This window comes from Ruditapes philippinarum, unplaced genomic scaffold (assembly GCF_026571515.1).
Source record: "Ruditapes philippinarum isolate M1 unplaced genomic scaffold, ASM2657151v2 ctg2122_1_1_1_1, whole genome shotgun sequence".
Taxonomy (NCBI): Eukaryota; Metazoa; Mollusca; class Bivalvia; order Venerida; family Veneridae; genus Ruditapes; species Ruditapes philippinarum.
In genome coordinates this window covers 128,190-183,340 of record NW_026859915.1, presented here as the reverse complement: position 1 = coordinate 183,340, position 55,151 = coordinate 128,190, and the positions used below count along the sequence as shown (strand labels likewise).

At 31.5% G+C, this 55,151-nt stretch overlaps 3 protein-coding genes across 3 annotated transcripts in view; 2 read left to right on the top strand and 1 right to left on the bottom strand.

The window, feature by feature from the left end:
• Nucleotides 1-521: 521 nt before the first annotated feature.
• LOC132758278 (uncharacterized) lies at nucleotides 522-7,988 on the bottom strand. Its single transcript, XM_060749840.1, has 7 exons — nucleotides 7,830-7,988; nucleotides 3,678-3,792; nucleotides 3,151-3,227; nucleotides 2,468-2,559; nucleotides 1,873-1,972; nucleotides 1,099-1,287; nucleotides 522-752 (listed from the first exon to the last, which is right to left on the bottom strand). Exons 1-7 carry the CDS (start codon nucleotides 7,893-7,895, stop codon nucleotides 642-644), a joined length of 750 nt encoding a protein of 249 aa, XP_060605823.1. The 5' UTR covers nucleotides 7,896-7,988; the 3' UTR covers nucleotides 522-641.
• Nucleotides 7,938-37,427, top strand: LOC132758277 (SH2 domain-containing protein 4B-like). The gene is made up of 11 exons (XM_060749839.1): nucleotides 7,938-8,066; nucleotides 16,843-16,963; nucleotides 21,499-21,580; nucleotides 23,040-23,196; nucleotides 23,656-23,736; nucleotides 24,238-24,358; nucleotides 25,107-25,269; nucleotides 28,135-28,282; nucleotides 34,893-35,062; nucleotides 35,476-35,696; nucleotides 36,316-37,427. Exons 2-11 carry the CDS (start codon nucleotides 16,865-16,867, stop codon nucleotides 36,433-36,435), a joined length of 1,362 nt encoding a protein of 453 aa, XP_060605822.1. The 5' UTR covers nucleotides 7,938-8,066; nucleotides 16,843-16,864; the 3' UTR covers nucleotides 36,436-37,427.
• A 12,656-nt stretch (nucleotides 37,428-50,083) lies between these two features.
• LOC132758273 (transmembrane protein 94-like) overlaps nucleotides 50,084-55,151 on the top strand; it is a 47,960-nt gene continuing 42,892 nt past the window's right edge. Inside the window, exons 1-8 of the mRNA XM_060749834.1 lie at nucleotides 50,084-50,176; nucleotides 50,790-51,022; nucleotides 51,445-51,593; nucleotides 52,066-52,259; nucleotides 52,726-52,880; nucleotides 53,487-53,589; nucleotides 53,770-53,856; nucleotides 54,116-54,229. Coding sequence (XP_060605817.1) covers nucleotides 50,174-50,176; nucleotides 50,790-51,022; nucleotides 51,445-51,593; nucleotides 52,066-52,259; nucleotides 52,726-52,880; nucleotides 53,487-53,589; nucleotides 53,770-53,856; nucleotides 54,116-54,229 — 1,038 coding nt within the window. The 5' untranslated portion in view covers nucleotides 50,084-50,173. The remainder of the gene's footprint in view (nucleotides 50,177-50,789; nucleotides 51,023-51,444; nucleotides 51,594-52,065; nucleotides 52,260-52,725; nucleotides 52,881-53,486; nucleotides 53,590-53,769; nucleotides 53,857-54,115; nucleotides 54,230-55,151) is intronic.

The following is a 55,151-nucleotide window of genomic DNA, read 5'->3' as shown; positions in this document are numbered from 1 at the left end:
TAATCAAACAAATAAAACCCCCAAAGTTTGACTGGAGATGAAAACAAAGCAAGGGTCCTGCCTTAAAACAATTGTCAACCCAATCATAATGTCTGCAGTAATAATGAATAGAAAATATCAAATACACATGATAAACAAATCCTGAATCATGGGGTATTCAGCAAAATTGGCATAACAAAAGTATATTAGGTATTTAAACACCTTATTTTTACAGCCTTAATTGAGAAACTAATTGGATAAATGGGTTGAAAAAAAGTTAAGGCAAGAAATATCACAATTTTAGAGTTTATCATAACAATTTTATTTGTTTACAAAGTTTATTTCCTTTGATAGAATTAAGATGAATTTTTTAATTAATTTTAAGTAGGGAAACTAAACTAGCATTACTTTAACAATGTCATAGTAATTTATTTCAAGGTCAACTGAAATTTACTTAGGTATAAGTAATGATATAGAATTTATAAAATTCTAAAATAAGTTCAAAGTGTCTGGATTTCTTTGTATGTCAAACTGACACAAACATAGTCATGTGATAATGTAATAATTCAAAATAAAAATCTTCAAATAAAATTATCATACCTATAATTTATTGTCAAGCTATGATGTAATAATTTAAAAATGTATCCTAAAATTCATTATTGTTAAAGTGCATTTAGAATAGTTTCTGTCACTTGTTTTATTGTGTCAGCCGGGGATGTCACTGTGTGTCCAATCGTCCGTTCATCTGCAAAGATTTCATGATCGTTTCCTCCCTGAAATAAAGGCAATCATGGTCACAGTTATGTTAGATCAATAATTCATAAAATAAGTTCCAAAAAGATTTTGTATCATGCCTAACTTTTGAACTTTAACTAAGTTTTGGACATTTATTCAATATTTAAGCACCTCTTCTTACAACAATTTTAAGACTCAAGAACTTAAAAATTATCATAATAATAATTTAATTTATTATCATAAACCATGCTTAATCATTTAGATGCTAGTATTTTTAAACAACAAGCCTTTCAATATGAAATAATACATGAATACTTCTAAATCAAGGTATGTCAATTCATAAACACTGTAAGAACCTTTGGGTAGTATAAATCAATCAAATACCTCAGCAGTTTTATCTCCGAAGAAATGCATAGTATCAAATTCGTTTTCTAGAAATTGGAGACAGAAAGTTTTGTTCCAGCCTACTGGGAATATATCAAGACTAATTTGTCCTCCGATAGCAAACTGTAGCCCTGCATTCGCGAACTCTTTCTCTAGCGCTGCTTTAAACTTCTCACGTATTTTATGTTCCTGAAAGATTTATTTGTAAAATTTGTAATTTACTTCTACTCTTCCTAGCATTTATTCATAAAATAATTTACATTCATATGGCACTGTCTGTAATATTTTAGTATTGAAAATAAACAATTGTTTTACATTATAACTAATTAAAAATTATCAGAACAAATTTTGGTTTCAGGGCCGGCAAAATCTGATTTTGACTTACTTGTCCATTTTTATCAGAACTATTTCTTAACTTGTCTGTATGGTATTTATATAGTAAATTCATAAAAAAATTTCCATACTGACTGTGGGATAACCTGGGCAATAGGGACAACTGATTTTGCCGCCCCTGGGTTTAAAGCAAACCAAGTGCTAAAGTAAGTTAACAATAAAACAATTTTGCAATTATACATGTCACAATGTGATTCTTATTACCGACAAAGTAAATACACTTAATTAAAATAGTCACTTCATTATATCTTTTTTATATTACTTTATCTAATTATACAAAATTAAGTTCCAATTCAAATCTTTATCAAATTCAATAATTCAATTACAAACACGTTGTGAACTTTATTTTATTTGTGTTATGAAAAGGTTTATCTGAATTACCTTATCATAAGCTGAAAACTCGTCTCTCTCTGCCTGTGAACAACTTCTACCAACGGGACATATATTTAACATACTGCTTCGAAACTCTACAAACGTTCCCCTGTAACAAATGAAATTAATAAACTTCATAGATACAACTTTTTTTCAATACTTGAAATTCAGTCTTTTATTTATATTTCAGACTTTTGGCCTATATAAAAATTCATGCTTAAAAAAATGTTGGAGCACCACACTACATTCAAGTTCTGTATTCCGGTATGTGCTGGACATGGCGCTTGAATGTTTATATGCTAAAATCTCGACTTTTAGCTTGCTGAAGATGTTTAATTCATCTGTTCACACCAATTTATGTACGGTATTTAATGAAAATTGTAACAATCGGCAAAAAAGAAAATTCTACTTTCTGTAAGTGCCTAGAGGTACTGCTCTAACACAGTAGCGACTTAGATTCATGCTTTAATGGTGGACAATAAATTATCTTAGGTACAATAATACATACAGTTATCACGATAGAACCAATATATTTTTGTGAACTTATTATTGCCTGATAGTTTTAAATATGAATACATACTTATCATAATCTATGAAAACTTACCTTTTAGCTGGAAGATTTAGCTGTGACATATACTGTAGACAAAAATTTATAACTTTTTGAAGAATTTCCTCTCCCATATGTTTTAGCAGATTCTGTAAATAAATTAGGATACATAAATGTCTTATTTAATTAGATACAGTAAAACCTCTGCAGAGCAACACCCTTTGGGAGACTAAAGATTTTGGTCTTGGTTGTTGCAGGGAGATATAACTAGAGATGATAATTTTATGGCAAAAGACCTGAAACTGTTGTTGTAAAGATGTAAATGGTCTACCTGTAGCAACTTTGGGAAGGTTACACTGTACATATTTTTTTACAATACATTTGTATATACATATAGACTAGAGAGGCAATGGTCTTACGTTGAAGATGTCTCGAGTTGTTTTGTTGGTTTTTTATCAGTTAGGGGAAGCAACCCTGCCTTTAATTTTTTTTTTATTTTAAACATTTTCTTTCATTTTAACAACAAAAAGGAAGAAAAAACTTTATTTAAAATCTTTTCCTTTTTTTTTTTTTGGGGGGGGGGGGGGGGGTAAACTGCGGGATTAAAAAAAAATTTCATTCAGTAAAAATACAAGGCACATAAAGTGATTAATAAAACAAATTCAACAGGTTAAAGGTCAAGACAACTTTTTATATTGGGACAGTCTAGTCAACTAAAAACAAAAATCAAAGTGACTAACCTGTTGTCCTATTTGTTTACCATCTTTGAAAGCAACTAAACCGTTCTCAGCAAATACGTAATCAAACTTGTGTATCACTGAAATCACAAAATAAGTGACAATTACATAACAGCATTAAATATGAATACCATCAAAGATATCCAATTCCATCATGATTTTAACACTGCAGTTGTGTGACCTTAAAGTAGGTTGGTTACAATTTGTGCCTTAAATATTGATTAGAGAGGGGCATCTGGTGTTGTTAACCAAAGGCAAAGTTTGGAAGCCATTATATGATAACAACCATAGCAATATTAGTTAAAATTTAAACCATGCTGATTCAAATCAAACTTACATTACTATAAAGTCCATGATTCAACTCAATATACATATCAAAGATATACAAGTAGATTAGAACATACATAAAATAAGTGTCCCGACAAATTTAAAAAAAAACAAAATTCTATATGCCTTAGTATAGACATAAGGCTGTTCTGTTAAGAATTCTTGCACACTTTCAAACCAAATGTTGAACAATGAACACCTACCATCATCTCCTCCCATTTGTTCAGCTATTTTAACCAAGTCAGACCCTCCAACCAATGCGACCTTCACCTTTGACCTCAGCTTCTTCAGGAACTCCTCCATGTCTGCCTCCACCATCTGAAACGAAATTTTATATATACATTTTTCCTGATCTTGTTTTATTATCATAATAATTTTTTAAAAAAAGTCAGTTTTTATTTCAGGACAGGGCAGAACAAAAGCATGTTATCCTCGTCTGTTATCAACTACCAATTTTTGTAAATATTATAACTTTCTAAGTATTGCTTTAAGGATAATGCCCCTAGTCTTACAATTGTGCCTAGACATGTTCATCTTCATCTCAATTATAAAAAGCAATTTCGGCAAAAAATTTAAGTTAAAGTGGGGCATTACTCTAAAAATATAGCTTACAGAATTATGCCCCTTGTCTTACAACTGCTTCTTGTTTGGATATTAAGATTAGTATTGATACCTTTATAATTGTTTAAAGTTTTTGATGATAAGGACAACGAAACTGCAGAACTGAAACCGGTAGAAAATAAATAACCTTAACCTGCACTGGTGTTGGCGTGTTGTATAAATTTTCTTCATATTTTGATTTCATCTTACTTGTTAGTAAATTTAAGTTGAAGAAGTGGGGGATTGAACTTTCGATCACTCAATTTGTTACACATTAGTGATTAATATTTCAAACCTTTCTATGAGGAGTCAATGTTGTGTCAACATCAAACATAAATATCACATTTTTTGGTCTTAATTCCATTCTTAAATGTATTCCAATAATAGTTTAACATTAATCCAGTATGTAACTGTTTATATATACATATAAATATATGTTAAATTCAAATTTTACTATTCATGAGACTATAAAAAATTTACATATTTGACCTATATTCTCACCTTTACAATGTAAATATTAATACTGGGTCACTATCTGTGTGATAACATGATGTCAGATGTTCAGACAATCTTTCACTAGTAGTTTCAGTGCCTGAAATTTTAACTAGCCTGACAGCATTAAGCTTGTAGATTTTTCTGTGGAGCTAGTAAAAATTTCAAAAAAAATTATTCAGTATATATAATATGGTGGGTGAGATCATTTTAGTTACTGTTTATACCAGCATAAATTTGCTCTAACGTAAACAGACATATCTTGGATTCGGAGCTTAAACCATTGGACAAACATTTCTAAACAGTGACATCTTATCACTTCAAATACTTAGCAAATAAGAATCCACCTTTCCTTTCTTAAAACAGTTAAACCTGATCTACCAGTAACTAATTACAGAAGTTACCAATTTAAATACAGTCAAATCTGACCAACAAGTAACCAACAGCTTTTCTAAATCTAATATCCACCATTAGCCACTTACTTTTCTAAATACAGAAAAACTGATATAAATCATCTACAAGCCTCCGCTAATGAAGATACAGTGACCTGACCCTGCCTGAACAACTTTCTAGTTGTTGTAACTTAAAAAAATATCCTTTTTTGGGCTAGAATATCTGACACTTGCTGGTCAGGTCACTGCACGTATCCTATGATGATCAGAGGAGACTTTTCAAGTACATGTAGAATCTTCATGTAGCACTTAAGCTCTTTCTTGTTTTCAATACTGCAAGACAGACTGATATTACAAACTGATATTTCATAGATGTCAGTCTTAATGAAGGGTGAGCATCGTCTATATATTAAATAAAAAGCCCTGGCGCACAATTTGTCGGGCTATCCTCCCAACTGAGTTACAAAATTAATATCTGCTTAGTTTTCAGTCTTTGTTTTCTCCGCATACGCCGGGATGAAATAGTTGAAGAGCAATACGGGGAAGTCAAAGCCCGGGGCCGTGAAGTGGCTCCGGGCTTTGGCATACCAAGATATAGTATACATGTGTATAATTCTATACCTATCAACAGAATTTTCAGTATCATTTCTTGTTGGGCGCCATAACGCAATGATAAACAGCGGTGTACGTATTTCGATAATTATATTAATAGCAAACAAGAAAAGCATTGATGCAAAGCATCAAAGGGCGTCCAAGCAAGAAATGCAGAAAGTGAAGATGAACTAGTAGACATATGATGTCAAGATATTCTTATAAACTTTTCAATGGTTAATTGGTTTTTACCAGAATGAACGGACGGAAGACATTGTTCATTATGAACTTTGATTGGCATGCTAGAGATTAGAATATTACTTGTTATTTCTTTATGATCGTGATTATTAATAGCAACGGATATACATGTATACAATCATTTATAATCCATATGTGTAATGCATGATCAACACCACACTTGTGGAATTGTCCCTTATTATGTAATTGCTATTAGCGAAGACCCCCTCTTAAGGTATCTGTTCACACTTAGTAAAGATATGACACTGGTTATATTACCATGTCATGTTGAGCATTATTGTTTATTATACAATAATTGTAATATCTATTTTAATAACAAAAACACAGATTTTATGAATATTGTTTTCCTCTCTTATTTGTGTTTTTATGTGCTATTTTAATACTGAGTTTTTTACATTTACTACTCTTTTTTTATTAAAATTGTAAAATAAATTTTAAGAATTCAATTGTCATATTGACCGACGATTATAAGTCAAAACTTAACTGTAAATAGTCAGTAAATTATGGTTAATCTTTCAATATATAATATTGTTTATTCTTAAACCATGTACATGTACATTTGTATTTTTCTTTATCATTTTTTAAATTATCAATCAATTAAATAATTAATAAAATCTAATTTGTAACTTTGAATAATTCCTCGGCATCTTTACTAAACACGAATAACAAATTAAATAAAATGTTTCAAAGTTGATAGTGTCATATTAAAACCATAAAAATGTACCTTTTTCACAATTATTGTACATATTTATTGTTTTTATCTCATATAGATAAAATGAAACATGCTATTGTTGTTGTTGGGTTTTTTTTCGAATTGTATGTTCATGTATAATAATAATCAATAAATTTGAGAGTTGATCTATGTTTATTAATTATTGTAACCAAACTAAGTGACAAACATTCATTTTGGAAAAAAGTTTATTTATCTGTAATATATTTGTTCTGTTCTGTAACGATATCAAACATCTACTCCAAAACCGAGAGAGACCGGACAATAAACATGTGGTCACTATTATCCCGGTCAAAATAGACCGGGAGAGACCGGAATTACCGATAGGAGTACATCCCTCTATAAATAGATTTTCGGAATATTTAGGTCATCAACTCATCATTCTATTTTAACATACCATGATAACCCACTGTGTACTACAAAATGATAAATAAAAAAACCGAAGAGACGGGAAAGGTTATTGCATTTGAAAATATTTGCATTGCGCAATCCTCCAGTTCGCTATTCATTGTACATATCACGACATTTCATTTTTGTATTTTCTGATCACAGATCAGATAATACATAGCCAACATCCACGGTCTAACACAAAATTTCCTAACAGTCCTAACAACGCAAAATAGTTCTCACTCAAAACTGCTTAAAAACCAGCAATTTAAAAGAAAGAACAATTTTTTATTACAAGTGTCCAACAAATTACTACACCTTCAAACTTTTAATTAATTAATAATAATCAAGCACCCTCATTCCGATCGGAATGATCGGCTTTTATTATGACCGACTAAAAGGCTCGAGAAGTTGCTGTCGCCCTTTCACAAAATCTGATTTCATTCCATAAAGGGGCGCCGCGCTTTGGCGCGGACGCCAATCACAACTTTTCGAGTTAAAAGATAACAATAAAAGCCGAGGAATTCTGATTGAAAACGGATGCGTAGATTGTCCCCTGTGCACTTCCATTGGGACCATAATATGACAGGGAACCAGAAATTAACGGACGCAGTGTATAAAATAGCGAATGTCACTTTTATTTTAAAACCGAAAATGTAAAATAAAAAAGAACTATTATTTTAACCGACTTCCCCGTTCATAGGCTTTGCCTTATTTCCTATTCATATCACATAGTAACATCATATTCAAATGATATTCAGATATTTGTAAGACTTAGAACCCCAAAACTGTTTTGTTTCTTGCTGATGCAACTTCCATAAATTTTTCCAAGTTTGAGAATAAAAATTTAATTTAATTTGAAAAATTAAAAAAACAGTTTTATTTGAATGAAATATTGTTATTACCTTCCGGGGAGCAGTAAGAGTCCCATCAACATCAAAAATTGCAATTGTTTGTGTGTCACGTTGCATTTTGTAAACAAACAGTCTGAATCACACTAAACGCTTGAAGGACCATTTACAAAAGGAGCATTGTATATAATCACCGTTTATTTTTATCATTCACTTCCGGGTAAAACTGAAGTTTTAAAAGTTTTTGTTGACAATGTTTTATACCAAGATCAAATAATTGATATAGTAAAGGTAAGTCAGATTTGAAATAATTTTTTTGAATTTTTGAATTACAGGTTTGGAATTTAGGTTTATTTCAAACTGACACTGCGGTTCCGGTTAAGATGGAGGGAAAAATCTAGAGAGAGAAAACATAAATTTTTATCTTGTATAATCCTTTCTTGTAGTGAATTTGGCATAAAATATCAATGTGTTTTTGACTGATATAAAGTTTATTTATCATATTAAGAGACTGATATAACGTTTATTATCATATTAAGAAGGTTCTAGAAATGGCATCCCAAGCGCCGAACAATAAAAGTTGCGCGCAGTGTGAAATAGTATTTAAAAAGTCGCACAAGTCTATGAATTGTCACATATGTAATTTTTGGTTTTGTTTGGAGTGTAGCCATATATCAGCTAAACTATATGAGGCGCTTAAACATGAACCTGTAAAGAATTTGCCCTTTAATTGTGACGGCTGCACAAGGGTCTTACCAAGGCTGAATGAATTTGGATCAACCCTCAGCAAACAAAATATCAGATTACTTGATTGTGAGAAGAAGGTTAATGCTTTGAAAGAGGATATTGAGAAAGTTGTTGAGTTAAAGGTTGAAAATGCTATAGTTGAATTTAGGGAAAGGGAACAAAGGAAATGCAACATTATAGTTCATAATGTGCCGGAATCTGGAAAGAAGGAAACAGATGCACAAAGTCTTAGGGATATATTTCAAGTTGTCAAATGTTCGGATGTGAAACTTGATAGCTTTGTAAGATTAGGCAAACCTGGTGTTAAGGCCAGGCTTATTAAAGTGCACCTTGAATCTGTTGATGATAAGCACAAAATTCTAAGTGGGACAAAATATTTAAGGGAGAAGAGGGATCATGAATATGCACATGGGTGGAGTAAGGTGTTTTTAACGCCAGATCAAACAAAGGAAGAAAGATTGAAAAGTATTAAACTGAAAAAGGAACTTGAAAGAAGGAGGGATGAGGAGAATAATCTGGACTTGATCATCTTTCGGGGTAAAATTATAGAAAGGAGGTCAAAGTCACAAGTCGGGGCACTAAATGTATCGGATAGTAGAGGGGGGGGGCCCTGTATTAGAAACAGTGCCAGCACCTTTTCGTCTGTAAAAGTAGCCGAAATGAACATGTAAATAATGTTAAAGTTATACAAGTTACTCCTGTTCAAGTTAATGTTAATGTTAATTCTGATCTCATAGATTCTATTCATTGTGATAATTGTATCTTTAAGGGACATGATTATGAATCAGTTTCTAAGAAGAAAGGTTTTGTTGATCTCAAAAACACAGACAGTGTTTATGAAACTGTAAATTATACCGATGACTGTTTATTTGAAAATGTTTCTGAAAGCATTGATGATAATAGAAATGTACAGATTTCAGAACCTGATGACGCTACCTCTTGTTCGACATCTGTATGTAGTGAAAACACAAGTGACTTTACGGTAAGGACAAATGGTGATGTAATTTCGGAAAACAATGATGATATTATTTCTGAAAATAACAATAACAATATTATTGAAACCCAAATCAAGAAGTGCAAATGTATTTATACAAATGCTGACCAATTGCAAAATAAATTGAATGAGCTTCAAATACTTGTGACCAGTATTAAACCGGACTTTATATTTGTGACTGAAGTACTACCGAAATATAACGTGGACAATTTAACATGTTCTTCATTATTATATAAACTTGAAGGTTATACATTGTTTCCTAGCTCAGACCATGGTAGAGGGGTGAATATATATGCGAGGAATGATTCTGCTAATGAACAACTTAATTCTATGTATAATGATGCATCTTGGTGTGACTGGTCTATTGAAGAAAAAACTGTACTTGTTGGCTGTATTTATAGAAGCCCTTCTAATATAGATGCGTGTGATATTATAAATAACATGTTAAAGGAAGCAACTAGAATAAGTTCTAACCTACTTGTAACTGGAGATTTCAACATGAAAGATATTGATTGGGAAACATATAGTACCCCCATAGTGAAGGTCATCATGAATATAAATTTATTGAGTGTATACGTGATAACTACTTATTTCAGCATGTAACACAGTTTACGAGATGTAGAAATGACCAGATAAGTAATGTGTTGGACTTAATTCTTACCTTGTGTGAATCCAATATTAACAATATTGAATACTTACCTTCTTTGGGCTGTAGTGATCACGTAATATTACTTTTTGATTTTCTTTGTGAGTTCAAAGAGCTTTATACTGGAAATGGTTTTTATATGTATCAAAAAATGTGACTTACTAGGATTCTCTAATGAATGGCAGCAATTAGATTGGATTTTGCTTTTTGAAAATTGTAATATCCATGAAATGTGGGAAATATTTTCAAATAAGTTCTATGAATGTGTTAATAAATATGTACCAATGTCTAAACCTAAGAAAGGATTTAAACCGAAACCACTTTGGATGACTGGGGAAACCCTCAAACATATTAAAAAGAAAAGACATGCATGGGATAAGTACCTTGCAACAAGACGCCATGAGGACTATGATGAATACAAAAGTATAAGAAATGCTGTAAATGACATTATTAAAAATGCTAAAAGAAGTTATGAGAAAGATATATCACGCAAAGCTAAGACAGAACCAAAACATTTTTGGAAATATGTTAAGAACAAGACTAAATCAAGAGATGGTGTTTTCAATTTGAAAGACGAGAATGGTAATTTTACAACCTCAAACCAGCAAAAGGCTGAATTGTTAAATGAGTTCTTTACAACAGTATTTACAAAAGAAAATTTGGATTGTGTACCTAACATGAAAGATAAGACTGTGTTAAAAGACCTTGATGATATACATATCTCGGAGAGTGAGGTGTTGAATTTATTAAAGGAACTTGATCCAAATAAATCAATGGGTCCAGATGATATACACCCATACATAATAAAGAGTCTGGCTGATGTTTTTGTTGGGCCGTTAACCGCTATATTTAGAAAGTCACTTGAAAACGGATTACTTCCAAATGCATGGAAAGATGCAAGAGTATCGCCAATTTTTAAAAAAGGAAGCAAAACAAATCCTAGTAACTATCGACCAGTTAGTCTAACATCAATATTGTGTAAAACATTGGAAAAAATTATTCGAAAGCACATTATGAAACATATTGAAGAAAATAAATTATTATCTGACAATCAGTATGGTTTTCGGACAAGAAGGTCTTGTGCTTTACAACTTCTAAATGTATTAGAAGAATGGAATATTTATATGGAAAATTATCAAAGCTGGGACACCATATATCTTGATCTAGCAAAGGCTTTCGATAAAGTCCCACATGTACGTTTATTAAATAAAGTGTCATCTTTTGGAATCAAGGGAAATGTATTGATGTGGATAAAAAGTTTTCTATGCAATAGAAGACAGTGTGTATCAATTAAAGGTAGTACGTCATTGTGGAAAACAGTGGATAGTGGAGTGCCGCAAGGTAGTGTGTTGGGGCCGGTACTTTTTATTTATGTATGTGAATGATATCACAGATAATGTCAAATCAAGCATTAAAATATTTGCTGATGATACAAAATTGTATACACCAACTAGCAAGTCGGATGTCCTCCAAAATGATATTGACTCAATTATGAACTGGGCAGTAAAATGGGAAATGAACTTTAATGTTGATAAATGTAAGGTGATGCATTATGGTCATGCAAATCCTCAAAAACAGTATGTTATGAATAACAAGGACTTTATCGGATACTCAAGAAGAATGTGATCTAGGAGTTATTTTTGAAAAAGATCTTAAATTTAGCAAACATATTTTCTACAAAGATTAATAAGGCGAATAGTATTTTAGGCCTTATTAACCGGTCTTTTGAATTTTTAGATGAATACACCTTTGTGAAATTGTATACAGCTTTGATTCGTCCTCATGTTGAATTTGCAAATGTTGTGTGGAATCCATATTTAATAAAAGATATATCAAGTCTAGAAAAACTTCAACAAAGAGCAACAAAACTAGTTTCATCATTAAAAGATCTGACATATATTGACCGTCTTAAAAAGCTTAAACTGCCAAGTCTAATACATCGCAGATTAAGAGGGGACATGATTCAGACTTTCAAAATAGTAAAAGGCTTAGATGACTGTGTTTTTGAAAAATTTTTTTTAGTTATTCGGCATCAACAAGGGGACATAATTTAAAACTAGAAATGCCTCGTAGTAGAACAACTCATTGCCTACATCAGTTTTCGAGACGTGTAATTAAAACATGGAATAATTTGCCAAAAAATGTAGTAGACTCAAAAAGTGTTCATGAATTTAAAAATAAAGCTAGACCAACACTGGACAGGAGACACATCCATATAAAGTTTAAAATGTTTATTGAAAAATTATGCTGTTATAATTGTATAGCAGAGTGAACAGAAGTAGATAAAAGTATATATAATTAAACATAGAAGTGGTGAGAGCAATAAGAAGAAGTACTGAAAGATTGTCAAAAGAAGAGGGGCTTAAAAAGGGCTTGGCCCTTCCATCAGAGCCCAAAATCATCCTACAGGTATCCTACAGGTATTTGTTCATCACAACCCCTCCCTTTTTTTGCATGTATGTTACATGTATCATTGTATAAATTGTGGATAAATTGTGTCAAAATATAGAAAAATAATTTATTTTTTTTAAATATAAAAATTTATATTTTTATGGATGTTTTTTTGGTTTTTTTTTTTTTTATTTTTTGTTTTTTGTTTTTTTCATGTAGATTATCAGGTCTAGGATTTCATGATATTTATGGACTGTCAGTAAATTTATGGATAGTCTATAAATTTAAAGATTTTTCAGTCCATAAATTTACAAATCCTCACTGTTAAATTTGCTGTTTTTAGTTTTATACTAAAATCTGCAGCTTAAAACAAGTTGTTATATTGATTGTTTCTATTAACAAAGGAAATGAGATAAGTTTCATCTTTGTATGATGACTTTGAAATTTTTGTTAAAAGTGAAAATTGAAAGTCATCAAATTGTTCTGAATCTTATCCTACTGTTACATTTAATCATATAATCAGTAAATTTATTCTTATTAACCTGCGGTTTTTAATTTTAATACAACTTATACTATTTTCACATTTAATGTCTATAAATTTACAGATAGAAAAATCTGTAAAATTATAGATGGTCCATAAATTTACAGACTGTCCATAAATATCATGAAATCCTAGACCTGATTATTATGAAATTTAATGTGCTTGATTCTTGCATATTATTTTTTAATTACCATGGGCAGGTGTTTACCTTGTTCTAAGCTGGCCTATTTTTTAGACATCCTATTTTTCACCATGATACTTACAATACGTACGGCGATCTTGGAGTAGATGAAGGCAAGTTTACTTCAGCCTAAAAACTCCTTCTTTCCATGAAGAATTGGTTTTATCTGTAATCTGATGGTTTAATCCGGTAACAATTTACCTCACAAAGTTCATACCTGTCTTGGTTCCACTTTTTGTCCAATTTATTTAAAATATAATGACGGATTCACTAATAACAATATCCTCAGAAAACTTATTGCATTTATCAATACACCTATGTGGAAAGCAGCTAAGCTATTTAAATACAAGGTCCTACATCTGACTTTTATTATCTGGTAGATATGTCCTTATTTGAGGTTATCATTTATAAATGTATAAAATTTGTCAAAATCTACTTCTTCATATCCATGGAAAAATTTGAAGTGTTGTATCACATCAAAACATTTTCTACAGTAATAAATAAGTGGAAATCAACTACGGACAGATAATGCTTAAGTTTCACTTTGGGTCCTTTTTGCTGCCAGTAGTCTGACAACTGTGTTTAAATCTTATAATGATACCATTGTTTAAAAAAGATTATTTTTCAAAACATCATGTTAAGGGAAAAAGACTTAAAAATCCTATGCCATTTGCCTTATATTTCTTGTATTTACATCATTTGTACAAAAAAAAAATAATCACAAGACAAAATGGCATAGGTGCACCTTATTGAACTAATGGATAATGCAGCAGTAATCACCAGTTGCTTGTTCCATTATATTATTTCCCAGGTAAAATTGAACTTCATTTTACTCATTTCCCCAAAAAATGACACAATACATGTAGTCCTTTAAAATTTGTGTCCGTCTGAAAATGTTGTCATTTTCTGATTGTTCTTGTTTGTAGACATTGATTTTCCTCGCAGTTTTGTGGCTTTTTCAAGTGGAAAATATAGCATGATAAATCAGAAAAGGAGAAAAACTTCCAACAACTGAGAATGGAATTATACCCGCATAAATTTTTATAAAATTTTCAATTTATTTAAGTTTTAACAAAATTACATGGTACATAGCAGTGGGTCTTTTTTCTGTCTTTCAGTCAAATGAATTTAATAGCTAGCTGATATAAGTGACTTGAAGTCAGCTGCTGTTAAGTCATGGATCTGGTGAAGAACATGCACAGGGCATTTTATTTCCACGGGAAAATAATACATGTAGCATTTTTAGGGGAAAATAAACCTATAATGGGCTAGGGGAAACAGCCCTTATTTGACTTTAAAATACAGTGGTAGAAAAAAGTAAGTTTGTTTTGTAAAGGTTAATGTAACTAAATATTTAGCTAGAGATACAAATGTGATTTTAATCAAAACATGGAAAAAAAATGATTGTGTAACACCATTTTGTGCTAGATTAATGATGACATACCATTTTTAAACTGGCTGACACATGGTCAATGTTTGGCCCATTTAATTTGCTTTTGCTTGAATATGATGTGTATCATGTAGCACAAGCAGAAAATAAGTGATAGGTATAGGTAGTTACAATTATTAATTTATTTGTATGGTCAGTTCATTCTTTGTTTCCATTATTTGTTGAAAGTCTTAATACCACAAGCAATGAGGTAACCAGATAATAAATATTCCCCTTATTCTTTGAGGTTTCCCATATCCTTGCAGTGGTTTTTCTCACTTAATTGGGAAGAGGCTGTAGCCTCTTCATTTTAGGAAAAATTATCTCTAAAATTGCTAATTTTGGAAGTAAGAAATCTGGTTCAGATTTTTGGGAAAGTTGCATAATTTTAACGAAAAAATTCAATTGGGAAGAGGTCTTTTATAGGCCTCTGTTATATAAGGAGGAAAGTCACTGGCTTTGGGCATATGGAAATGAATTTGCCACTTGCAACTTACACACCGTTAAACTTAGACATCTTAAAACATGTCTGCTTTAAAACACTGATACATGTGTGTCAATGTTCAGAAGAAAATGTGTCAAAAGAAAATAAAAATCTAAACAATTTTTTAAATAGATTTCAGTAAATCCTGAAAAAAAATCTAAACTTATATTGGTGACTTCAGATCTTAAAGCTTAGTGTTTTTTAAGAGCTGATTTTTATTTTATAGAATCTGTTTGATATGTTTGCAATCCTGACTTGCATTATACCAGTAGATAATTAGATTTATAACTTGTCATAAAAGGAATCTGATTTGTAAAAGAATGCATTGAATTGGAGTAATACCAGAAAGAGCTTTCCTAGACTTTGTCATCATAGATTTTCATAGAACAATGTTTTTATTTTATTTAATGAATACAACGTAACTTGATCTAATGTTCCGAGAATAATTTTGCACTGAACTCTTAAATGTCTAAAAGAAAAATTTCCGTTATTACACATAAAAACAATTTGTCTGAACCTTTTAATCTCATGACCCTTTAATCATAAAGCATGAACACAGTGTTTTACCTTTTTAAAAATGTATGATTTTGAATATAGATGCCACAGGCCAAATTGAATTTCCTATTGAATTTGTCATAAAGGACTTGTTACTGATTATCTTGCCAAAATTCAACTTCAAACAAGCTCCTTTTATTGATAAAGTCACATACAATTGTGTGTTCAATCATGTATATCAAAATGATTGTTAAAAAAAAGATGATAAATTTACATCAAATGCAGTCATTTTAGAAAGTTTTATTTTAAAGGAGGAAACAAAAAGATTATATGGTTACATGTAATTAAGGAAGCCTGTGATGTTAATGTGTTTGTAACTTTATAGCTGAGTATATACTATGATATTTGCAGTTGTTTAGATAAAATAAACACTGAATTGTAATAGCTCTTTCATCTGGTATCATAAATTGTGAATGTAATTAGTACCAAAATTTATCTATTTGATGCTTTATAATAAGGTGTTTTTCTCATAGTATAAAATGTAAGTCTACAGCTGAGGGCATGATTTCCTGTTAAGGTACCAGTTGTACTGGTAGATCTATTGCAATTCTGCAAAATAATTTAGTAATGATCTAGAATCCTGAAACACTTCATGAATGCTACAAGTACATGTAAAACACTACAGCCCAGTTGTTTTTTTTCCTAAGAATTGGAAAGAGGCCTTACTCCTTAGCCTTCAGCCTATTGATTTTGTGAAAAAAATATTGCTACAATTTTTAATTTGGGTAAGAGTAAGTTAGGATTTTTGGAAATTGTTTATCATTTTAAGGAAAACAGAAATTTCTATAGGGAAGAGGCCTTTTATAGGCATCTGTATTGTAATACAAAAAAGCCCTGGACTACCTTATGGCAAGGAAATGCAAGTTTTCTCTGTATGGTCAGTGTTTTTACGTTCACGATTTTTTTCTTTACAAATTACAATAGTCTCCTAATAAAATAAAGGCATTCTCAATGTCAAACAAGTATTTTCCCCCCAAATAAATGACAGTTTGCCACTTTAAATGAAAGGCCAGGTGAATAACTAGATTTCATAATGTACACTCCTTATTTTATAATTTTCAGTAATCTATGAATGTTATATGTGTAGTATACCTTTCAGAGGTTTGTAGACAACTGTCAGGATGTTACAGCAGATCATCAAGGACATGTATATAGAGCCGGAGCTGCTCCTCGAGCTCTCCGACGAACAGAAACAAATTCTCTTCCTTAAAATGAGAGAGGTATGTACATTTTAGTTTTTAGGCCGCACAACTTTTGTGTAAATGTTGCTAAATCGCATATAAATTTTAATGATTCTTTTTTTTTTATATAATGGATCAAAATTTAATATAAAATTTGCTAATTCTCTGTCAGATTATCTGCTTTAGGTGTGTACATACTTGCGTAGTTCTAGGTAAGGCTATCACTTTGTTATTGAATGTACAATTAAACTTAATTTGAAAGTTTGAATTTTATTTGTCCATGTGTTTTTATTGACCTATACAGTGACATTCTTTTGGCTGATTTGTATAATAATATTATAGTCTGTATTAATGGCTCTGAATTAATTATTAAACTTTTGTTCTATTGTTCATGCAGAAAATCTAGATCATGACCTGGTCAGACACAATGTCATAACAACCCTGCTTATATTAAGAAAAAAAAAGTCAAAAGGTCATATACATGAAAATGTCCTTCAATTAATAATTGCAAAGTATTTAGGATGAAATTAATTTCCTAAGATCAAATGACAATTTGTTTTGTAAGTTAAAATTTCACTGTGTCCATTTTTGGCTATATCAATTGACATAGGCTACTAATATACTTTATAGCTACTGGCATAATATTGGAAGATATTAATTCCTGATTAATGTACATGAATGCCCTTGTACTTATGTATATTTACATCACTGAAATACTGTTTGATAGTAACCTAAATTATAAAATTTGTAATAGTTGGTATAACCTCTGTTGGTTGTGTATTCAATATTTGTTTTGAATAAGCACACCTCCAGATTATAATCATTATTTGATGGTCTTTGTTAAGTGCTTTAATTTAATGAAATATTTTGAATGGAACAAATGAAGTAAGGCAAGCTAACATTGGGCTCTAAAAGTAGATTAATTAAAATGTGGTAGAATATGTAAAAATAATGTTTAATTACATAATATATAAATGTTTACCCCCGGGCCCTTCCCCAAAAAATTACATTACCGGTACTTTAAACTAAATTTATATTTTACATAAATAATGATTTACCCACTTTGTTAACCTCTTACAAGGTTGAAAGATTTGGACATTTGGGACTAGAAAACAATAAGTTTCCAAATAAAATGATGTCCATGTCTACAAATCATGAAACTACATTAAGTTATACATTATATTTTCTCAGTATTATACATTAATTTTGTGAACTTTCTCCTGTATATATTTTGATTAAGATTTTAGTATAAACATGCTTATTTTAGAATAATTGTTATAAAAGTTAGAAGTTTATTTGAGCCTATCTCTGTTTTGCTTTCTGGAACTAGCTAGTACTGGAGCCATTTAAAGAAACATGGTTGTATGGCCAATGGAGCTTAATTAAAACCCAATCCTTTTGGCTTAAAGTCTGACACTTATGTTGAGGCCCTGTATTGTTTGGAATTTTGAAGTTTCTTGATAATTTTTACAAAATTTTGATCTTTGATGAAAATGTATAACTGTTGTCATTTGTTCCACATCTGTTATGATTTTAAGAATTAGAAGTGTTAACTGTATAAATTATTTTATTTCTAGCATAATTCAGTCTCTAAAATTTGTTTTGACTTAACATATATGAGATTATATTATATAAATAAGTATCAATAATACAGATCTTTAAACTTGTATTCATTTTATCTATTTAACATATTGTTTTAAAAGGTATGTAAAATTTGAATGTCTTTCTTTTCAAGTCTGAATAGAAAGTTCACTTAGGTACATCAGTTTGAACAAATCTATATTCTTCAATTTCCTTTTCTTTTATCAAAAGCAGAAATCAGATGAGTACTGTATTTAATCAGCTGGTTTATTTTACATCAATATAAGGAAGGTTCACATTCCCTTGTTAATCAATGTTTAATTTTCTAATTTTGTACTGTAAATGTAAATAATGCATCAGAGTCTGCATTAGATACGTAGAAACACAAAAATGAAAAGGTAAAACTGAATCATTAGGCCCACCTGATAAAGGCCAAATGAAATGAAATTTTATTTTCTAAGGGCTATTATTTAAACTAGTGCTGTAACCAAAGATTGCTTTGCTGTAGTGTTATGGAATCAAATCACTTCTAACAGCCTACATAGACCACTTTTGGACTTTTGGGAGTCTTGCCTTTGAGAGTTTTAACTTGTGTATACTGTCATTTTAAAGCTTTGATGGTTTTGATCTCGAACATGTATGTTTTAGCATCTTAAAAGATTTTACATTTATTTTTTTTGTGGGGCTTGGACTATACTGACACTAATAAAGTCATATGTTTATTGGTAGATTAATATTACAACCTTGTCTTTTAAGGCAGGAGAAGGAATATTGTGACATATTCCTGAGAAAGTTAATATAATTATAGTAAAATATATCTAAGTATTTAACAAAAACAATGAGTTGTTTTTCTATGGCATTTTTTCCTTCTCTCTGAATACTTAATAAACTTATTGTTAAATGTCTTTCAATAATATATTATATCTTTAATTCCCATCCTTTAACAAATTTGATTCAATACAATGAAATTTTCTTTATCCTCTTCACAACAGTGGTTTCCTTGGCCAAGTGGTATATACATTGTACTTCAAATCACATGCCCCATACATCTTAAGAGTTTGAAGCCCAGCAGAGACATCTTTCATTTGTTGTTGGTATCTAGGTAACTTACAGAAGGTTAAAGGTCAGGGTTGTTCTACTCTGGTGTATCTAATGTGCTGAATTAATGAATAGATTAACATGTCAGTTCTTCCTTCACTAGTAATTAGTAAAACCGGAAGTCGCCATGTTATCTTGAAAGTTCAATAGTAACTAAAAAAAATATTTCCTTCTTTAGTTTCCTTCTTCACTAGCAGGGTTGTTCTACTCTGGTGTATCTAATGTGCTGAATTAATGAATAGATTAACATGTCAGTTCTTCCTTCACTAGTAATTAGTAAAACCGGAAGTCGCCATGTTATCTTGAAAGTTCAATAGTAACTAAAAAAAAATTATTTACTTCTTTAGTTTCCTTCTTCACTAGCAGTGATTGTTTTATATTTTTATATGAAAAGGGGAAACTATTTCACAAGGAGAAGATAACTGTCAGTCTCTGGAAAGTACAAGTTCCTACTTATACGTTAAGTGTAACCCATATTCCCGTCCCAGTAAACCTGCTGTGTCAACATAATAATCTCTATAACAGTGTCAGTGTCACTTCAAACTTCACAAAAGAGATATAAAACTAGGTGCACAAAATGCATATCAATAAGTTATCAGGTATTAATCTTATGTTAGATTGCTGTAAAATAGAAAAATAGTGAATAATCCAGGAAGTTTGTTCACAGCAAGATGTGTGTTTATAAAGTTAGTTTAAAATGTATGGTTTATGACAAAAAATGGTGTACTATATACACTGTACATATCCATATTGGTACCCTGTGAAATCTACTAAAACAGTACCCTCTTTTCACTTGCCACTTGCACAGGTCACTCTGCTGAAAATAAATCAGCGATGGACACCAAATTCAACTGCTAAAAGTACTTATGTAGTGTCATCGCTTTGTTTTAATTAAGCAGACAATGACCCATGAATGTGCAAAGAGGGTAGAGATTAAGTAGCTTTTGGATATACTTGTGCTGATAATGGCATGACCATACCACCACTGTTCTAGGTCCTAATGGCAAACCTGCTAGTGTAAATAATCTGACCAGACTCTACACAGTGTTTGCATGTTGGTTTGAGCATTTTGATATTGAAAAAGTTTTAAAATAAAGTTGTAAAATTAAAGAAATGCAGTTTCTTCTTCAAGAAATACAATTTCTTATTCAAAAAATGCAATTTTGTCGCATATATTTCACAAGGTAAAGGATAACGAAAAAAAAATATCTGTCTTATTCTAGTCATTAGACTTAATTATCATTAAGGACATTTCTGTTCAACCTGTACTTGGGTTCAAGCCAGTATGACTTCAGAAAAGTCTTTCAACTCTGTACAATTGCCTGTCCAATATATTATTCTGATCCCTGAAACATATAATGGACAGTTCCAATTTCAAAACAGGACAAGTCCATTGAATACTATCATAGGATAATGGATTAAATAGTTTGCTTATGTTCATTAACCATTAGCCAGCTGGATGCAACTGAATGTACCCATGTGACCAGTGCAGTCCAAGATCATCCATACCATATACTGTTAAGGAAAGTTTTTTCTTGTAATTTACATGGATAGAAAATGCTGTTTGCAATGTGCATTTGACAATATTCTTCTTTTAAATACATATGAAAATTAGCATGTACACCTGGTGGCATGCTGCTTTAAGAGGTGTGATTTCATTTTGGCTCTTTAGGTTTGAGTATAGAAAATGAAATATGGTAAGATTTGCTTACTGGTAACTCATTGAAATTTTCCCTTAGCTTGGTAAAGGTTAAAAGACAGTTGATAATATACAAGGAATACCTGCAGAATCCTCTTCGGTACCAGATGCATCTGGTCCTAAATTCAGTTTTAGACCTGCTTTACCATTCATATTTATTAGAAAAAAAATTACAATTTCAATTTTCTATATTTAGGAACAAGTAAGGAGATGGAAAGAAAAAGATGAAGAGTATGAAAGAGAAGAGAAAAGAAAACCAAAGAAGCCTAGAAAACCTGGTAAATTCATATAAACTTTTTAACCTTTAGGTTTTCACTATGTACATATAGTAAAAACTTAAAATACCTTCTTGTAAAAACCCAAAAGGCCTAGAGCTTAGATATTTTGCATAAGGCATCATCTGGTAGACCCTTACCAAGGTTGTTCAAATTATAGCCCTTGGTCAAAATCGGCCCCGCCCCGGGGTCATTGATTTTCGCTATATGTACATATAGTAAAAACTTAAAACACCTTCTTGTAAAGACCCAAAAGGCTTAGAGCTTAGATATTTTGCATAAGGCATTGTCTGGTAGACCTCTAACCAGATTGTTCAAATTATAGCCCTGGGGTCAAAATTGCCCCCGCCCCAGGGGTCATTGGTTTTCCTTATATGTATATAGTAAAAACTTTAAAAAAAATCTTCTAGCAATTGACAAATGCTAAAGGTTAGATATTTTGCATGATTGTTCAAATTATAGCCCTGGGGTCAAAATTGCCCCCGCCCTGGGGGTCATTGATTTCAATATATACATATAGTAAAAAATAAAAAAATCTTATTGTCTGAAGGTACAAGGCTTAGAGCTTTAATATTTGTTAAATAATATCATCTAAATGTACTCTACCAAAGTTGTTACCAAAGTTGTTCAAATTTTGCCTCTTGTGTCAAAATTAGCCCCGCCCCTGGGAGCCATAGGTTTATCCTATATGTATATAGTTAAAACTTAAAAAATCATCTTCTCTATATTTACAAAGGATAAAGTTAAGATATTTTGCATGAAACATTGTGTAGTGAACCTCTAGCAAGATTGTTCAAATTATAGCCCTGGGGTCAAAATTGGTTCCGCCCCGGGGGTCATTGATTTTCATTATGTACATATAGTGAAAAAAAAAATTTTTGTCTGAAGGTTCAAGGCATAGAGCTTTGATGTTTGATATATAATATCATCTATAGGTCCTCTACCAAAGTTGTTCAAATGTCAAAAATTGGCCCTGCCCGGGAGCAGTGATTCTCATTATGTACACGTAGTAAAAACAGAAAATAAAACAAATGTTTTCTGAATGGGAGAAAGCTATAGCTTAGATATTTGACTTGAAATGTTGTTTGGTGGACCTGTATCAAGATTGTTATTAAACCCTTGGGTCAAAATTATGCCTCGCCCAAGGGGATAGTGACCTACTTTCTTGTCCTTTGATGTACAGCAATGACATTTTGACCATGTGCACAGTTTTAGTTGTAAAATTGAACTTTGACCTAGATTTTGATGATGTGACCTACTTTCTTGTCCTTTGATGTACAGCTATGAAATTTGAACCATGCGGTGGCATAGCATTTTTCTCAAATGCAATCTTGTTTAAATTTAACTTCTTGGTATTGATTTTGCATTGTTATCATACAAACATTATAATACAAAAAAATTTACTCAGCATTTAACACACTGACACAAACATTGATTTTGATTTGAAATTCTATTATTTTAGGTAGTAAAAAGGTGGAATTTTTAAGAGGTGATGATGGTAATGAGTGGGTTTGGGTAATGGGAGACCATGCTAATGATAAGACTATAGAACAGATAATGGAGGAGGAAGCTCAAAGGAAAGCTATTGAACAGGCAGAAAAAGAGGCTGAGGAACTTAGGTGAGAAAAATAGATTAATAAGTTGAAAAATATGTTTATTAGAAAACTTACAGCTTTCATTGTATTTGAATCATCTCTCTTGAATCTGCTTACTGGAAACATGGTTATGGCACTAGTAGGGCTTGACTTACAAGTCTTGCCATGATATGAGAAAACGTAGTAATGGTACCAGTAGGGCTGGACATACAAGTTCTGCTATCATATTATTAAATGATTATTGGGAAACATATCTTTGATGACATTCTGACTAAAAGTTTGTATGCTTGTAGCCGCTATTATCAAAGTAAAAAAATACATTGTAACAGCAAACTGCCCATAAAACACTTGAGAATATTATTTTTATATTTCCATTGGTATTTTGTTATTTCTATTGATATTTTGTTTAAACTTCAAAGCAAATCAAATGTTAAACAACAATATGAATTGTCTTTGTAAAATGTCTAGTATCTTATGTTGCAGGAAAAGAGAAGAAGAAGAAATAAAAAGAAAAATAGAAGAAGAAAAGAGAAGATTAGAAGAAGAGAGGGAAAAAGAAAGAAAGTGAGAGAAAGGGCTATTCTATTCAAATTCCAATTATTCTCTCAATATTTAATAATGTCATATTCAGTCTATATGTTTAGGTATTTTACATAGAAAGAACTTTCCACTGAACTTTCCATTTGACACATTAAAATACAATATACAACAATGGTAATGACCTTTACCTCTTAGGTCAAATTTTCTAAATTTAAAACATTTCCCATTATGTATTATAACCTTTTGATTTAAATGTAAGAAGAGACCAATTGTAATTCTTATAAAGCTTGGGTTCCAGTCTGCCCATTTTGTTTTATGTGCTTCTGTTTGGCAAATTCGGCAAATCTACACTATCAAAAACACGAACGAATAGGAAATAGCCAATATGTGATGTATAAGCAAAAACTATGTTATAATATCAATGCCTGAATCCCAGGCTAATTCTTGTTTATGTGTACATTAAATTGTCAACAGAATTGTAACTGTATAATTTCTATGGCACTTTTTTTATGTTACTATTTATAGACGTTTGGAAGAAGAGGCACTCTACCAGTCTATCAAAGAGGCACGTCTGTTGGCTCAGAAAGCTGAGGAAGAGAGAAAGAAAAGAGAGGAAGAAGAACAGAAGAGACTTAAAGAGCTCCAGGTATGAGATATATACATGTATACTATATATTCTGAAGTGCCAAACTGAATGTATTTGATGCACTGGCCCAGCTTTTAATGGAATTGTTCAGTTTGAGTTTTATGGATTTGAATAACAACACAATAAACATGGTAACAACCTCTGTAGGCTTGAATCACATCAGGGCAAGTCAATTTTTTTCATGTGAGGAAGCTATCCAGCTTGCTTTGTTTGATGGTTGTACACAACTGCCTGCTCCAGAAATAATGGTAATTTTGTAACATTAAATCTTTCTCCTCCATTTAACCTTTTCATTGCAGTTTTAAACAAGTAGAAAAAAGTAAATGTCCATAATATTTTATGTTTCTATGAAGTTATTCATGCTAGGGCTATGTACATGTAATAATCATAACAACCTAGGCATCTGTGGCTGAGTGTTAAAAAATACTAGCTTAAATTTCTTTATCACTTATTTCTGTTGGTAGAAATCCTGTGATCAACTTGAATGTATTTAATGTGATAAGACGATTCAGCTGACAAGTGGAAAGGTTTTGATTATACACATTGCTTTAACTTGCATGAAATTATGCAAAGAGATGTAATCAAGGTCTTTTCCCAGGCAGACAGGTGGAAAGTTTGTATATGATCTAAACAGTATGGCCTGAAACATTTCCAGAAATAAAAACTACAATATTTATTACATAAAAAAAACCTTACATATAATGTAAATTAATTGAATTGAAAGTTTTTCATTATCATTTGTTTGAAGGAGGAAGCTGCAGTTGAAAGAAGAAGATCGTATACAAAAATAAATGAGAAACAGAAACGACGTAGTAATGAAATATATATCAAATGGAAGGAAATGAGGAGACAGTTAGATAGGGTGGCAGAGGAAGCTAGCCAAGAGGTCGATAAAAATTGGAGAGAACAAGGTTAGAAAAATGTGCCTACATTTCTTTAATAAAGTATAAATCATTATCAAATCGCTGGTAATTTTAAGTTGAAGAAGGATTATTATAATTATACAATGTATAGAGGGACTTGAATATGGCATAGGTTCAAGCTGCACACCTCCAAATGAGCAAAAATATTTCGATAAAATCAAACCTAAGATTTTAGGAAAAGTAAAAAGATTCAAAATTCTAGTTAAATTTACTTGTTATGTGCGATAAATGACCGAATAATGCAGTAAGGGTTATTTTTGAAAATTTTGGCCTTTTCATAGTAATTTACATAGGTTGTAGGTGACATTGGTAATGTGTAAATTGCATCTTTGGTAACTTTACAATATTATACTGTTAAATACATTTTCAAATTTTCATGAAAATTAGCATGAATCTGGAGGCGTGCTGCTTTAAGGTAAAACTTAAAGTACTCCAAAGCATGAAACAGTAAGGTATTTTTTATTGCCCGTGCTTTTATAGGCCCAAGAGAATTTCAGCATATGTAATATATCATATATTATGCCCCTGGTTGCCCTTTGGTTGGCATGTTTCTATGTCTATGCAATATCTTTTGAACCAATGTAAGGAAATTGGAACTGTTAGGCAGAAATGTTAATAATAATGAGATACTCTGCAGAGTGCAGGTCTGACTTTCCTTAGATAAAGATCAAAGTCATCATGAAGAAATTTCAAAATTTTATGTATCATTGAACCAATGGAAGAAATTTAAAACTATTTAGTAGAAATGATAATGAGATGTTATGACCATTAAAGCTTTGAATTTGAACCTCTTAATTATAACCTTACACATTTCAATACATGTATAAGAAGACTAAAATTTTGCAACTGTCAGTATAAACTCTTGTCAGACAGTAGGGAAGTGCAGGCTGGCTTTACACATAACTTATAGAGAATAACATGCTACTGTCTTTTGATATCAATTTTATCAGGCGAGGCTGATATGGGCTAGAAAGGGCGAGGCTTGTTTTCTATTTATCATGTAACACATAAAAACTGTCAAAATAACAAAATAATCTACTTTTAAAAGCGAATTTTGTAAAAAAGGGGATTTTTGTTCAAAGAAATAATTCTTGAAAACAAATTCCTCCGCCCCTGAAACTTAGAATTTGTAAATGACGGCCATTTTTTTCTTTTGACTCTGATAAAAGATACAACAGAATGTAAGCCTAACACGATAAAATGCTTACCTTTAATTTAAACATTGATCCAAAAATTCCCTTAGAATCACATAAACTTTACAGTACTGCATTTTTAGCTCGACTTTTCTATGAAAAGGGGAGCTATCCTACTCGCCCCGGCGTCGGCGTCGGCGTTAGCGTTGGCATCACACCTTGGTTAAGTTTTTCGTACCACCCCACTTTATTTCAGAAGTATTACAAGTATGGCTTTGAAACTTACCATACTTGTTCACCATCATAACCTCCATCTACAGACAAGAGTACATAACTCTGTCAAGGTTTTTGACAGAATTATGGCCCTTTTTTGACTTAGAAAGTGTATTGAGCTTGGTTAAGTTTTTTGTACCACCTCACTTTATTTCAAAACCATTGGAGGTATTGCTTTGAAACTGACCATACTTGTTTACCATCACGACCTTCATCAACAGACAAGAGGACATAACTCTGTCAAGGTTTTTGACAGAATTATGCCCCTTTTTGACTTAGAAAATACATTGAATATGGGTAAAATCCACTTATTGCCTTAACCCTTTGAGATATTGCTTTGAAACTTTTAATGCTATTTACATCATTACCCCATCTGTACGCAAGAGAAGGTAACTCTGTCAGGGATTTGTTTTAAAAATTAAGGCCTTTTATCGACTTAGAATCTTGGTTAAGTTTTTTGTACCAGTCAACTTTTTGACTGAACTGGTTGAGATATTAAATTGAAAGTTGGAATACTTGTTTACCATCATGGTCCCAAACATGGGCAGGAGAAGGTAATTCTGTTAAGGATTTTATTTGAATTATGGCCCTTTTTGACTTAGAAACTCAGTTAAAATTTTCATTCTTGTCCACTTGTTGACCTAACCATTTGAGATATTACTTTGGAAGTTGGAGTTCTTATGTGCCATCATGAGACCTATCTGTAAGCAAGAGAAGATAACTCTGTGAAAATGTTTCTTGATTTGTACTTAGAAATTCCTAGTTAAAGTCTTGTGTGCCCTTAACTGTCAAAGTTTTGTTTTATAGGCAAGCACTAAAAAAGTCGAGCGCGCTGTCCTTCTGACAGCTCTTGTTTGTCTTGAATTGTCAAATTCAAAAGCTCACGATAATTTCAAAAGTCCAATCGGCAATCAAACACAAGCTTCACAAACATGCGTCTTATTGTTTTTAAACGAAAGAATTTGTTCACTTATTAAATAATTATCCGGCAAAATAAAGTAAACATTTACAAGTTCTCAACCTGTTTGTTATGTTTACATGTATAGTATGACGTGAACATTGATGATGTCATTTGCAATATAAATTATGACGTCACTTCATTTAGTTGGTGTTAAAACTATTTGCTATCTAATTTATTCGTAATTGAAATCGAAATAATAAAAAGATAAATATCGCATCTTGATTCAAGATTTGTAAGGGTATGCGATTACATTGTAAATTCACATGCTGATGAAAATGAGAATATAAGCAATTGAAAAAAGTCCGTTAAAAATGGGCGGGGCTTATTTTTGATATCAGGTTACTGACCTGATATCAAAAATAATTATCAGGCAAGTGTTATCGGGCAGTTACCATAGCAGTTGCATGATAAATGGCATAATCAAGCAATTGCTGCCCATATTATTACGAAAGTTAATGACTCATGTGTTAGTAAAAAAATTTTCAGAAAAGAAAGCTAAAGAGGCGGAGCAAGAAATGAAGTTGATAGCGCAGCGAGCTCGAGAAGAAAATCGTCATTCCCTCGACAGAGCTGCGCAGCTTATAATGAATGCCAACAGGTTTACACAAGGCACAAAACCACCACTACCTCCAAAGTATGTATACAATTAATAGTAAAGATTTTGAATGTATTTTGCAGGATACATTTCAAGATACCTATACAAATTATATTATGTGTGCTTTGGAGATGGATAACTAAAGGATAATGTGCCCTAAAAATAATTTGTTTGTGACATGACTTTTTTCTCACTTTGTTTTAAAATTTAAGAAAAAGAGGATTAATAAAAAATGTTCCTTACTTTGGTTGTGAAAAAAATGACTGTATATAAGCAGCTTCACATTTGTTAACTTCTAAACAATTATTTTTTTATTAAGTTATTTTTTCCAATAAAATCATGATAATCATGTTACAGATAAATTATGATATGGAGTCATCATCATTTTAATATAAAGGATGATATTTTATGGATTTATTGTTCATAAGTATTATTTCTTAGCTTGACTATTTTAAGAATAGGTAGAGCTATTGAACTCAGCAAGGCGTGAGTGTTTGGGTCAGCGTCGGCTTTACTCTTTGGTTTAGTTTTTGTGTGCAATTTGTTATTTCCAAAACTACCGAAGGGAATGGGTTTAAATTTCATACACTTGTTTGAGGAGATCGCTGTCAAAGGTCCATTACTCTTATGTTGATTTTTTGACAAAATAATGGCTCTTTTTTAACTAAGCAAATTCTATATTATCCATGCTCTTGTTTTACTATCAAGCACTGAGAATAGTCAATCAAGCTGTCCTGCTGACAGCTCTTGTTATGAATTTTTTTCAATCTTTAAAGTTATTCATACATTAATCATACATTAATTTCCATTTCTACTTTGTTCATTTGCCAATGCTGTAATGATAACCAGATTTTTTTACTGTTTCCATTCTCCTAATATTGTCTGTCATTATCATTTGACTTTTATTAATAATTTACTTCTTGATAAAGTTATGACCTATAAATAACATAAAATACTTTTATAACATGACCTTTTTATTACTTCTGACATTTGAATAGCATCTAGCTATATAATTCTCTTGAACTTTGCAAATTTCTTAAATTTAATTTGTGTTACACAAAGAATGTCAAGCAATACTGGTGATTTCTATAATAAAATCTTTTCTTTTAATGATATTCAGCATAGTTACTTAGCCAACATTTCACATTGTTTAAATTCTTTGAATGTCCTTTAAAATTTTTGGAGGTTTTCATTGTTAAATTGTTACCGAAAAACCTGTTCTCAACATAATTTTAGCATAAATTATATAATGATAAACAATTACAAGAACTTGACTGTTTGAAAATGACCACCATTTTTGTTTCCCTTTGGTTTATTGGTAATGTAACTTTACCAGTATTTGGATAACCACTTACAATGAATATATCTATTTAGATATTTAAGTTATTTTTAATCCCCAAACTACTTGGGTAGATGGGGAAATATAAATTTGCCCTCGTCTTGCTGTAATGCTGTCCGTTCATTGACAAAACTCTGGAATGAAGGATCATATGGCAATAATGGAATAAGTCCTAAATTTGATAGCAGTTAATCAGTTATTGCACAAAGGCAATGATGTGTGTCGTATGGACGCATATCTGGTTTCTTTTTTTAGACAAAGTTGACATGTCTCCTTGTTCTATTTAAAAAAAAAACACCAAAAAAAACAAAACTTAACAGCCAATAAAAAAACCAGACAATCTGCCTCTTTGCATTTATAAACTACATGTATGGTTATTCCCTATGCTGTGTAATCTAGATATTTATATGTATGCTTTATATGATATTACACAGAGAACGTGATAGGTATGTACACAGGAATGTTTGCATGATTCAATCTAGTTAAAAAAGTAACAAGTCTAATTTTAGATAAACATTTATTATAGCATATTGAGATAATGACATTATAATATATATACCTTTAACCTTTATAGCACTCAATTTGTATAATGGACTAGCCCTACATTGACTTTGGGACTGTCCATTGTTTATTAAAGGGATTTTAAAATAAGAACATTAAAGTCATAAAATGGGCTTGCCCTACTTTGAATTTGGGAATGTCCATTGTAGATGTAAAGGTTGTTAGAAATTAGCAAACTATACATGTGTAGAGTATGGTCTGACTGCTGTGACAAGTTTAGTTATAAAGATTTTTGTTTGGTTATAAGGCTTGATATAAATGGTTGTTTGGAGGCAGCTTGGGTTATATTGCAAATAACTGTTTATATACAGTCATATAACCTGTAAGGAATATTAATAATGAATTCATAATACAGCAACCATCCATTTTTAGAGTAAAAATATCAAATTACTTCATAAATTAACATCAGGTGTGTCTATAAAACTATATAAACATCAGGATTCTCCAAAGAAAAGCGATGTTACAAACTTGCAGTATTATAAATGGTTCTATACTAATGGTTAAGACAAGTCATTAACTCCCACTTCTGCCATTAATAAAAGTTACTGTACTCAAAGTTTGATCTTAAAAACTTTTTTTTCAATTTGAATCTTAAAGTGTATTGTATTGTACATGATAATTTTAGAATGAAACAGATTGTTTGTCAGGCCTCCTTTACTCACATGCTTCAGTTACTGCCTGTATATTTCACTCACTTCCCTTTCACTTTGACTTTGAATCTATGTGGAAGATAAGTTTGAATCTTTGTGGAAGATAAATTAGTGTATTTGTGTAAAGGTTAATAGTAAGTTGCTGTGCTAGCCATTATTCGATAATGGCCGAAAGCTGTCTATAATGGCTCGAGGGCCATTAATGGCTAGCAGCAACTAAATATTAACGTCTCTAATACACATTACATGGAAAAATAATGCCAGGTAGATGGCAAAAATTGCATTAATGACCTAGATCTTGCCATAATGGCCTTGAAATAACCTAAATTATGTTACTATATCCACCTCCACATTTGTGGTAGAGAAAAATCACCTGAGGGGTATCGCGGAAAAGGTAAAATCTGTGCTGAGCATACTGTAGGTATTAAAGAAAGTTATTTGCCTCCACTCAGCCTGGAGTTACTCAGTATTACATAAAGTTTGCTTAAGCTTCTGCCATCTATGATCAGGACAAATTAAACTGAGACGGTACCAATTTTCAGTTTGAACCCTTATGATTCTCATTCACATTGTAACATTTAAATGTACATGTACAAGGAAATGATCATTGCCAGATTTAAAACAAGCAATAAATGAGCCGCGTCACGACAAAACCAACATAGTGCATTTGCAACCAACATGGATCCAGACCAGCCTGTGCATCCGCGCAGTCTGATTAGGCGCAGGCTGGTCTCGATCCATGCTGGTCGCAAACCCATTATGTTGGTTTTGTCGTGACACAGCTCAAATATGCTTATTGAAATCTCATGAGGTAAATTTAGAAATCACTGTTTATTCATGTTTGAAATGAAATTGAGGTAGTCTTACTATAATGCTTTCCCGACAAAAAAATTCTAACATCAACCAATATTGTAATGAATCGGTCATTTCTGAAACGTTATTTTTCACAATCTTTGGTATTCCATAATTTTAAACCGTTTATAACTGGAATTAAGTACATATGGATAAAGGATGAGAGATTGTAAATAATCTAATGCCCAAGATTTTGACAAAATGACGTTCCAGATATAACTGTAATGGTACGATATTGGCTGATGCCAGAGTATTTTTGGCCGGAAATTGTAACAATAAGTCTTCCTTTAGGATAAGTCCTATCAACAAAATGCTTTATCACAATTTGTTATGCATCTTTCACTCTACATTTCTATTCTATATATTTCTACATTTTGCTTTAACAATCACTCTTTATTCTCCCAGAAAACAATGGTAGGTAAAAACAATCAGTTTTTGTATGGAATCCTATTTTTGTCATATTAAATTTCACATTTTTGTCAAACCATTCAAAGTTTTTTATGTAAAATTAATTCTTAACCTGACTTGTCCAGGTCTCATTTTATTTGTTGCAAGACAGTTAGTGCTTAGTTATACAATAGGATTGTTTATTTTGTGAAAAAGTCTTTGGGTTTTTTTTAACGTATATATATATTGCAGTAAATCAGCTATCATTTATTGTAAATATATATACAATGTAACATATAGTCTTCATTTCATGGCAATTATACATTACGATTGAGAATTTTAAATGATAATTATGGGTAATTGTATTACGATATTTGATAATGGAACTAAGGCCCTATACATATACAAAATGAGACAGTGAAGTAAATTTAATCTTGACATTGTTGGTTCAATTCCCGGGCTGGCCAACTAAAATTACTAATCAGTCTTTGGGATGAGACTTTAAATCAAGGTCCTGCGTATGAGTGCTTACAGAAGAAGTTTCTGGAATGGGGGTCCAAAGAAATCTAAAATGACAAACACTCTTCTGGAGGACTTGCCCATATAGGCAGCTGATGGCGAATATAAGTAAACTCAAATACACACACATGATGTAAATGTCACTTAATATTGATAATTTTTGGATTAACTGGCCAGATATACTTATGATATATTTTTTGTATATACATGTAGATCTAAATAACTTCATCAAATTAATTTTAAAACTTGACTTACAATAATTGTATATTTAAGTCAGATGTAATAATTAATATGACTCAAACAGGATTCCATATTTTTCCTTGTTTTTGCTGACTATGATGGGTATTGTTGTTGAATGATATAGTTTGTTTTGAAGTTATTATTTGTTGATTTTACATTATTATACCTGTCCAATGTTAATTAACCTGTAACCTGCTTAATTAGTGTAATGGACCTGTCTTGTTTTGATTGGATCTGTCCATTATCAATTTTGGGGATATCAAGATGAAAATTTGAAGTTGGTCAGCCAACAGTATAGGGCCTGGTCAGACTACAGACATGCATGCTAGCCTGGCTCTCTATACTGGTGGCAAATTGCTGATTTATTTTGGTTCCAACAGATGGAGGATTAAAAGTGTTTTCCTTTTGAATTGATTGATTTGTAGTAATATCCCTGGTGTATTGTTGAGTTAATAACAAACCCAACATTGCCATGCATTAGGTGAAAAATTACAACAACATTGTTTTATAAGTGATAAATTAATTGTATTATTCTATATTATATGTAAAATGGTTAAAGAGGTTAAGGATATAAAAATAGGAACATTTTCCTTCCACCCTACCATTTTATGTGAAGCATGTTAACAAAACAGCAATTTCATTTATCTTGCTATGTCATGATATGATTTTTGTCCATAGAAATACATTCAAAGTGTTACTATAACAGCATTATGTGCTAGAATATTTGTGTTTTGTATTTTGAATTATTTACGTATTATTTATTATCTATATATATTTCAATTTAACCCTTTCCCTCATGAGCATATTGTTAAAAATGGCCATTTTCATTGAAAAGCCTCCTGTTACAAGTTCAAACTACTATGAAACTATGAAAAATGCTTCAATACTAATCAAACTTGGCACAAATGTTGGCTGGACCAATTTGCCTTTGTAATGACATGCTCAGTCTTAAATTTCCTGTTACCATGGCAACGAGGGGACATCTCAAAATTGCCAAAAAGTCACTATTTCGCCATGATTTTTTTCCATCAAAATTTATTTCAAAGTGCTACAACTTCTCAAGGGATTGAGATAGAGTCAAAGGCTTTTCAGCGTTAGTTACACATTACCGTATGATCGACCTGGGGTCATTTTTAGCCTCTCACAAGTGAGTTAGTCCAAAATTTTCTTGGCGATAAGCCCCCTTCAAACCCCCCAAACAGAGGGGGGCACATCCCCCTTCTGGCAACCCCCTGATGTATCTTTTGGATGGGGGGGGGGCGGTGCCGAAAAAGATCTCACTTTTTTTAGCAACATTTCTGAAACGAAAACATGTGTTTTGGGCCCAAATAGGACATTTTTTCACTATTTGAGGCCTAAAAGAGGGCGGGGGTCGAAAGTGCGTTGTTTCGCGTATATATGAGGTAAAGGGTTAATTGTTTCAACTTGTGTAATAAGTTTGCTGTTTCAGTTTCTTAAAACTGATAAACATCATGTCTGTAATATTTATATCATAAGATAATGTTCATCATTCTGTAGTTTAGATATTGAATTTGAAATACATGTATTTCAATGCTTATAATAATTACATTTTTCTAACCTTTGTCTTTATTTAGGAAATAGATATTAATTTTGAGTGCATTGTTGTAGAATAACACACAGTTTAAGTTCATATGTGCAGGCATTAATGATAAATTACAAAGCATTTAAACAATAAAGATTGCATTTAACCACATCACAAGAAAACTGAATATCTATTTTCCATTAAAGTATACATATTTATTTTCCCTTAAAATGTGCTAATAAAAAAAGAGATGATAATTGATAAAAATACTTAATAAATATTTTCTGACAATCACATATACGAGTATTGATATCCTATATCAGTTTTTCTATTCTTTTGTTAGTCTCTGACTTGTCTGAAACATTGCAATAATTAGCACTTAATGGTATATCTTCAATATTAAATATGAAAAGTCCAAGTGTCACTTAAACATTGTCGTAGTGGCTGAAGATGAAACAAAAAAAGGGGTATTTTTTCAAAGTTGTTTGAAAATCAATATTGCTTTATTTAGTATATGATTTCCAAATAATTTACAAGTATTGTAATTTCTATATTAAGAACTAGTGCAGTTATGGATAAAAATAGAGAGTTGAGGGAACAGCGTAGAAAATCTCGCCCACCTAGACCACCAAACCGTGAAGCTGTTATAAATTGGTTCCATGAAGAAGAGAAAAGCCGGAAAACAGTCACAGATAGTACAACAGGGAAACCAGCCATTTGGTTCCATGGTATACTTTATATATTATAAGAGAAAGTTGAACAATTAATGCCTATACATTTGAATGTAATGTTACGTGTGAAAATTACAAAATATTAAAAAAATGTCTTAGTTTTTAGTTAGAATGAAGTAGTCTTGGAAAAAAATGCTGTTATTTAGAAAGCTGTGCTGTCATTGTTGTCAAGTCTGCTCTCTACATTTAAATAAGTAAAGCGGACAATTTGTTTCATGATCTTCACTGACACGTTATAATTACCTCTCGGGACGCTGTTTTAACAGTGATATGATGCACTTTTCCATGATAAAATAGCTAAAAAACTTTGTTTGAAACAGTTTGAAACAACACAGAATTGTTTTCCAACAGAAAATAAAAGCTGAAAGCTGCTTACACAGATTTTGACTTTATACATGTTATCTTTGTAGGTGTGATATCTCGATTTGATGCTGAGAAGTTGTTACTAGAAAAACCTCTAGGAACATACCTGGTCCGTGTTAGTGAGAAGGTATGGGGCTACACTATCTCGTATCGTGCCAAAGATAGATGTAAACATTTTCTCATTGATGCCTCGGAGGAACAATATCACTTCTTCGGTCCAAATCAGCTGGATCATAACAGTATTATAGATCTTGTCAACTATCATAAGGTAGGGAGATACTTCTTCTTATCTTTAGAAATTAGTTAATCCTTACCATGCTAAATGTCTTGAATGGATTTACCTGTCTTTCAATCTAGATTAAATCATTTTTCATTTAAGGGAAATTTTCTAAATTATTCAAAATACTTATGTTCTGACTTAATTAATTGCAAACAGTGTAGACCATGATCAGACAGCACTGATGTGCAGGCCGACCTTGGCTGGATTGTTTGCATGAGTAGAGTTTGTTGCCCCCAGCAGGGTATGGGTTAGGGAGAAATTGTTTACATAAAAGATTGGAATAAGCAAGATTTTATTCATTTGTAGAAAATAATAAGTAAACAGTTATCCTTTGTGTTTTGAGAGTTATTTTTGCATAAACTTCTTTAAAAAATATTGAGAAGTGTCAAAACATAGAAAAAAGCTAGATCTACATAATTTACTATTACTTTAGAAATATAAAAGAAGAAGTTATGTGAATTGTGTTTTAGAAATAATTTTTTGAGGGAGAACTTATAGCATTTTAGACTGACATGAATAAGGAATTATCTGATATTAAAAAAAAATCAAAAACAAAAAGCCTCAATAAACATGTTTTGTTGAGTATCATATGTGTTTTATTTTGCAGGAAAAACCAATAACTGTTATTGGAGGGGAGAAGTTGTTACATCCTTGTGGCCAGGTATCTGATCCCCCAGATTTCTGGGAACTTTTTCAAAACAGACGGACAGAAAGCACATCTTTGTAGTCAGATTTTAAAACTGACGATTTTAGAAATTATTCAAATTTTAGGGATCAAGAAAAATCAGTTTTTATATGGTTTTAAATGGCACACAACAAATATAATAACCAATGGGATTGTGGTATCTGCAACCTGTTGTTGAGAATGGCTGCAATGACTGGAAATCCAGGTGGTTAAAGCGTTAATCCAGAATGTGGATCAAGTTTTCTACAGTAATAAGTTATATATAAAAGCAAAGGTGGAGATTACACATTGTATAAATCCTAGTAATGCAAGTAAAAAGTACATATTTATTGGAATAAATGTGGTAGGAAAACATTATTTAGATATATTGACTGAGAAAAGTTAAGAAAAACTAGTTAAATATAATAGTTTGGACATTTAGCTTTTTTTTCTTGTCATTTATTACTTCAATATCAGGTTGTATCTATGTATTATTACCATAACCAATGTGTAGATAATCTTTATTATTAATGTGTATAACTGATAGGCACATGGGAAGTAAAGAAGGGAAACTCAAAATGATAGGCACATGGGAAGTAAATGGGAAGTAAAGAAGGGAAACTCAATATTTCCATAATTTTTATGGTATATTGCTCCATGAGTATATAATTTGTATCTATTCTTCTTGTTTAAATTTTATATTTCCCATTTCAAACAGTCAAGTTTTACTTACAAATTACATGAAATCTGAAAAATAGGCCACTCAAATCATAATAAGAAATCCTATAATTCTGAGCACCTGTCATGAAAGTTTTCTTACCTTAACTGTTAGTAAAGAGCAAGGCTAGGGTTCAAAGCATTGCCAAGCCCTTGGCTGTTGGCTACCAAAATTTATGACTAAACACTAAAAATTTCCCAAAATTACTGAATGATGAGGGAAAAAAAGGCAGACAATTCTGTCATGAAATCTTAATTTAATTTTCAAAGCTTGACATAAGTCCATTATTCAAAATCAGTGGGTTACTTATTTAAAACATTGTGTGAATCTCTCTATACACATTAGACAAATAAAAATTGTTATATTGTAACTGGAAATTATTTTATTCAAGATGGAAATAAGGTATATAAATGTTTTACACAAGAAATCAAAATATTTGTGATCTATAATTGATATTCTCCATCTTATCTCATTTTTTTTTATTTTTTTTTTGGATTTTTTTAGTAGTTTTTTTTAAATTGTGTATAATTTGTAGCCATTTTAATGTTTTATATTTCTAGGGCAAGGTTTTTTTTATATGTTTAAGACAGCTAGTTTTATGGTGGACTGTTTTTAGTACAGTAAAAACTCTGAAAACCGGACCCTGCCAGGACTTGACCAAAAGTCCGGTTTTCAGAGGATTCAGGTTTTCAGAGGTTGTGTACATTTCTTGATAATTATGATGTGTTTGAACAATGACTTTGTTCAATCATTTATGTATTTACCTTTCAAACCTTTTGTCTCAGTCATACTTTAATATCTTTTTGCAATAAATATCTTGAGTAATTTAATTATGCAAATCTAAGAATAAAATTCAGAAAATCAGATACTAAAACAATATATTGCCTGAAAATATTCATTGGCTTTGAAATATGTAATTAATGGAATTTATTATTACTATTTTTGCATATGATTAATTTTCAAACAAAGATAAATTCAATATCAAAATTTTAAGCAAAGCAGGAATTATTTAACAAAGTTTCCTAATTATTTTAGACATTTTGTATTAGAAAAAAAAAACATTTTGAAAAATCATACCTATACAGGGAAAGTCTTAAGATGAAAGAGCAATAATTTATTTGCCAATAAGAAATTAACACACACTGGGAAGTGTTTTCCCACCTGCATAGATAAGCAAGAGGTGGTAATTGAATATGTCACCTGTTGAGATTATGTTTTAATCTACATTAAAATACACAGAAAGTTGACACTTAAAATTGCTGTCCGGTTTTCAGAGGATTTTTTATGCATAATTAGCATTAGTAGCCATAGAAAATCGTCCGATTTTCGGAATTCAGAGGTTCCGGTTTTCAGAGGATTTTTTTCAATAAACTTATAAGGATAAAATATGGGACTTTTAAAATTGTCCGGTTTTCAGAGGATTCCGGTTTTCAGAGGGTCCGGTTTTCAGAGTTTTTACTGTATTTTCTTTTTTTCTTTTTAACATATTCACTCATAAATGTGTTCAAACAGAATGTCATAATATCTGTGAAAAGTGGACTACACCCTAAAACAATAGTTAGAATAAGTTAATCTAGATAGTTGTTTTTAACCCGTTTAAAATGCTAACAACAACTTGTGTATGTCACCAGTATAGAGCCAGACCAGCTGGCAAGTCTGTGCTGTCCGACCAGGCTTTGAACTGTTGTATGCTCAAGTTTAGTGTTTTGAACCTGATACCCCTGAACTATATCAATGAAAAGTTTATACTTTCAAAGCAGGAGAAGTTCATTACCAAAGTTCAGTAGGGTCAGGCTGAAGAATATAAAAATGCAACCATTTCATTGAACGATTACAGCTAGGTCTGAAATGAGGTAGATTTATTAAATTTAAAAAACTGTTTACTAAATATAAGTCTTTCTTTTTTTGCATTTTTTGTAAATAAACAAGAATGAAGAAACTTTTCATCTTGTAATTTTTATACTAGTTTAGTTTTAAACTTATTTATTTTAGTTTCCATAGTGATGAAAAGCTGTAAGCTTACCAGTAAATAGACCTTTTTGAACACTATTTATTGTGTAGAAATAAGTATTTGTGCCATTTAAAGATAATTTGTCATTTCAAACATTAAATATCTAGGTTGCTGGGCGGAAATCTTTGTCCGAAATTTCATTATATTTACAAACATATACCAGATTTTGAAACAAGTTTCTATTAATAAGGTTTTGCTGTCATTCATAACAGTCATAAATTTTATATATTGCATTAGAATTGATATGATAATTGTGCCAGTGATTAATGAAAACAAAAATTATGCCAGTGTTTTATTGAACCCTCATACAATAATGTTGAAATTTTGATATTAAGGTATTTTCACAGTGAAAAGTTACAATTTAAAAGCAGGGCAAGTGCATTTCACAAAATCAGCTGGGAAAGGGCTAAGATCTTTAATAATTTTTATGATAATGAATTATTGTGTCCTGTAAAATCCTACCATATTTCATATTTTTGTAGCTTAGCTTCCTTTCTTTTTTTCTCTCACAGTATTAAATTAAGAAATTCCATTATCTTTGTAGTATTTCTCCTTATAAAAGCCCCCTTTTTATAAGCACCCTACTGTGGGCTTATATTTTATAAAAGCACCATGATTTGGGCTTATGTTTGGAGGAAATACAGTATACTGTGGTTTTGTATGTACATGTACTGGTAAATGAGTTTGATTGAATTTGTCTTATAACCAAGTATAACACCATGAAAATAGCTTTTTTTTAAAGGCATTTTTCATTGAATTTTTGTGTTGATTAGTTTTGTGTTGTTTATTTGATTAAACACCATTTTGGATGAAAGTAATGTTTCTTTGCTGCTAACAAAACCTTGTTTAGTGCCATAAGTTTTAACTTATATTTTCCAACCTAACTTTTAAGTCTGTCAACTCAATAACATAATTATGAAGGAAAATAAAAGAAAGAAAAAGAATTAAATTTTGTACTTTTAGAGAGAAAAAGAAATCCATGTTCATGTAGAAAAAAAATCCTTTATTTATATGTTAGGCAATTGTAGTTTTAAATCTGACCATTGGCTAGAAAATAATAAAATAGAGAATATTATTATTGTCATCGAGTAAGATTTGTCTTCCTTGTTAGTTATTTCTTTTTGTTTTACTTGATATACTTTATGAAGTTAAATGGTTGTTTTTGTGAAAACTATTTTTTTTTTATATTTTGAAAATATGTTGTTTAAATGCTTTCATATCTCATATCTTTATAGACACTTGGATTAGCTCATTGATACTGTGTATGCCTGGGACTACTTTTTATTCCCAAAAAGTAAAAAAAAGATGTCTCAAGGTTTCGGATATACAGTAAAGCTTTCACATTTCACAAGTCATTTCACATTTGAAATAAAGAATAAAAAATGGGGGGGGGGGGGTGCCTAATAAATAAGCTCATTCATTCAACAAGGCCTCCATTGAAACCCTATTACATGTATTAAAATGTTTCAATAGCTAACAAAACATGATGATGTAATGGTGATATTGAAATGAAATGATTTTATTTTCTTAAATAAAGAATAGATACCACTTCTATAAAGTGACATTAGGCCAACACAGGGTATGAAGTGATAAACAGTGAACAGGTAAAAGTCAAAATAAGATTTTGCCTTAATGCCTTTCAATTTTTAACCAGGTTTTCAATTTTGAAAATCCTGGTTATTAGATTGGGGTATGGCGGGCGGATGGGCGGATGGGCGGCTGGGCGGATGGGCGGCTGGGCGGATGGGCGGATGGGCGGGCGTCAAACGAAATTGTGTCCGCTCTGTAACTCTTCAACCCTTTGAAGAATTTTGATGAAACTTCAGACAAATGTTTACCACATCAAGATGACGTGCAGAACGCATGTTCCGCATGGCTGGCTCCAAGGTCAAGGTCACAGTGACATTAACATTGAAAATCCTGTCCGCTCTGTAACTCTTCAACCCTTTGAAGAATTTTGATGAAACTTCAGACAAATGTTTACCACATCAAGATGACGTGCAGAACGCATGTTCCGCATGGCTGGCTCCAAGGTCAAGGTCACAGTGACATTAACATTGAAAATCCTGTTTACATGATTTTAACTTCGGGCGTCAAACGAAATTGTGTCCGCTCTGTAACTCTTCAACCCTTTGAAGAATTTTGATGAAACTTCAGACAAATGTTTACCACATCAAGATGACGTGCAGAACGCATGTTCCGCATGGCTGGCTCAAGGTCAAGGTCACAGTGACATTAACATTGAAAATCCTGTCCGCTCTGTAACTCTTCAACCCTTTGAAGAATTTTGATGAAACTTCAGACAAATGTTTACCACATCAAGATGACGTGCAGAACGCATGTTCCGCATGGCTGGCTCCAAGGTCAAGGTCACAGTGACATTAACATTGAAAATCCTGTTTACATGATTTTAACTTCGGGCGTCAAACGAAATTGTGTCCGCTCTGTAACTCTTCAACCCTTTGAAGAATTTTGATGAAACTTCAGACAAATGTTTACCACATCAAGATGACGTGCAGAACGCATGTTCCGCATGGCTGGCTCCAAGGTCAAGGTCACAGTGACATTAACATTGAAAATCCTGTCCGCTCTGTAACTCTTCAACCCTTTGAAGAATTTTGATGAAACTTCAGACAAATGTTTACCACATCAAGATGACGTGCAGAACGCATGTTCCGCATGGCTGGCTCCAAGGTCAAGGTCACAGTGACATTAACATTGAAAATCCTGTTTACATGATTTTAACTTGATTTGGCAGTCATATCATCTTTGGAGGTAATTTAAAAAAGATATGATATATTATTTCATGTCTACTTTGTAACTTGTTTTTCATTATACAGAATTATCAATATAATTATAGTGAACAAATTCTTCTGTGCTGAACTCGTCCTACATTTCTCAACGGATTTTGTTCAAACTTTCACAGAAGCTTTGTCATCTAGCACCCTGGCACATATTGTCGGGGTTTTGTGATTGGATAGTTTTTGACCTAATTATGGCCCTTTGTTTTTTTCCTTATACATAATATTATAGTGAACACTTCTTCAGTGGCAATTCCTCCTACATTATTCATGTTTTACATTGCACATAGTTACATTGTTTGTTGCTTGTATTTGTATTTCAAATACAACATATTTATCTACAATGGTGATAATTGAAAACCTGGTTTCATGGCATTGCCATGTTTCTTGTATATAATTTACTTCACATGAATGATTAAAAAACTCGGGCTAGGGCAATTTCTGTTAATATCTATTGGAATTCAATTTATAATACAGTTAGGCTTTATGCAGATTTATATTTTATCCTAAGCATTTTCTAACATCAGCTGTTAGTCGGTCAATCACCATTATAATAGTCAATCGTTTGAAAAATATAGTCAATCAGCGCAGCTTCACAATGAAATTATGAGTATAATGTAACTTTATTATAAGCATGAATTTCTCTCAAAATTTACAGCTCTGTGATAGTATACACTCTGTATTAAACTTTTGTAATGTATTTTACAGTAAGTTAAAGGTTGTGAACTATTACCAAATCGGGTTCTTATTGTTACACACCAGTATTTTTGTAGTTTTAGTGTGGTGTGTAGATTGTTTTGATCTAACCTGGGACATAATATCATGGGGACAAGCAATTGGAGATTAGTGCCATGTTATCTTTTAGTCCAATCGGGTACACATGCGTCCATTTTGTGAATGGGAATGGATATCATTTTTGTCCAAAGTAAGCATTTTAAATGAGAGAAATATAGGCCAAATGGCATATGATATTTATCAGTTCTTTAGTATCTTAAAGCTGCATGCCTCTAGATGAGCCAAAATATTTCAAGAAATCAAACTTTAGAAAAAATGTACCCAGTACGAAAAGTAAAAAGACTTAATATTTTAACCTCTTTTTGGTAATTTATGTGGAATGTAATTGCCATTTCCAATGTGTAAATTATTTTCTTTGTTCACCACTTCACAATATATTACTTTTAAATACATTTTCAAAATTTTCATAAAAATTAGCATGAATCTAAAGGCAAGCTGCTTTAACGGTCTGAACAGGATGTTTTGATAATTTATCAAGGTTACTTTTAAATAAAAATGGTATAACTGCACACTTTTCAATCAATCAGTTGTCATATTGACACTAACATGACTACTTTTCTACTTGGTAGTTGCTTGTATTGTTATGTCCCAGGTCTTACAAACTGCTCTGAGTACTATTAGTTTTTAAGCAGAAGTCATTTTATTTTCCATCATCTAAATTATAATTTGTAAGCCTCTTTGAAGACATTGCTTTGCCAATTTTTTTATTAAACTGCATTCATTTTTTTTCCCTATATTTGGCATATTTTTGTATATGAAATATGTTGGTTTTGCAGTCTGTTGTGTGTGTTTTTTCCGCAAATTTTCTGATTCTTAATTTGTTTGGTAATGAAAAGACAGCACTGACATTGTTAGATTTTTTATCATGTGTGTTTACTATTACATGTATTGTGTTAGAATTACTGCCATATAATATTTGTATTGATCTTTGTTTTTATTTTTTCTCTTTGAGTTAATTTTTTATGCCTTAAAATGGAGAACCAAGCAAAAGGCATGAATCATGGTACAGCTTATAATGTTCTCCTACTATTGAATTATATATGTCTGTAGGACAGTGAATAATGAATAAAAGTTGTACAAATTGCTTGTAGGGATTGATTTTTAACCAAGGTCTTAATTTAGAGAAAAAAAATGGAGTGAAATGCATTTTGGGGGAACATGTAAAAAAATTGCTAGAAATGCAAACTTTATTTACAATTTATTCAGCAGGATATAAGTACTATGATTTTTACTTCACTAAAAATAGTTTAACTCTATATTATCTCTATATTTAATATGTTCTGTTTTTCTACAGTTGAAAAGGGTATCATTCTTTTTGTTCTGCAATATGGATAATGTTTTTGTACATGTTTCCTTTTATTATTATGTAAATTTTCTGGACTGTTTTCTTTTGATGACATTTTTTGACTTTGATATTTTGACATTTTTAGGTAAAAAATGTGTCAGACTTCTTCTAGAAATTATTGGCTTTGTATTGGACTGTATAAATATACATATCACTGTGTTAACCATAATATGCATGATTTTATATATATGTGTAATATTTATGTGTGTGTTATATGAAGTACATATTAATGTTTACATAATACATGATTATATAACTACATGTATATATAATACATTCTTATGTACATGTAATTAGGTATAATACATATTTATGTGTGTAGTGCATATTTATGAAAGTTAAATACATGTTTATGTACATGTAGTATATAAATATGTTCATGTAGTACATATTTATGTATGTGTAATACATGTACATATTTATGTAAGTTTAATACATATTTATGTACATGCAGTAGATATTTATGTACATATAAGCGGTACCGTTGGCCTAGTGGTTAAGGCGTCCACCTTCGGATCGTGAGGTTGAAGGTTCGAGCCCCACGGGAAGCGTTAATTGAAGAATGAATGTTTCTCGTGGGACTCATTCCGAAATGGCTGCTTTGTGAGCCGCGAGGTAGTCAAAATGAATGGTTACCGATTTCTATCCGCCTGGCGCCTGGCATAGTGGTAGGAGTTGGGAGGTACATGGTATGCAAGCAAAAGGTGTCTCATAAGTCAGAAAAGGCCGCGGCCCTTTCAGTAGGGGTGACACTATAATAAACAAGACCTTTACCATTACCTTTTATAACACATATTTACACAATGTTTTGATAGACATAAAGCTCAATACAGCAACGTACTCCTCATTTAATCAAACTATGTCCTTTTTTATATATTTTTTAACATATATAATTAATATCATTTTATGTCTTTTTATAATTGTATCTTTTTTTTTTATTATTCACTTTTAGGCTTTTATTCTTGTTATCTAATTCTAGTCAAGTAGTGTAGGTATAGGTTATATCATATATTGGTATTTAATCTTACAACATGTAATTCAGCAGTTAAGAGGACAGTTTTTTGTTTAAAGTGGCTTGGACACATGTGAAATTGTTTTATTATCACAGTTCAGAAGACATTTTTTATTTAAAGTGGCTTGGTCACATGTGAAATTGTTTTGTTACCACAGTTCAGAAGACATTTTTATTAAAGTGGCTTAGACACATGTGAAATTGTTTTATTACCACAGTTCAGAAGACATTTTTTATTTAAAGTGGCTTGGTCACATGTGAAATTGTTTTGTTACCACAGTTCAGAAGACATTTTTATTAAAGTGGCTTGGACACATGTAAAATTGTTTTATTACCACAGTTCAGAAGACATTTTTTATTTAAAGTGGCTTGGACACATGTGAAATTGTTTTATTACCGCAGTTCAGAAGACATTTTTTATTTAAAGTGGCTTGGACACATGTGAAATTGTTTTATTACCACAGTTCAGAAGACATTTTTATTAAAGTGGCTTAGACACATGTGAAATTGTTTTATTACCACAGTTCAGAAGACATTTTTTATTTAAAGTGGCTTGGACACAAGTGAAATTGTTTTATTACCACAGTTCAGATGACATTTTCATTAAAGTGGCTTGGACACATGTGAAATTGTTTTATTACCACAGTTCAGAAGACATTTTTTATTTAAAGTGGCTTGGACACATGTGAAATTGTTTTATTATCACAGTTCAATAGACAGTTTTATGTTTAAATTCGCAGAGTTATTGCATTTTTCCTTTGATTTTTAATGCATCTGTTATATACTTGCTGACAATTTCCAGCCACTGTAAATTACATTTAAATTTTAAATTATGCATAAATATTTTGGTGCAACAATAAGGGGCATTAATTCATGTACGGCAAGGTAATGTGCAGAAATGTTATTAGTAATATGCCCCCAAAAGGTACATGACTTAAGTGGTTTAATAACCAGTTGTTAAAGTGCAGAGACAAATACCAACTGCCGATCAAGGATAATACAGGTTTTTTTTTCCAGTTTTATTTTTCAGTCTATATTAGATCATTTTAGCATGAAGTTATATATTAGATTTTTTTAGGATGAACATATCTAGACTAGAGTCAGCTTGATTTAGCTAAAAGAATAATAAATTAGCACAAGTGGCCTAGATTCACCTAACTGTTTTCACTCTTAGTACATGACCTACATTTTCAGCCAATGAAATCCATGGATAGTAATTAAGAATTATTGCATTTGATCATCACAAATTTTAACATGGCATATGATAGTTTTAGCAGATTTTTTTCTTAGCCTGACTAACTAGCATACTTGGAGATGCTACTATAGATTCCATATTATTTTGTATGTAACTCCATCCATTGAAAATGTAGGTTATGTTTTATTTGCAACATATTAAGTAAAAGGAAAGGCTCAGCAGCTCTACTTTCCTTTAATCACAAGTTTATACTTAATATGTTCTAAATATTGAAGTGCATATAGTTTCTTTTACTGTTTAACTTATCAAAATAATGTACTGGTATTTTTGTGACACCTGTCATACTTAAGGAGTTATGCCCCTTATAAAATGAGCCTTGAAAGCTTGTTAACATACATGATATATGTGTATGTGTATATATAAGTAGGTATGAATATATCAATAACTGTAACTGTTATAATATATATAATGTTAAAATATCTGTTTTTCTTGTTTTGAAAAATATTTGTCTAATAAAAACTTATATGCTAAATAGTGTTGAAATTTTTTATATATAAACAGTGTTTTTCTAAGCTTAAATTGTATGTGAACTACCATTATGCTAATATTGATTGGAAAGTCCTCTGTGCTTAACTGGGCTTAAGATTTATTTAAGCTTAAATTGAGTGGAAACTTACCTAAGATTTTATTTTTTTCAAGCTTAATAGGAATGGATACTCCTGTAAGCTTAAATGAAGTTTGAAACTTCTCTTAATTTGAATGGAAGTTGTTCTACATGAAAATGGAGTGTCTTAAAAGGGGGAGAAACTTCTTAATGTTTAATGTGGATGGAAACTTCCTTGTGATTGAATTGGATTTTCTTCTATGATATGTTGGATTCTTCTGAGTTTGATGGTTTGAAAATGTCTTAATTTAAATGGCTTGGAATCTACCTGTTCTTCAATAAAATCGGCTGTTATTTAAACTTACACTTACCATTTCTATAAGTTGATATATGGAAACCTCTATGTATAAGTGACATGAAACTTCCTAATGCTTTGATGAAATGGAAATATCTTAATGCTTTTATGGGATGGAAACTTCTTGGTGCCTAAATGAAATGAAATAACCTGAATGCATTCTTCAGAATGCCTTACCTCTCAATGCTTTAATTGGATGAAATTTTAGCTCTAGCTAATGCAATCACCCATGTTGGCGTCCCTGTGTGGTAAGGTTTTTGCATGTAAACTGGTATCTACATAACTACTGAAGGGAGTGGATTGAAACTTCACACACTTGTTCCCTGTGATTATCTAACATGATTGGCACAAGTCCAATAACTCTGATTCCCTTTTTGCATATTTACGCCCCTTTTTGACTAAGAAATTCTTGGTTAAGTTTTTGCATGTAAGCTGGTATCTTCATAACTAATGAAGGGAATTGATAAAAATTCACATGCTTGTTTTCTTTGGTTATCTAACATAATTGACACAAGTCCCATAACTCTGATTTGCTTTTTTGCATATTTATGCCCCTTTTTCGACTAAGAAATTCTTGGTGTAAGCTGGTATCTTTATAACTTAAATGAAGAGAATGAATTGAAACTCTTCTCTGTGACTATTTAACATTTTTGTCACAAATTCCATAACTCCATATCTCCATAACTACTAAAGGGTTTGTGCCTTTTTTGTGACAATTTTATGCATTCATAATAATCAAGCAGTGATTTACTTGATAAACTATCTTTATTATAAGCCTGGACAATTTTATGCATTCATATAGGTAAGCATTATTTTACTCAATGAAACACCCTTGTGACAACTCTGACATTGTAGAGCATTGCTGTCCTCCAACAGCTCTTATTCTTTTTACAGTGAAAGTTTAGAAAACTGGACGGCTTTCGGACAATGGGTTTTGTCTGGTTTTCTCAATGTCCCCTTCAGGATCATAATTATGTACCAAGGAATAACTTACCACGGATGCCTGTATATATGCATTTTCATTATCATGTGTACATAAGTTGCTAAATAAAGGAATGATAAAATACAAAATAACATGTATGTTTATATCAAAAACTTACAAGAGCTTGAGCTTACATATTTGGCATGAAACATTATAGTGTTGACCTCAACTAAGTTTGATAAAATTATAGCCCTGAGGATAAATTGGCTCCACCCATTAGTGGGGACATCAAGGATTTTCTTTGTATGTATATCAATTAGTGACTTTCATTGCAACCATTGACATTCCATAGCAATTCTTGACATTCAATAGCAACCAGTGGCTTACATAGCAGCCAGTGCCATAGCAACTTGTGGCTTCTATAGTGACTATTGACTCTCCATAGCAACCAGTGACTTACATAGCATCCAATGACTTTTCATAGCAACCATTGATTTTCCATAGCAACCAGCAACTTCCATAGTAAACAATGACTTTCCATAGTAACCATTGACATGCAAAGCAACCATTGACTTTTCATAGCAACCGCTAATTTCCCTAACAATCAGTGACTTTTCATAGCAATCAATGATTTTCCATAACAACCATTGATTTCCAAAGCAATCAATGACTTACCATAGCAGCCAATGGCTTCCATACTAACCATTGATTGTTATAATAACCAGTGACTTTCATAGTGCTCAACCGATGATTTTCCAAAGCCACCGGTTATTTCCCATAGCAACCATTGACTTTCCCTAGCAACCATTGACTTCCATAACAACCAATGATTTCCAAAGCAATCAATGACTCACAATAGCAACCAATGGCTTCCATAGTTAACATTTATAATAACCAGTGACTTTCATAGTGCTCAATTGATGATGTTCCACAGCCACCAGTTATTTCCCATAGCAACCACTGACTTTCCCTAGCAACCATTGACTTCCATAGCAACCACTGACTTTTTAGTGATTTTTGACTTTCCATCACAATCATTGACTTCCAAAACAATCATTGACTTTCCAAAGCAACCATTAACTTTCCATAGCAACCGGTGACTTTGAAAGCAGTCATTTACTTTCTAGAGATACCATTGACTATTAATGCAACATGTGACATTCATAGCAAGTCAACCATTGAGTTTCCATAACAACCATTGTATACTTCAGTCTAGTGAATGATAAAGGGTCACCATGGCACTATTGTTTCAAATATCATTCTATTGTTCACTTTGATAATAAAAAATCCATAAATGCCATATATTAGGGTACTCACTTAAAGCTGCATGCTTCCTGATGAGCCAAAATATTTCAAGAAAATCAAACTTTAGAATGATTTACGAAGATTTTAAGAAAGGTTAAAAGATTTGAGTGATAAATTTACAAGTTGTGTGAGATAGTACGTTTCGATCACTGTATTTACTACTGCATAGAAGAATAGAATAGAATAATTTTATTTCACCAATCAAGGGTCATACTATATGGCATATAGTATACTGCATAAAATACTGCATAAAATACTGCATGACTAACACTGTATGGGCTATTTTGCATATTTTTGGCCCTTTTGGTAATTAACATGCATTTAAGAGCTATTTGCAGAGTATAAATTACTAACTTTGTTCATCTTATAAAACTTTACTTTTAAATACATTTTTAAAATTTCCATGAAAATTTGGTGGCATGGTTTGAACCTGGGACATATAGTATGTCCCAGTTTGAACAGGAATGCTACATTTAATTTAGAACTTGTAAAGCTAGAAAATGATAAGAGCAGCAAATATTCATTCTAGTTTTTGGTTATAATATATAAAGAGCAAGATTACATTTCCATAGCATATTTATAAAGTCATTAACAGATTAAGGAGGTTGCCTGTTCTTTTTGGCATTTAAAATACTTTTCAGTAGTTTATGGCGCGAAGATTCGTCCTTAAAATTTATGACTACAGTTGACATGGTATTTTCTTAACGAAAGAACGTGTTTAGAGATAATTGCCTCAGTATGGTAATGATTTATCTTTAATTTGATTTCTTTATATCATGAACAATATTTAAATGCATCTACATTAAATGTTTTGAATGAATAGTGTTTACATTCTTAAAGTCGTTTCGTGCAAAATATTTTCGTATCTTGTTTTGAATAACAGGACAAGGTTATTTATACGGGTTGCATAGATTTACTACATAATGACTGTTTGAAAAGCTAATAAGAATATATTCATGTGGCTGTGAGTTTTTTTTGTGATACGACTTTGTTGATATGTCAGTTGACTAATATCATAGAGCTAAATATAAGGTATATAAACAACGGATAGGAAACTCTGAAAATAGACGAGCGTCCGATTCAGACCCACAATCCTTTGCGCGTTTTGGTGATAATCGGGCTTTCCCGCTAGCCTTAGATTTTCACGCTATCGTAAAGCTTCGGCGATATTGATAGACAATATGGTCATTTCAATTAAACAATAAAAAATATTGTAGAATAAAAATCGAACTTAATCCATTTAAACGTGTAACTGTGGGGGTCTTAATACAAACTGTGTTGTGTTAGTCTGGTAGTATCAGTTGATGTAAATACATGAATTAACAAACTTTTCTTTTACATAATATATTTACAGGAGGAGGAAGTGAGGTCATACTCCATGTCTCAAGCTCTAGAACTATTACATGAAGAACTTACATCAGAGCTAGAAACATATACATTAAGTGTTAAACAGTCAAGAAGCTTAAGAAGATATCTGTCAGTATTTCATCATGGTGTTGTACGGAATCTGTATCACTGGACAACACTTGTGTTAGCTGTTCTCATAGCTGTGGCTCTACTTGTTGCTTATGGTTTTAGTGAAACAAAGTGAGCATATTTTCTATTAATTTTACGTGGAATTTGTTTGGTATATATGTATTTTCAAGCCTTATGTAGGGGTAGTTAATCAGCTGATCACATGTTGTACATCATTGCTTGTTACCATGACAAATTTCCATTGAATATGTTAAATGCTATATTTTATCATAAGAAAAATGTGTAATATAATTGATCGACAATTTAGAAGTATATTAACTAAATACTGAAGATAGGTACTTGTATATCAAAATTTGTAAGAAAGAGTATTATATGGAATAGAGACTTCTTTATATAAAATTCCTTCTCAGCTGTGTTAACATTATATACAGGTTGAATTATCCTATAAAATTTGTCCAATTATTATATTAGTTTTTTGAAGTGATAATACAATGTAGGTGATTTTATGTGTTTTTTGTGTGTTTTTTTTACAGAAGCAGCAATGACAGCATATGGATAGTTATTGAAGCATGTATAATCCTGGTGTCTGTGGCAGGGAATGTTTGGATAGCACTACACAATGCCTCACAGGAGAGATATGAATTTGTCCGCCTTCTCCAGGAAATTCTGAAGAGACTGGCCTGTAAGTGTATAAGAGCAATATTAAATTTTACAAATGAAAGTGTTTAGAGAAAAAAATGTGATAGTATCTTCATTGTATTTTATTCATGACAAAAACTTGTAGCCCAGTGGTTAAGGTTGTTGATTTAAAACCACTTGCCCCTCACCACTGTTGGTTTGAATCCTGCTAGGAACTTTGGATTCTTTCATGTGAGGAAGCTATCCAGCTGGCTTATGGAATGTACTTATGTAGGTGGTTCTACTCGGGTGTCCATCTGTGCCTGAAATAATGCATGAAGGGGCACCTGAGGTCTTTTTTCAACTAGTAAAACTGGAAAGTAGCCATGAGTCCTTCTGTGTTTGTGTGACATAAAACCCAACAAAACAAAAAAATAAATAAGAAAGTAATAAATTATTAATAATTAGAATGAGATCATGAATTGACAACTGCATTGAACTTCCAATTTTAATAATTACTTGTCTTTTATTTTCAGCTTGCATGAAATACAATACATGGAACAGGCCATATTTTCCAGGAATAGACTCCCCATCTTCTCCTTGTCTCTCCTTAGTGTGGACTCTAAGAGAAGGAAATGTTTATAATATGCCAACCCCATTGCTAGTTAAAGGAGATGTCATATTATTGAGGCCTGGACATAAAGCACCTGCAAGGTGTAAACTTTTAAAGGTATGTTTGACCATACTATTTTGATAATCATGTATATGATGTTAGACATTTTAAGTTGTACAGTCTTACATGTGCTAAAGACCACATCTTTATTAATACAATTATATCGGACAGCTGTCGTGAAAAGGTGGTAATGTTAGTTTCTGTGTGCAAAATTATCTGAAAGACTACTGATTGTGTTTTTACAGAGAGGTTTGACATGTACTGGTTTATTTATTTTTTTTATTTTCCCTAAAAGCTTGGTTAAATTTTCATGGCGGCCTCTACTGACAAGAGTTTCAGTATTTGATACATTATATACATGTATGTTAGCTTAAACAATTTCTGCTTAGCTTTGAATCCCATTTGACTTGAAGCATTATGAAATGCCCATTGATACTTCTCTTCTTACACCCTTGAAAATAAGCTAATTTAATAGTTATTATATTTTGAAGTAATTAGAATATTTGTATAAACATTATTTTAGAGTATAGGTGTTGGTATGGACACAGTTATTCTGGAGGAAGGAGAGGTTTTCTCCCCTGATATACAAACTGATATCTACAACATGCCAAAAGTTCGAGCTCCAACTCAAACTCAGAAATTCTTACTCCTTGAAACACCATATGTAAAATGCTTGAGGTGAGATAAAATGTTAGGTACATGTAGCAGACTAAGCACTATGTTTATAAAGTAGTTAAAATAAAATGAACTTCTCTTTTATTGCAAAAATATGGATAAGTTTGAAATTGAAATAAAACTTATTACAATAGGTAATGAGAATGTATTTTTAAATGAACAACAGTGATTAAGATTTAGTTGGAATTCTTTTATGACAATTTGTTGTTTAAAAAGGGGCTTTTGAGCTGTTATTCAGACAGGAGTGCTCTGGTCTGCAACAGTATTTTGTAATATGAACCATTTTGATGCTGTGTAATCCTATCCACCTCAGCTTAGCTCAATAGGGAGAGCATTAGATTTGCAATCAAAAGTCGCTGGTTTGATCATCGGGATAGGCAAAATTATTCTGTGACAATGATTCTTGGGCTTTGAGACTAATGGTCATTCAGAAATCTTGTGGGATTAATAGTTGGTCATTTACAGAGAAATTTTCATTACTGGTTAGTTATCCAGGACAGCCAATTAGGTGGACCAGTACGGATACCTGACCAAAAATTGTTAAAATTAATGTAAAAAAACAAACAGATAAGCAGCTATGTAATCCATAGAAGTTTTATTTTGTTACAGACATATATTTCAAGATACTCATCGCCCGCCCAGTATTGTAGAACATGAGAAGTATACTATAATGACCAAATGGATTGGTCATAGGATTGTTCCTGTAGTACTGGTATGTGCAGTTGTTTCATTCTGAACCAGAAAAGGAACATTAAAAAAATTAATTTGTCATCTTTCACTGAAAAGAACATTAATCCTGATGAACTTTTTGAAATGAAATACTTGGATTGCCTCCCTTGCTCTTAAGAATGCATCCATACTATTTATTCATGTGTTCTTTTACTAATTGTAGTTGATTATGTTTGTGACCAATGTTGTCAGACTGATCCATCTAAAGGGCCATACTGGACACTGGACAGAAATGATCATTACATTACAGGTAAATTAGTACAGAATCTTATTATTATTTTTATCTTTTTTCTGTATATAAAATATTTTGCCATTGTTTAGAAAATTTTATACTCATGATGCCAGAAAATTGTGTGAACTCATTTCATTGACTTAAAGAAAAAGGAAATATTTTTATCTCACAAATATCTTTCTCAAATTATATATAAGCCTTCATACCAAAAATAATGAATAATTATTGGAAGTTGTTTCTATGGAGTATTTTTCAATATTTTCCGTTACAATTTCAGGTTCAAGCAATATTTCCCATAGTACCTTTGATCATACCAGTAATGTATCTACTGATTAACTTCTATGGTCAAGCACGAGTGTTTACAGCATTTGAGGCTGGGAAAGGAGCTAAGGTATGGGGAATTTAACCAATTTGTATCCATCATATAATTACATGTTTCAAAAATTCTTTTATGTAAATGTGTATTGTTCATTTGGCATATTATTTTCATGTCAAAGTATATTTTCACTTGATAATCCAGAGCCTCCTTTTTTCAGACACAACTTTTTTGACAAGAACTTTATTTAATTTGATGTATTTGAATAGTTCATTTCTCCATTTTAGTGATAATGTTTGAGAAAGAAATTTGATAGATTTTTAAGTAACAAATCCTTTGGGTTTTAAGACAAGAAGGTAGGAAATTCTACTCAAGAACCAGATGCCTTCTTTTGATCATAAAAACTGCAAAACAATTACATTTAAATAAATAATGTCTTTGGAACTAACTAAGTATAGTTTTATTCATATTTATATTATGTTTTGCCAATATCTTTCCTTCTTATTGCTGAAAATTTAACAAAATTGTTTTTTTTTTGTTGTTGTTTTTTTCAGTCTCTTGTGGTGACCACAGTTTTGACACACAGAGGGTTTTTTTGGGTTGGTTTTTTTTTTTTATCTAGAAAATTCTATTTTTAAAATTTGAAAATTTAAACGGGTTTGTTAAAAATTTTTATATTCCCTCGTTTTTATTTTCCTGTTTTTTTGGTTTTTCCCCTTAAATTCTATCAGAATTTTAAAAAACTTTAAAATATTTTTTCGGGTTGTAGTAAAAATTTTTTCCAGTTTTAAATTTTTTTTTTGGGAAAAAAAAAAGGGGCGTGATTTTTTGGTTAAAGGGAAGGTTTGTAAAAAGTGCATCCAGGTAAAAAAAAATTTGGGTTGGGGGGGGAAAAAAAGGGAAAAAATATAAAAAAATAATCTGAAAAAATTACTTTTGGGGACAAAAGCAAATGAGGGGTTTCTTTTTTTAAAATCTTGTTTATCATTTTTTTTTA

Coding starts and splice junctions, on each gene's coding strand:
- LOC132758278 (XM_060749840.1), bottom strand. CDS start 7,895: ATGCAACGTGACACACAAACAATTGCAATTTTTGATGTTGATGGGACT. Junction 3,793..7,829: donor CTCTTACTGCTCCCCGGAAG/GTAATAACAATA, acceptor ATTTCGTTTCAG/ATGGTGGAGGCAGACATGGA. Junction 753..1,098: donor TCGGAGATAAAACTGCTGAG/GTATTTGATTGA, acceptor CCTTTATTTCAG/GGAGGAAACGATCATGAAAT.
- LOC132758277 (XM_060749839.1), top strand. CDS start 16,865: ATGTTACAGCAGATCATCAAGGACATGTATATAGAGCCGGAGCTGCTC. Junction 24,359..25,106: donor AGAGACTTAAAGAGCTCCAG/GTATGAGATATA, acceptor ATTTGTTTGAAG/GAGGAAGCTGCAGTTGAAAG. Junction 28,283..34,892: donor AAACCACCACTACCTCCAAA/GTATGTATACAA, acceptor TTCTATATTAAG/AACTAGTGCAGTTATGGATA.